This window comes from Saccoglossus kowalevskii, chromosome 9 (assembly GCF_978046115.1).
Source record: "Saccoglossus kowalevskii chromosome 9, keSacKowa6.1, whole genome shotgun sequence".
Lineage (NCBI taxonomy): Eukaryota > Metazoa > Hemichordata > Enteropneusta > Harrimaniidae > Saccoglossus > Saccoglossus kowalevskii.
The window spans coordinates 23,802,160-23,863,107 of NC_140649.1; the positions used below are offsets into that span (position 1 = coordinate 23,802,160).

The following is a 60,948-nucleotide window of genomic DNA, read 5'->3' on the forward strand; positions in this document are numbered from 1 at the left end:
GTGGATAGAGGGACTGTTGATATAGAGTGTGTGATCTATTGCAATATTTGACGTCTTCTATCCAACTGTAATAATTTTCTCATATTTACCGATGTCGAAATTTTGTTTTGCAGGCTTGGTAAAATAAGCATACACGGCATAACAAACCTTGCAATTTGTTATATAACATTCAATCTAATGATTTTAATGTTGAATTACGTTGTACTAACACCCGTGACCGAAACGTCCACCCACGACTAATTTGTAAATTTGCAATGAAACGAGAGAAAAGATTATCATGAATCGTTGACAAATACTATTCTTGTTCTTGCCAAATTGTGATTACTGAGATGCTCTAAAAATAATACATTCCTGTAAATTGTGAAAACAGGTTTCTATAATTGTCTGTTGATACTTGTATCCAGTGCCTGATAGTTGTATATTAGAATGTGTGGCCTACACAGAATGAGATTTGCATGGTATTTAAGTCTGTCACAGTTCAGAATTATTATGCAGAGTTATTATTTTAGACAGTAATTAATGTGTTCGATATAACAATCTGTGGAGCGTTACGCTAAACAAATTATAATTCAAGCACAATGTTTTGACTCACTTATATGTGTTCTCAGATTGCTATCTATCAATGTATTCTGACCGTATTCTGTATTAAGTATTTCACATGTTAACGTTGGTGTCGCTATAGTCTTTATCGTGGTACTTTACCTGCAAGGGTTATCTTGATACAACAGTGAAATAGCATATATGACATAAACACTTAATCGCGTTTGTCACTAACTTTTATATTTTGGTTCGCGATTGTTTAACGCCAGACTTCTCCCAAACGCAATACCTTGCTTGTAAAAAAATATATCAAATTGTATTTTGTCCAAAGATGTTAACCACGATTAGAAACAACGGCTAAATCTCTAAACCTTTTTCTTAAAAATTTGAATTTATTAATACTCAAAAGCCATACGGTTATTGATCTTTGAATAGCAATAGCCTAAACTTTGCATTCACATTTAATTGGCAATAGTAAGCTCCATAAAACAATACTAATAAAATTATTCTCACAATATATATGACCATTGTTCTGCCTCGACCGTACAAAAACGCTCCTTTGTGTGAAACCGTGACTATTGACAAGCTCTCATTTTTGTGTTTGTTTGTGATTAGTCCACGAGTCAATAATTGTACCAATTGTGTAGGAGACATAGTAAGTGCAGTTTTAATGGCAATATATTTCGCAATATTAGATATTTCGATAAAGGATATTGTCAATAAACAATATTGCAAGAACTACTAATTAACTCACGCTGCAATTAACAAACAAATAAGAATTACAACACTCGATTTCAACAACGTCTACAAGATTCTACAGCCACATTCGAATATATGTTGCAAATGAAATACACCTATGGTCATCACCTAATGTCAGAATTCCACAGGGTATATGTCACGTTGTTTATGAGGATATGATTATTCAAATGTGTGTATCTAACTATAGTGAATACGTTGTTCTTATCATGAGAACTGTGAGTAGAATATTGATTATCATCGTCTAGTGAAAGGAGTCTGGTATAACAGTTTGGCTTTATCATCATAAAGTCATTATTCCATGATACTCAGTACGTAGCTACGTAGCTTTTAATGCCTAAGGTTGACATGTTTTCAACGAGTCTGTAGGTGATGAGTTAAAAATTGATTGCATTCGTTGTTTTGTAAATAAATTATTAAGAACTCGGTTAAACAGCGACTAAATACACAGGTACAAACAAACAAGCTAATTATAGGTCGTCTAATAATTATGGTGACCCATAACTAATTTGCATAATATGTTACACAATCATCGTAATTGATTAATATTCACCCAGGAATATATTTTTCAATGTCATGTGAAATAATTTTTAATTGCTATGTTAGTTCGAATCATGTGTTTAATGATAGCAAATTTGTCTATTTGCATGTACATCATATCATACAAACGTTTTATCAAAATAAAAATATTTTTTATAATAAGTGTAGTTGCATAAATATGTCCATGTGTTCAACATTAGCCCATTTTCTCCAGAATGTATCGTACAATCAGTCCTTTGATTCATCAAGACTGTCGTCATTTTGTGTTAGCAGAATACTAGTATGTGTAAATATTAATGTCAGAATCCTTCATTTTATGTTTTTGTCATGTCATCCAGAACCCTGCAAATGGGAGTGTACATGGAATCATGGGAAGAAACGGTGTGCATTGTGATAACTGTCATAAAGGTCATACTTGTTTTAACTCTGGAAGGACAGTGGGTTCTACCAGGTGTGCTTGTAATTTACAAAACAAACGGTGTTTACAACTTTGGAAGGAGAATTGAAATCTACCAGGTGTGCTGTTATTTGAATAACAAAGGATGTTTATGATTTACAGAGTTGCCTACGTGACACATCTGCTGGCAAGATTGCATTTTGATTGGCTCATGTGGAAACCCAGGTGGTGTCACTACCTATAAATAGGACAGACTAAAGCGGTGCCCTCCAGAATACCAGCGTTCCTCTGCAAGCAAGACTCCTGTATTTCTCCGTTGTTGTGTTGCAGAAGCCATTGACTGTAGTCAAATAATAAATCCTGGAACTGTGAGTTATCACCAATGCACACTTTCCTAAGCAATCCCCTATTTTAGTGATTTTATTCATTGTACTTTTCTGTGCTTTATTTCTTTAGCCTACTCAAAACACATATGCAAATTTAAAGGAAATATCAAAGCTAACATAATGCTCCGAGATGAAAGATCTTTGAAAATGTAAGTTACAGTTTTTTTATATCACTTTTCATTCTCTTGATATTCAACTTTTTATCATTTATTTGTAGTCCACCATCTCGATTCATATTCACGGTTGTGAGAAAATGATATAATCTATAACTTCAAAGATGGAACTTCAAATTGGTTGAAAGTTTGGAAATGTGTAACATAATTGTACCAGTGCCACCCATGCATAAAACAGTTGCCATGGCAACATAACTGAAAATATTTATCATTGTGTTTTTCTACCAAATTCTAAATTTTTCGCATATTCTATACAACTTATAGGTGCAAGAAGTTTATACAGACCATAAATGAGCTGTTGACCTCAAAAACTGTACAAAAAATGTGTCATTCTATTTATAACGACCAAAATAGCTATTTTTATTTACCTTACGTTTTGAGCATTTTTACTTTTTGTGTATTTGTAACATTCTAATATCCATTGTTATAATTATATACATGAGTAATATGCACAACAAAAATTTAAACTAATTCACATCAGTATTTCTCACGTTATAGATGAAAGTATTTACCCATTTTTCACAACAGTGAATATGATATCACACTTTACAAATAAACCTTTGCTGAAAACTCAAGATGGCGGACTACATAATATTGATGAAATATCTGATTGGATATTTAGAAAATGAAAAGCGATATGAAAATGTAAATTACATGCTCCTACACTTGTCCTACTATTATACACCTAACGGTTGGACATGTCTTCAGCATACATGTGTTTCACATATCATTAAAAACGTTGTAGCAAAGTAGTGCGCTTCTTGGATCGCGACGACACCCGTGACATGTAGGTAAGAATACACTGAGTACAAACACAAATATTTTTTTAAATACAAGTCCACAAGTACACTGACAGGCTGACCACATTCCGCACATGACTAGTACCAGTGGGAGGACTCATTACAATACAATTATGATCATCGGCCAATCACAGCATCGTCTGTCCTTACAGTAACATTATCTCCTCAAAGTAAGGCATTACTTTTGTCTATGATATTGTCTGTTGCCAAGTTGAAAACAAACTACATGGGCCACGGTATTATATAACATATTCTGATTGTTATATCTTGGAGTTGTTTATGTGATCCTTTAGAAGTAGATTCTTTAATATATTAAATGTTTTCTTGGCAATGCTGATCACAGTGGAGTCAGTTAGTCATCGTCTGTCAAGTATCTTTTTATCCGCCATCATCCACACCTTGAGGATCTGACAATCAAACACATTCATTGAGTTAGATTCCAAGAGAGTGGCTGCCTTCTTGTCATTCGTATTTTTGCCAACTTAAGAGAATAACCTTGTAGTATCTTCCACGCAGCGAATAGAGTACTAACACGGGGTGAATGGAATACTCCTTCAAACTTGACCAGGAGGTACTATCATAAAACGAAAATCATAGGATTGACACACAGCGGGATAATATCAAGTCATTCCATGGCGATATATAACAAGATACATCATATCATTGAACGATTTTATGATAACTGATAGAAATATTGCAGAAAAATACATCATATATTCCGGTTGTGATGTGTTAGGGTTGGTTATGTACACCTTTTGAACTAAATTTGGTCTTGGTAATATTAATAAAATATTACACATGATAAAATATTACACATGTTATTGTGACTGTCAGTGGAGTCAGTTAGTCATCGTCTGTCAATTAATGTTTTTATCTGCCATTGATTCCTAGAAAGTGGCTACCCTCTTGACATCTTTATTTTTTATTATGTTTCCCACTAAAGGGATGGAGAAACTGTATAACAATATATTAATGTATTAATACGGGGTGAATTGAAACCACTTTCAAACTTGACTAGGAGATACCATCATAAAAAGAAAATTCTCCAATTCAAAGCGGGATAATATCAAGTCATTTAATGTCAATGACAAGATACATCATATCATTAAACAATTTTATGATAACTGATAGAAATATCGAACAAAGAAAATACAGATACACAGTCTCACTTGCATCGAATGAAACTACAAAAATAACAATGGGTGCGTGCAAACAAAATATAATACCGTGAATTATAATTATTTTTCATCTATATTTGATTTGCCATGCACTATTAATAACTACTTGTACCTGCATACGCCTAATAGTTTTAAACACAGTTTATCACTACAATAAATTGTTATTACATTAAGTTTACGTCATATAATTAAGGTATTCTGTTACATCAGTCACGCTCAGTTAGTTTATGTGAATACATCTGTCATCCTAAGTATAAAATTACATTACACTACATAACGGCAAAATGATATAAATGCGCCTTTTTGATAAATTTTATTGATTGACAAAAATGTGTTTTACATTGTGTAATACGTGTAAAGGAGTATGTACACGTGTCCACAACGATATTGTGTGTTTAAAAATATTAATTAGGAGGGTTTATATACACCGATTCTGTGCCTGACAATACAGATGTTTAGAATTGCATTGCGCGTTTAAACTTATTTGGGGTTTTCATAATTTATTAGGAGTCCTGGGTAGATACGTATATGAATGTCCCAATATGATACGAATTATATTGTATCCTGATTTATGAATATCAGGTTTACTCAGAATTTATGAAAATAATATGAGCAACAACAGTATTCCGTAGAGAAACGAAGCTGGTAATCAAAATTGCCAACTATACACACAAGATTGTAGTTGCTAATGTATCACCCCCAACACATAATGTGCTATGTTATGTTATGGTACGTCGTTGGGAGCGACTTGTTAGTACAATATATAATGTTTATGTATATTCTGTTTATGTTATGCATTTTATATGATTCAAATTTTGTCAAGCGACTGATACTGAGATTCTGGCACACTCTGAAGGTCTTGGTAATATCCTTCTTGATCTTTAGTTGGTTCTGGAAAACAATAAATAGACATAGTTAGTAACACATGAACGTTATGAATGATATCTGTTTATATACAACCTAATATTATGTAGTCACAACCACTGAATCAAGTTGAAATAAGTGTCAATTCAAAAAAAGATAACTGCTGGTTGGCATATTGAAGTGCAAATTAAGTTGATATAAACATTTAGAACATTGCGCATTTGTAAAATTAATTGTTATTGATGTATTTTAGTATTCAAATTATGTCAATGCAGATATCTCGATGCATACATACTGTTCAATATTAATTTATTGGTTTCGGTCTCTTGTTACTTGCGACTGCATGACGAATGATAGAATAGTCAACTAGTAATCACAATATTATGAATTGTTCAAATGAAGCGAAATCGGTATATCGATTCGAGAGACACACTTGACATTAAATGCTTGAACATTCAATTCTCGCATAGTTGAATCATTGTATTGCATTATAATAATTTCATTTTTTTACCTCTATTTCCAATCGGCTTATTGTGTAGTGTTCGTGCTTGCTTTGAATACTCGGCGACATTGCTAGTAAAATAACAGAGAGATAAAAAAATGATTTATTTAAAAATGCTGTAAATATTACGTAATTGACTGCATTTTTCATGTTATTGTAGACTGTTTAGTATTTTTAACGAGTAAATAACAATTTTAACAGTATATTTGTCACGTGATACAACTCATGCTATACCCGCATTTGGCGGGGGTGTGCTATTATATTATACCAGTATACTGACAATTCGTTACAATTTTGTGTTTGAACACAATCAATAATACAGTATAGTTACCGGTACTCATTCATTTGTAATTCTCCGTAATTTATATCTAGGGCGTCTCCCAGGTCTTGGTAGTGGTCGTTCTCCTTTTCATGGATGTTCTCGGAATCTGCAATTGCATTGCAAAAACCAAACGTTACACATCTTTATTACTTTAACATAATATTGTAGGCATGTAATCAGATAAAATACGTTACCTCTCATTTCTCTTGAGTCGTTCCCAGCATGAGGAATGTCATCGTGTATCTCGTTCCTAAAGAGTACCACAAACAAAACAAGCATGTATATATTACTTAGTGCAAAATCATCATAATATATATATTTGGCAAAGTTTTTCACATTGTATAACATTATATTATACCTTTCCTTGTGTTTTTTGTGGGATTTCATACGACGTATTAAATATAATAACGGTACGCCGAATAGAATTGTAACAACTACACCAGCAGCGAAACATCCTATATATATTGGTACTTTATTCTCTCCTTCTGTAATTATACCTGTGTTCTCGCCAGCTGGAATTAATAAAATTTGAATACATAGAAAATAGAATTCATGGTGTCATCAAAATCATAACCAACTGCAATCTGACTAACATTTTCACTAACATGATGCAGAAATGTGCATTCTAAACATTGATTAAAATAGATTAATAGAGTAATACTAAGTATCAATCAATGTTCTTTTCAGGATAAAGTTGTTTATGTAAAAAGGTGAATTGGATCCTGGATTCCAGACGACAGATTAGGTCTGCTTGTCAAAAGTCAAATGAAAAGCTAAAATTTCATCAGCACACCCAGTGAAACTTGGATAATTGAAGGAAAAACGTTAGTAGAATTAGAAACTTATATAATATGAACAGCTATTTTGTGGTGTAATTCAAATGTATTACCAGGTATGTTATAATGAGAGTATAATTAGTATGTTTGGGTATTTGATTCTGAATATTAGATCTCTATATGAGAAAAAAACAGCATATTTGGTTTAACCATAAGTTCCGTTATCTCCAAATATGCTATTTTTCACCTTTGGTCTTGCATTCCTTACCTATCGTGCGCTTTATATCATACAAATAAAACTGCCCAGACAATATACAAAGTGGAAAACAAAAACTAGTTCTAGCTTTTCTTCAGCTTATGGGAGCTCCGATGTGAGTCATTTTTAGCTCCGCTCCTGAGTGATTGTCTGTTGACGTCCATGTAAAGTTTTTATTTTTTCGACTTCTTCTTGAAAACTGTAAGCCTTAATGCTTTGTCGGAGGGGATTGTCTTGGGCGTTTGTATTAGATCCATGAATTTTTGTCAGACCTCCCTAAAGATTTGTTCATTTTGTGATGATATCGTTAATTCTCTAATTTTGGTGATTTAATTTTTTAATTATTGGTAAATAGTTATATTTTCGACTTTTTTTTGAAAACTGTATATCTCTCAGATTTGTTCATTTCGTGTGGATATTTTAAATTTTCTAATTTTGATGAATATTTTATTTTCTCTGATAAAAAGTAAAATGTTCGACTTCTTGTTGAAAACAGCAAGTCCGATAGCGTTGATACTATATCTATAGGTACCGCATGTAGACCTCGCAAAGATTTGTTCATTTTCTAATGATATATTCAGTTCTGTTATTGAAATGTACATTGCTAACACCCGAGAGACTACTTGTTAGAAAAGTCAATGTTAAATATTCATTCAAATTTATCAAACTGGGTTACAATTGAATGTCAAGGTGAAATGACCTGCATATGGTAGTGTCATGAATGGCGTGTTGGTGATGTGTGAAATCGATGACACAATATTAAATTAATTTAAGAATTTTATTCCACATACTTGCACACAGTGTAGTTGCTGTTATAGTTGTGTCTTTACTTCCTTCACCAAGTGGACCCGGTCGTTTAACAGTCACTGTAATTTCATATTCAGTAGACCAGTGTAATCCTGTAATGGTTGATGTATATATCATCTGACTTGAATCACTGAATGGTATAACTTGACCTGATATCCAGTCACTCTCCCCACTCCCTCTGTAGTATACTTTATAAGATTCAACTGGACCATCTCCAATATCATCAGTAGTCCATTTGTTCCAGGTCACAGTAAGCTGGTCAGATTGACTATCTGATACTTGTGGCTTGCTGCTAGTCTGAAATCTTGGCAGATCTGATGAAAAAAGTAACACGTGTGGTTGTTTTGTAAATTAGCTTCCAGTTAAAGTAATCTATTTAATAATTAATAAAAGATTCAACTGGGCCATCTCCAATATTATCAGTAGTCCATTTGTTCCAGGTCACAGTGAGTTGGTCAAAATTTACATCATCTATATATACGCTTATTGATGTCACTAAATCTAGATAGGTCTAGTTACAGATGTGAAACATAATGATTACTACTATTATACATATATACATAGACAATAATAAAATGTTTCTCCTTGTGTTTCTCATTTTTTTTATTTCACAAACTGAACATTCTTTACAGAAATTAGTACTTGACTGTACCTTCCTATTCCAGATTGTAAGCAAAGTGCGCTTATATTCAGTTCGGGCAATGCGAGTTTTTAATGATTCAAAAGTATTTCTCTAGCATGATATCTGTGTTTAATTCTTTGTATATTCTCAGTTTATTGTTATGATGGGCGCCTTACTCTTCATTTTGCATGAATTCTTTACATCTTTCTTGCACGGAATTTCAATGTTTTCACAAATGTCTTTAATTAAGGCTTCACTGTATTTTTATTAATGTTCAGTTTTATTCAGTTTTAAATCATATAAATATTTTAATCACGTTAGATATAATTGTTTGTGTATCTAAGTTGTGTGTTTTCAAACCAAGCGTATATGCTATGCTCATTAATGTAATATTATATAATTCGCCCAATGCTTTCTATGACAACAACGCATCTCCCTAGTTCAAGTAAACATGCTAGATTGAAAGGTGTGATATTTATTTTCAGCAAACAAATATTTGGCTCATATTGCACAGTGTTTAATGCTTTGTTATTCAGGTCTAGTATTATCTAATTTACCTGTTATATTTATAACTATCCCGAAATAAGAAATTACTCTTCATTGTTGATATAAAATTTATGTTTGACTAGATATTATTACAATTTCTAACTTCCATTTCTTACAGCACGATTACAGGGTGTTGAGAACATTCTTTAGACCAGTTTTTGTCATATTACATGACATGACAAAAAGTGTTTTATTGACCTGTTCATCACTAGCTTATTGACATGTACAAGTGATTCAAGATTACATTTATAATTTAAATGTGATTATTTGCAAATGATTCAAATACTTCATTACCATAGAATTGCACACCGATCGATGCTGAAAATCCAATTGAATTACCACAGGAGTACATATCACTACTATCCACAAAAACATTGCTAGAATTTCCGAAGATAATATATTTACTACTTCCTGTACTGGTTAGAGTCAGATAGTCACTTGTACCAGATTTCCATATCTTGATGTCATCAGAGTCAAAAACAGGATTTCCACTGATTTCACAGTAGAAGTTGGTAACTTCACCGGGATTTACTTTGTGGTTACCGAAACGTCTAAATTTCAGAGAGCCATCTTGGATTATGAAAAAAAAAATAAAAATCGCTATCATCATTTCGGCAAGACTCAAATATCAATTACATAATTCACCATGGAAACCAGTGATTTAAAACACAAACCTTTTTGTCAAGCAAAATCTATAGTCTCTATCTTATTCATCTTCGTGCACAAACACCATTTGGACACCAGTGTTTTAATTTAACACATGCAGCATTGTTTTTACAATCTCCATTTGGCCAAACACCTGTCCAGTGTTCTTATCACATGCTGTATTGTTTGTAAAATGATAAGTATAGTTACATAATTCACTATTGAAACTAGTGATATGTAATACAGCCTTGTTGACAATCATAATCTATAGTATCTAGATGTATCCATCCTGGTGCACAATCTCCATTTGGACAAACACCAGTGTTCTTATCAAATATTGCATTTTTTTCACAATGACAACTATAGTTACATAATTCTCCATAGAAACCAGTCATTTGAAATACATACCTTACTGACAATCAGAATCTATAGTATTTAGATTTATCCATCCTGGTACACAATCTTCATTTGGACAAACACCAGTGTTCTTATCAAATATTGCATTGTTTTTACAATGACAATTATAGTTACATCATTCACCATAGAAACCAGTGATTTGAAATACAAACCTTGTTGACAATCAGAATCTATAGTATCTAGATTTATCCATCCTGGTGCACAATCTTCATTTGGACAAACACCAGTGTTCTTATCAAATATTGCATTGTTTTTACAATGAAAATTATCGTTACATAATTCACCATAGAAACCAGTTATTTGAAATACAAAACTTGTTGACAATTAGAATCTATAGTATCTAGATTTATCCATCCTGGTGCACAATCTTCATTTGGACAAACACCAGTGTTCTTATCAAATATTGCATTGTTTTCACAATGACAACTATAGTTACATAATTCTCCATAGAAACCAGTCATTTGAAATACAAACCTTGCTGACAATCAGAATCTATAGTATCTAGATTTATCCATCCTGGTGCGCAATCTTCATTTGGACAAACACCAGTGTTCTTATCAAATATTGCATTGTTTTTACAATGACAATTATAGTTACATAATTCACCATAGAAACCAGTATTTTGAAATACAAACCTTGTTGACAATCAGAATCTATAGTATCTAGATTTATCCATCCTGGTGCACAATCTCCATTTAGACAAACACCAGTGTTCTTATCACATGCTGCACTGTTTTTACAATGACAATTATAGTTACATATTGTGCCATAAAAGCCCTCTGGACAAGAGGAGGGAACTGAAATCAATGAAAATTTAAATTACTTTACTTAGTACAATCAGCTAATCTTGGACATGAGTAGTGTTTACAGGTTTTACAAAACAATTAGACTTTGTATCAAGCTTCTTTTTTAGTCGTCTTCATTTTGACAACAGGATTTGCTTGCTCTATAGACGTTACATAAACACAAGCTAAGGTGTCTTATTTAGAATATTATTGTTGTACGATAAATCCGAAAATGAATGCATTTGAACAATGACTAGTTCTGATACAGAATTATCCCTAATATGCGTACGAATTAGGGAATTTTCAAATTAATTCTCAACAATTTCCTGTTCATTTTTTAGTAACTATAAACTTTCATGCAAAAATTTAATTACATTCATGTGACAGAAAGGATACAACATGGAGGAGCCAGATTATTTGTGCGATTTCTACCTTTACTCTGCCCATGACATTTATATTTCATAATGAATCAGTCACATTGAATCAGATTCTAAATTACACATGTGCAAATTAAATGTGTTACTTGATGTAGGTGTAAAGTTTGATCATGTTCAGCAGTCAGCCATGTTAGAAACATAGCTCCGAACAAGGCAATGGTTAAGAACTATAAGCTCACCAGTAATGATGGATGACATGATGTGTGACAATACAAGTAAAAGGTTTGGATGTTATTGGTCAAAGCATGACAGAGATATGGCCGTGCAACTGCATTTGATAGAATACAATGTCAGCTAGTCTGCAACTTTCAATATAATCTTTAAGATTACGAGCATCAATGACACATTTTTCAATGAACATAGCAAGTTTGAATAAATTGTGAGCATGAATAACAGAAATGCTTGACTTTGATGCTTATTATCACAAAATTAGCCGCCATCCAATCGTACATGAGCATATGTATAATAGATTTTCCTTTTGAAATTTCACACATTGGTGAACTGACATATCTGATGAATTATCATAATCATAATTTTACACTTATTACCGCTCCATCCACTATCAAAATCACCAGGACTGGTAATACATTGTTAAATAGACATATCTGATGTGATATCACAGTCACACCAATCACACAGTCACAATCACCAGGACTGCTAATACATTCTCCTTTTGTAATTACACCCATTGGTAAACTGACATATCTGGTGAATTATTATAGTCACACCTTTACACTTATTACCACTCCATCCTGTATCACAGTCACAAGAACTGATAATACATTCTCCTTTTGTAATTACATCCATTGGTAAACTGACATATCTGATGTGATATCATAGATACATCTTTACACTTATTACCACTCCATCCTGTATCACAGTCACAAGAACTGATAATACATTCTCCTTTTGTAATTACATCCATTGGTAAATTGACATATCTGATGTGATATTATAGTCATACCTTCACAATTATTACCACTCCATCCTGTATTACAATCACCAGGACTACTAATACATCCTGCGTTTGCATTACACCTATTAGTAAACTGACATATCTGATGTGATATCATAGTCATACCTTTACACTTATTACCACTCCATCCTGTATCACAGTCACCAGGACTACTAATACATTCTCCTTTTGTAATTACATCCATTGGTAAACTGACATATCTGATGTGATATCGTAGTCATACCTTCACAATTATTACCAATCCATCCTGTATTACAATCACCAGGACTACTAATACATCCTGCTTTTGCATTACACCTATTAGTAAACTGACATATCTGATGTGATATCATAGTCATACCTTTACACTTATTACCACTCCATCCTGTATCACAGTCACAAGAACTACTAATACATTCTCCTTTTGTAATTACATCCATTGGTAAACTGACATATCTGATGTGATATCATAGTCATACCTTCACAATTATTACCACTCCATCCTGTATTACAATCACCAGGACTGGTAATACATCCTGCTTTTGTAATTCACATCCGTTGGTAAACTGACTTATCTGATGTGATATCATAGTCATACATTCACAATTATTACCACTCCATCCTGTATTACGATCACCAGTATTGGTAATACATTCTCATTTTGTAATTACACCCATTGGTAAACTGACATATCTGATGTGATATCATAGTCATACCTTCACAATTATTACCACTCCATCCTGTATCACAATCACCAGGACTACTAATACATCCTGCTTTTGCATTACACCTATTAGTAAACTGACATATCTGATGTGATATCATAGTCATACCTTCACAATTATTACCACTCCATCCTTTATCACAATCACTAGGACTGCTAATGCATTCTTCTTTTGTAATTACATCCATTGTTAAACTGACATATCTGATGTGATATCATAATCATACCTTCACAATTATTACCACTCCATCCTTTATCACAATCACTAGGACTGCTAATGCATTCTTCTTTTGTAATTACATCCATTGTTAAACTGACATATCTGATGTGATATCATAGTCACACCTTCACAATTATTACCACTCCATCCTGTATCACAATCACCAGGACAGCTAACACATTCTCTATTTGTAATTACATCCATTGGTAAACTGACATATCTGATGTGATATTATAGTCATACCTTTACACTTATTACCACTCCATCCTGTATCACAATCACTAGGACAGCTAACACATTCTCTATTTGTAATTACATCCATTGGTAAACTGACATAACTGATGTGATATCATAGTCATACCTTTACACTTATTACCACTCCATCCTGTATCACAATCACCAGTATTGCTAATACATTCTCTGTTTGTAATTACATCCATTGGTAAACTGACATAACTGATGTGATATCATAGTCATACCTTTACACTTATTACCACTCCATCCTGTATCACAATCACCAGTATTGCTAATACATTCTCTGTTTGTAATTACATCCATTGGTAAACTGACATAACTGATGTGATATCAGTCATACGTTTACATTTATTACCACACCATTCTGTATCATAATCACTAGTATTGCTAATGCATTCTTCTTTTGTAATTACACCCATTGGTAAACTGACATATCTGATGTGATATCAGTCATACCTTTACATTTATTACCACTCCATCCTGTATCACAATCACCAGGACTGATAATACATTCTCCGTTTGTAATTACACCCATTGGTATAGTGACATATCTGATGTGATATTATAGTCATACCTTTACATTTATTACCACTCCATCCTGTATCACAATCACCAGGACTGATAATACATTCTCCGTTTGTAATTACACCCATTGGTAAACTGACATATCTGATGTGATATTATAGTCATACCTTTACACTTATTACCACTCCATCCTGTATCACAATCACTAGGACAGCTAACACATTCTCTATTTGTAATTACATCCATTGGTAAACTGACATATCTGATGTGATATCATAGTCACACCTTTACACTTATTACCACTCTATTCTGTATCACAATCACCAGGACTGATAATACATTCTTTTTTGTAATTACACCCATTAGTAAACTAACATATCTGATGTGATATCATAGTCATACCTTTACACTTATTACCACTCTATTCTGTATCACAATCACCAGGACTGATAATACATTCTCGTTTGTAATTACATCCATTGGTAAACTGACATATCTGATGTGATATCATATTCATACCTTTACATTTATTACCACTCCATTCTGTATGTCAATCACCAGGACTGGTAATACATTCTCATTTTGTAATTACATCCATTGGTAAACTGACATATCTGATGTGATATTATAGTCATACCTTTACACTTATTACCACTCCATCCTGTATCACAATCACTAGGACAGCTAACACATTCTCTATTTGTAATTACAGCCATTGGTAAACTGACATATCTGATGTGATATCATAGTCATACCTTTACACTTATTACCACTCTATTCTGTATCACAATCACCAGGACTGATAATACATTCTTTTTTGTAATTACACCCATTAGTAAACTAACATATCTGATGTGATATCATAGTCATACCTTTACACTTATTACCACTCCATTCTGTATCATAATCACTAGTATTGCTAACACATTCTTCTTTTGTAATTACACCCATTGGTAAACTGACATATCTGATGTGATATCATAGTCATACCTTTACACTTATTACCACTCCATCCTGTATCACAATCACCAGTATTGCTAATACATCCTGCTTTTGCATTACACCTATTAGTAAACTGACATATGTGATGTGATATCATAGTCATACCTTCACAATTATTACCACTCCATCATTTATCACAATCACTAGGACTGCTAATGCATTCTTCTTTTGTAATTACATTCATTGTTAAACTGACATATCTGATGTGATATCATAATCATACCTTCACAATTATTACCACTCCATCCTTTATCACAATCACTAGGACTGCTAATGCATTCTTCTTTTGTAATTACATCCATTGTTAAACTGACATATCTGATGTGATATCATAGTCACACCTTCACAATTATTACCACTCCATCCTGTATCACAATCACCAGGACTGGTAATACATTCTCCTTTTGTAATTACACCCATTAGTAAACTGACATATCTGATGTGATATCATAGTCATACCTTTACACATATTACCACTAAATTCTGTATCACAATCACTGGGACTACTAATACATTCTACTTTTGTAATTACATCCATTGGTAAACTGACATATCTGATGTGATATTATAGTCATACCTTTACACTTATTACCACTCCATCCTGTATCACAATCACTAGGACAGCTAACACATTCTCTATTTGTAATTACATCCATTGGTAAACTGACATAACTGATGTGATATCATAGTCATACCTTTACACTTATTACCACTCCATCCTGTATCACAATCACCAGTATTGCTAATACATTCTCTGTTTGTAATTACATCCATTGGTAAACTGACATAACTGATGTGATATCAGTCATACGTTTACATTTATTACCACTCCATTCTGTATCATAATCACTAGTATTGCTAATGCATTCTTCTTTTGTAATTACACACATTGGTAAACTGACATATCTGATGTGATATCATAGTCATACCTTTACACTTATTACCACTCCATCCTGTATCACAATCACCAGTATTGCTAATACATTCTCCGTTTGTAATTACACCCATTGGTAAACTGACATATCTGATGTGATATCAGTCATACCTTTACATTTATTACCACTCCATCCTGTATCACAATCACCAGGACTGATAATACATTCTCCGTTTGTAATTACACCCATTGGTAAACTGACATATCTGATGTGATATTATAGTCATACCTTTACACTTATTACCACTCCATCCTGTATCACAATCACTAGGACAGCTAACACATTCTCTATTTGTAATTACATCCATTGGTAAACTGACATATCTGATGTGATATCATAGTCATACCTTTACACTTATTACCACTCTATTGTGTATCACAATCACCAGGACTGATAATACATTCTTTTTTGTAATTACACCCATTAGTAAACTAACATATCTGATGTGATATCATAGTCATACCTTTACACTTATTACCACTCTATTCTGTATCACAATCACCAGGACTGATAATACATTCTCCGTTTGTAATTACATCCATTGGTAAACTGACATATCTGATGTGATATCATATTCATACCTTTACATTTATTACCACTCCATTCTGTATGTCAATCAACAGGACTGGTAATACATTCTCATTTTGTAATTACATCCATTGGTAAACTGACATATCTGATGTGATATTATAGTCATACCTTTACACTTATTACCACTCCATCCTGTATCACAATCACTATGACAGCTAACACATTCTCTATTTGTAATTACATCCATTGGTAAACTGACATATCTGATGTGATATCATAGTCATACCTTTACACTTATTACCACTCTATTCTGTATCACAATCACCAGGACTGATAATACATTCTTTTTTGTAATTACACCCATTAGTAAACTAACATATCTGATGTGATATCATAGTCATACCTTTACACTTATTACCACTCCATTCTGTATCATAATCACTAGTATTGCTAACACATTCTTCTTTTGTAATTACACCCATTGGCAAACTGACATATCTGATGTGATATCATAGTCATACCTTTACACTTATTACCACTCCATCCTGTATCACAATCACCAGGACTGATATTACATTCTCCGTTTGTAATTACATCCATTGGTAAACTGACATATCTGATGTGATATTATAGTCATACCTTTACACTTATTACCACTCAATTCTGTATCACAATCACTGGGACTACTAATACATTCTCCTTTTGTAATTACATCCATTGGTAAATTGACATATCTGATGGGACATCATAGTCATACCTTTACACTTATTACCACTCCATCCTGTATCACAATCACCAGTATTGCTAATACATTCTCTGTTTGTAATTACATCCATTGGTAAACTGACATAACTGATGTGATATCAGTCATACGTTTACATTTATTACCACTCCATTCTGTATCATAATCACTAGTATTGCTAATGCATTCTTCTTTTGTAATTACACCCATTGGTAAACTGACATATCTGATGTGATATCATAGTCATACCTTTACACTTATTACCACTCTATTCTGTATCACAATCACCAGGACTGATAATACATTCTCCGTTTGTAATTACATCCATTGGTAAACTGACATATCTGATGTGATATCATATTCATACCTTTACATTTATTACCACTCCATTCTGTATGTCAATCACCAGGACTGGTAATACATTCTCATTTTGTAATTACATCCATTGGTAAACTGACATATCTGATGTGATATCATATTCATACCTTTACATTTATTACCACTCCATTCTGTATGTCAATCACCAGGACTGGTAATACATTCTCATTTTGTAATTACATCCATTGGCAAACTGACATATCTGATGTGATATCATAGTAATACCTTTACACTTATTACCACTCCATCCTGTATCACAATCACTAGGACAGCTAACACATTCTCTGTTTGTAATTACATACATTGTTAAACTGACATATCTGATGTGATATAATAGTTATATCTGTACACTTATTACCACTCAATTCTGTATCACAATCACTGGGACTACTAATACATTCTCCTTTTGTAATTACATCCATTGGTAAATTGACATATCTGATGGGATATTATAGTTATACCTTTACACTTATTACCACTCCATCCTGTATCACAATCACGAGGACTGCTAATACATTCTTTTTTTGTAATTACACCCATTGGTAAACTGACATATCTGATGTGATATCATAGTCATAGCTTTACACTTATTACCACTCAATTCTGTATCACAATCACTGGGACTACTAATACATTCTCCTTTTGTAATTACATCCATTGGTAAATTGACATATCTGATGGGATATTATAGTTATACCTTTACACTTATTAACACTATATTCTGTATCACAATCACAGGGACTACTAATACATTATTTTGTTGTAATTACACCCATTAGTAAACTAACATATCTGATGTGATACCATAGTCATACCTTTACACTTATTACCACTCTATTCTGTATCACAATCAGCAGGACTGATAATACATTCTCCGTTTGTAATTACACCCATTGGTAAACTGACATATCTGATGTGATATTATAGTCATACCTTTACACTTATTACCACTCAATTCTGTATCACAATCACTGGGACTACTAATACATTCTCCTTTTGTAATTACATCCATTGGTAAATTGACATATCTGATGGACATCATAGTTATACCTTTACCCTTTTTACCACTCCATCCTGTATCACAATCACCAGTATTGCTAATACATTCTCTGTTTGTAATTACATCCATTGGTAAACTGACATAACTGATGTGATATCAGTCATACGTTTACATTTATTACCACTCCATTCTGTATCATAATCACTAGTATTGCTAACACATTCTTCTTTTGTAATTACACCCATTGGTAAACTGACATATCTGATGTGCTATCATAGTCATACCTTTACACTTATTACCACTCCATCCTGTATCACAATCACCAGTATTGCTAATACATTCTCTGTTTGTAATTACATCCATTGGTAAACTGACATAACTGATGTGATATCAGTCATACGTTTACATTTATTACCACTCCATTCTGTATCATAATCACTAGTATTGCTAATACATTCTTCTTTTGTAATTACACCCATTGGTAAACTGACATATCTGATGTGATATCATAGTCATACCTTTACACTTATTACCACTCCATCCTGTATCACAATCACCAGGACTGATAATACATTCTCCGTTTGTAATTACATCCATTGGTAAACTGACATATCTGATGTGATATTATAGTCATACCTTTACACTTATTACCACTCCATTCTGTATGTCAATCACCAGGACTGGTAATACATTCTCATTTTGTAATTACATCCATTGGTAAACTGACATATCTGATGTGATATCATAGTAATACCTTTACACTTATTACCACTCCATCCTGTATCACAATCACTAGGACAGCTAACACATTCTCTGTTTGTAATTACATACATTGTTAAACTGACATATCTGATGTGATATAATAGTCATACCTTTACACTTATTACCACTCAATTCTGTATCACAATCACAGGGACTACTAATACATTCTCCTTTTGTAATTACATCCATTGGTAAATTGACATATCTGATGGGATATCATAGTTATATCTTTACACTTATTACCACTTCATCCTGTATCACAATCACCAGTATTGCTAATACATTCTCCGTCTGTAATTATACCCATTGGTAAACTGACATATCTGATGTGATATCATAGTCATACCTTTACACTTATTACCACTCTATTCTGTATCACAATCACCAGGACTGATAATACATTATTTTGTTGTAATTACACCCATTAGTAAACTAACATATCTGATGTGATACCATAGTCATACCTTTACACTTATTACCACTCTATTCTGTATCACAATCAGCAGGACTGAGAATACATTCTCCGTTTGTAATTACACCCATTGGTAAACTGACATATCTGATGTGATATTATAGTCATACCTTTACACTTATTACCACTCAATTCTGTATCACAATCACTGGGACTACTAATACATTCTCCTTTTGTAATTACATCCATTGGTAAATTGACATATCTGATGGGACATCATAGTTATACCTTTACACTTTTTACCACTCCATCCTGTATCACAATCACCAGTATTGCTAATACATTTTCTGTTTGTAATTACATCCATTGGTAAACTGACATAACTGATGTGATATCAGTCATACGTTTACATTTATTACCACTCCATTCTGTATCATAATCACTAGTATTGCTAATACATTCTTCTTTTGTAATTACACCCATTGGTAAACTGACATATCTGATGTGATATCATAGTCATACCTTTACACTTATTACCACTCCATCCTGTATCACAATCACCAGGACTGATAATACATTCTCCGTTTGTAATTACATCCTTTGGTAAACTGACATATCTGATGTGATATTATAGTCATACCTTTACACTTATTACCACTCCATCCTGTATCACAATCACTAGGACAGCTAACACATTCTCTATTTGTAATTACATCCATTGGTAAACTGACATATCTGATGTGATATCATACTCATACCTTTACACTTTTTACCACTCCATCCTGTATCACAATCACCAGTATTGCTAATACTTTCTCATTTTGTAATTACTCCCATTAGTAAACTAACATATCTGATGTGATATCATAGTCATACCTTTATACTTATTACCACTCTATTCTGTATCACAATCACCAGGACTGATAATACATTCTCCGTTTGTAATTACATCCATTGGTAAACTGACATATCTGATGTGATATCATATTCGTACCTTTACATTTATTACCACTCCATTTTGTATGACAATCACCAGGACTGGTAATACATTCTCATGTTGTAATTACATCCATTGGTAAACTGACATATCTGATGTGATATCATAGTAATACCTTTACACTTATTACCACTCCATCCTGTATCACAATCACTAGGACAGCTAACACATTCTCTATTTGTAATTACATACATTGGTAAACTGACATATCTGATGTGATATCATAGTCAAACCTTTACACTTATTACCACTCAATTCTGTATCACAATCACTGGGACTACTAATACATTCTCCTTTTGTAATTACATCCATTGGTAAATTGACATATCTGATGGGATATTATAGTTATACCTTTACACTTATTACCACTCCATCCTGTATCACAATCACGAGGACTGCTAATACATTCTTTTTTTGTAATTACACCCATTGGTAAACTGACATATCTGATGTGATATCATAGTCATAGCTTTACATTTATTACCACTCCATCCTGTATCACAATCACCAGGAATACTAATACATTCACCTTTTTTAATTACACCCATTGGTAAACTGACATATCTGATGTGATATCATAGTCATGCCTTTACACCTATTACCACTCCATCCTGTATCACAGTCACTTGGACTGCTAATGCATTCTTTTTTTGTAATTACACCCATTAGTAAACTAACATATCTGATGTGATATCATAGTCATACCTTTACACTTATTACCACTCTATTCGTTATCACACTCACCAGGACTGATAATACATTCTCCGTTTGTAATTACACCCATTGGTAAACTGACATATCTGATGTGATATCATAGTCATACCTTTACACTTATTACCACTCTATTCTGTATTACAATCACTAGGACTGCTAATTCATTCTCCTTTTGTAATTACATCCATTGGTAAACTGACATATCTGATGTGATATCATAGTCATAACTTTACACTTATTACCACTACATCCTGTATCACAATCACCAGTATGGCGAACACATTCTCTGTTTGTAATTACATCCATTGGTAAACTGACATATCTGATGTGATATCATAGTCATGACTTTACACTTACTACCACTCCATCCTGTATCACAATCACGAGGACTGCTAATACATTCTTTTTTTGTAATTACACCCATTGGTAAACTGACATATCTGATGTGATACATTTAAAACATTCATCATTTGTAATTACACCCATTGGCAAACTGACATATCTGATGTGATATCATAGTCATACCTTTACACTTATTACCACTCAATTCTGTATCACAATCACTGGGACTACTAATACATTCTCCTTTTGTAATTACATCCATTGGTAAATTGACATATCTGATGGGATATCATAGTTATACCTTTACACTTATTACCACTCCATCCTGTATCACGATCACCAGTATTGGTAATACATTCTCCGTTTGTAATTACACCCATTGGTAAACTGACATATCTGATGTGATATCATAGTCATACCTTTACACTTATTACCACTCTATTCTGTATCACAATCACCAGGACTGATAATACATTCTCCGTTTGTAATTACACCCATTGGTAAACTGACATATCTGATGTGATATCATAGTCATAGCTTTACACTTATTACCACTCTATTCTGTATTACAATCACTAGGACTGCTAATTCATTCTCCTTTTATAATTACATCCATTGGTAAACTGACATATCTGATGTGATATCATAGTCATACATTTACATTTATTACCACTCCATTCTGTATGACAATCACCAGGACTGGTATTACATTCTCATTTTGTAATTACATCCATTGGTAAACTGACATATCTGATGTGATATCATAGTAATACCTTTACACTTATTACCACTCCATCCTGTATCACAATCACTAGGACAGCTAACACATTCTCTATTTGTAATTACATCCATTGGTAAACTGACATATCTGATGTGATACCATAGTCATACCTTCACACTTATTACCACTCTATTCTGTATCACAATCAGCAGGACTGATAATACATTCTCCGTTTGTAATTACACCCATTGGTAAACTGACATATCTGATGTGATATTATAGTCATACCTTCACACTTATTAGCACTCTATTCTGTATCACAATCACCAGGACTGATAATACATTTTTTTGTTGTAATTACACCCATTAGTAAACTAACATATCTGATGTGATACCATAGTCATACCTTCACACTTATTACCACTCTATTCTGTATCACAATCAGCAGGACTGATAATACATTCTCCGTTTGTAATTACACCCATTGGTAAACTGACATATCTGATGTGATATTATAGTCATACCTTTACACTTATTAACACTCCATCCTGTATCACAATCACTAGGACAGCTAACACATTCTCTATTTGTAATTACATCCATTGGTAAACTGACATATCTGATGTGATATCATAGTCATACCTTTACACTTATTACCACTCAATTCTGTATCACAATCACTGGGACTACTAATACATTCTCCTTTTGTAATTACATCCATTGGTAAATTGACATATCTGATGGGATATCATTGTTATACCTTTACACTTTTTACCACTCCATCCTGTATCACAATCACCAGTATTGCTAATACTTTCTCATTTTGTAATTACTCCCATTAGTAAACTAACATATCTGATGTGATATCATAGTCATACCTTTATACTTATTACCACTCTATTCCGTATCACAATCACCAGGACTGATAATACATTCTCCGTTTGTAATTACATCCATTGGTAAACTGACATATCTGATGTGATATCATATTCGTACCTTTACATTTATTACCACTCCATTCTGTATGACAATCACCAGGACTGGTAATACATTCTCATTTTGTAATTACATCCATTGGTAAACTGACATATCTGATGTGATATTATAGTAATACCTTTACACTTATTACCACTCCATCCTGTATCACAATCACCAGTATTGCTAATACATTCTCCGTTTGTAATTACACCCATTGGTAAACTGACATATATGATGTGATATCGTAGTCATACCTTTACACATATTACCACTCCATCCTGTATCACAATCACGAGGATTGCTAATACATTCTTTTTTTTGTAATTACACCCATTGGTAAACTGACATATCTGATGTGATATCATAGTCATAGCTTTACATTTATTACCACTCCATCCTGTAACACAATCACCAGGAATACTAATACATTCACCTTTTGTAATTACACCCATTGGTAAACTGACATATCTGATGTGATATCATAGTCATGCCTTTACACCTATTACCACTCCATCCAGTATCACAGTCACTTGGATTGCTAATACATTCTTTTTTTGTAATTACACCCATTAGTAAACTAACATATCTGATGTGATATCATAGTCATACCTTTACACTTATTACCACTCTATTCGTTATCACACTCACCAGGACTGATAATACATTCTCCGTTTGTAATTACACCCATTGGTAAACTGACATATCTGATGTGATATCATAGTCATACCTTTACACTTATTACCACTCTATTCTGTATTACAATCACTAGGACTGCTAATTCATTCTCCTTTTGTAATTACATCCATTGGTAAACTGACATATCTGATGTGATATCATAGTCATAACTTTACACTTATTACCACTACATCCTGTATCACAATCACCAGTATGGCGAACACATTCTCTGTTTGTAATTACATCCATTGGTAAACTGACATAACTGATGTGATATCAGTCATACGTTTACGTTTATTACCACTCCATTCTGTATCATAATCACTAGTATTGCTAATACATTCTACTTTTGTAATTACACCCATTGGTAAACTGACATATCTGATGTGATATCATAGTCATACCTTTACACTTATTACCACTCAATTCTGTATCACAATCACTGGGACTCCTAATACATTCTCCTTTTGTAATTACATCCATTGGTAAATTGACATATCTGATGGGATATCATAGTTATACCTTTACACTTATTACCAATCCACCCTGTATCACAATCACCAGCACTGGTAATACATTCTCCTTTTGTAATTACACCCATTTGTAAACTGGCATATCTGATGTGATATCATAGTCATACCTTTACACTTATTACCCATCCATCCTGTATCAAAATCACCAGGACTGCTAGTACATTTTCCTTTTGTAATTACACCCATTGGTAAACTGACATATCTGATGTGATATCATAGTCGTACATTTACACCTATTACCACTCCCTCCTGTATCACATTCACTGGGACTACTAATACATTCTCCTTTTGTAATTATATCCTTTGGTAAATTGACATATCGTATGTGATATCATAGTCATACCTTTACACTTATTACCACTCTATTCTGTATCACAATCACCAGGACTGATAATACATTCACCTTTTGTAATTACACCCGTTGGTAAACTGACATATCTGACGTGATATCATAGTCATACCTTACACTTATTACCACTTCATCCTGTATCACAATCACTAGGACTGCTAATACATTCTTTTTTTGTAATTACTCCCTTTGGTAAACTGACATATCTGATGTGATATCATAGTCATACCTTTACACTTATTACCACTCTATTCTGTATCACAATCACCAGGACTACTAATGCATTCTCCTTTTGTAATTACACCCATTGGTAAACTGACATATCTGATGTGATATCATAGTCATACCTTTACACATATTACCACTCCATCCTGTATCACAATCACTAGGTCTGCTAATACATTCTCCTTTTGTAATTACATGCATTGTTAAACTGACATATCTGATGTGATATCATAGTCATACCTTTACACTTATTCCCACTCCATCCTGTATCACAATCACACGCACTGCTAATACATTCTTTTTTTGTAATTACACTCATTAGAAAACTAACATATCTGATGTGATATCATAGTCATACCTTTCCACTTATTACCACTCTATTCTGTATCACAATCACCAGTACTGCTAATAAATTCTTTTTTTGTAATTACATCCATTAGTAAACTGACATATATGATGTGATATCATGGTCTTACCTTTACACTTATTAACACTCCATCCTGTATCACAATCAGCAGTACTGCTAATACATTCTCTTTTTGTAATTACAATAATTGTTAAACTGACATATCTGATGTGATATCATAGTCATGCCTTTACACATATTACCATCTATCCTGTATGTCAATCACCGGCACTGGTAATACATTCTCATTTTGTAATTACATCCATTGGTAAATTGACATATCTGATGTGATATCATAGTCATACCTTTACACTTACTACCACTCCATCCAGTATCACAATCACTAGGACAGCTAAAAAATTCTCTATTTGTAATTACATCCATTGGTAAACTGACATATCTGATGTGATATCATATTCATACCTTTACACTTATTACCACTCCATCCTGTATCACAATCACAAGGACTGCTAATGCATTCTGCTTTTGTAATTACATCCATTGGTTAATTGACATATCTGATGTGATATCATAGGCATACCTTCACACTTATTACCACTCCATCCTGTATCACAATCACCAGTATTGCTAATACATTCTCCTTTTGTAATTACACCCATTGGTAAACTGACATATCTGATGTGATATCATAGTCATACCTTTACATTTATTACCACGCCATCCTGTATCACAATCACCAGTACTGCTAATACATTCTTCTTTTGTAATTACATCCATTGGTAAACTGACATATCTGATGTGATATCATAGTCATACCTTTACACTTGTTAGCACTCCATCCTGTATCACAATCACCAGTACTGCTAATACATTCTCCTTTTGTAATTACACCCATTGGTAAACTGACATATCTGATGTGATATCATAGTCATACATTTACACTTATTACCACTCCATTCTGTATCACAATCCCTAGGACTGCTAATACATTCTTTTTTTGTAATTACACCCTTTGGTAAACAGACATATCTGATGTGATATCATAGTCATACCTTTACACTTATTACCACTCCATTCTGTATCACAATCACAATCACCAGGACTGCTAATACATTCTCCTTTTGTAGTTACACCCATTGGAAAATTGACATATCTGATGTGATGTCATAGTCATACCTTTACACTTATTACCACTCTATTCTGTATCACAATCACCAGGACTGTTAATACATTCTCCTTTTGTAATTACATCCATTGGTAAACAGTCATATCTGATGTGATATCATAGTCATACCTTTACACTTATTACCACTCTATTCTGTATCACAATCACCAGGACTGCTAATACATTCTCCTTTTGTAATTACACCCATTGGTAAACTGACATATCTGTTGTGATATCAGTCATACGTTTACATTTATTACCACTCCATTCTGTATCACAATCACTAGTATTGCTAATACATTCTTCTTTTGTAATTACACCCATTGGTAAACTGACATATCTGATGTGATATCATAGTCATACATTTACACTTATTACCACTCCATTCTGTATAACAATCCCTAGGACTGCTAATACATTCTTTTTTTGTAATTACACCCATTGGTAAACTGACATATCTGATGTGATATCATAGTCATAGCTTTACACTTATTACCACTCTATTCTGTATCACAATCACCAGGACTGCTAATACATTCTCCTTTTGTAGTTACACCCATTGGTAAATTGACATATCTGATGTGATATCATAGTCATACCTTTACACTTATTACCACTCCATTCTGTATCACAATCACCAGGACTGCTAATACATTCTCCTTTTGTAGTTACACCCATTGCTAAATTGACATATCTGATGTGATATCATAGTCATACCTTTACACTTATTACCACTCTATTCTGTATCACAATCACCAGGACTGTTAATACATTCTTCTTTTGTAATTACATCCATTGGTAAACTGACATATCTGATGTGATACCATAGTCATACCTTTACACTTGTTACCACTCCATCCTGTATCACAATCACCAGTACTGCTAATACATTCTCCTTTTGTAATTACACCCATTGGTAAACTGACATATCTGATGTGATATCATAGTCATACATTTACACTTATTACCACTCCATTCTGTATAACAATCCCTAGGACTGCTAATACATTCTTTTTTTGTAATTACACCCATTGGTAAACTGACATATCTGATGTGATATCATAGTCATACCTTTACACTTATTACCACTCTATTCTGTATCACAATCACCAGGACTGCTAATACATTCTCCTTTTGTAATTACATCCATTGGTAAACAGAAATATCTGATGTGATATCATAGTCATACCTTTATACTTATTACCACTCCATCCTGTATCTCAATCACCAGTACTGCTAATACATTCTCCTTTTGTATTTACACCCATTGGTAAATTGACATATCTGATGTGATATCATAGTCATACCTTTACACTTATTACCACTCTATTCTGTATCACAATCACCAGGACTGCTAATACATTCTCCTTTTGTAGTTACACCCATTGGTAAATTGACATATCTGATGTGATATCATAGTCATACCTTTACACTTATTACCACTCTATTCTGTATAACAATCCCTAGGACTGCTAATACATTCTTTTTTTGTAATTACACCCATTGGTAAACTGACATATCTGATGTGATATCATAGTCATACCTTTACACTTATTACCACTCTATTCTGTATCACAATCACCAGGACTGCTAATACATTCTCCTTTTGTAGTTACACCCATTGGTAAATTGACATATCTGATGTGACATCATAGTCATACCTTTACACTTATTACCACTTTATTCTGTATCACAATCACCAGGACTGCTAATACATTCTCCTTTTGTAATTACACCCATTGATAAACTGACATATCTGTTGGGATATCAGTCATACGTTTACATTTATTACCACTCCATTCTGTATCACAATCACTAGTATTGCTAATACATTCTTCTTTTGTAATTACACCCATTGGTAAACTGACATACCTGATGTGATATCATAGTCATAACTTTACACCTATTACCACTCCATTCTTTATCACAAACACTAGGACTGCTAATACATTCTTTTTTTGTAATTACATCCATTAGAAAACTAACATATCTGATGTGATATCATAGTCATACCTTTACACTTATTAACACTCGATCCTGTATCACAATCACCAGTACTGCTAATACATTCTCCTTTTGTAATTACATCCATTGGTAAACAGACATATCTGATGTGATATCATAGTCATACCTTTACACTTATTACCACTCCATCCTGTATAATAATCACTAGGACTGCTAATACATTCTCCTTTTGTAATTACATCCATTGTTAAACTGACATATCTGATGTGACATCATAGTCATACCTTTACATATATTACCACTCTATTCTGTATTAAAATCACCAGTACTACTAATACATTCTTCTTTTGTAATTACACCCATTGGTAAACTGACATATCTGATGTGATATCACAGTCTCATCTTTACACTTATTACCACTCCATCATGTATCACAATCACCATTACTACTAATACATTCTTCTTTGTAATTACACTCATTAGTAAACAGACATTTCTGATGTGATATCATATCATACCTTTACACTTATTACCACTCCATCCTGTATCACAATCACTAGGACTGCTAATACATTCTCCTTTTGTAATTACATCCATTGTTAAACTGACATATCTGATGTGATATCATAGTAATACCTTTACACTTATTACCACTCCATCCTGTATTACAATCACCAAGACTGCTGATACATTCTCCTTTTGTAATTACACCCATTGGTAAACTGACATATCTGATGTGATATCATAGTCATACCTTTACACTTATTACCACTTCATCCTGTATCACAATCACCAAGACTGCTAATACATTTTCCATTTGTAAGTACAGCCATTGATGAACTGTCATATCTGATGTGATACCATAGTCATACCTTTACACTCATTACCACTCCATCTTGTATCACAACCACCAGGACTGAAAATACATTATCCTTTTGTAGTTACACCCATTGGTAAACTGATATATCTGATGTGATATCATAGTCATACCTTTACAATTATTACCACTCCATCCTGTATCACAATCACCAGGACTGAAAATACATTCCCCTTTTGTAATTACACCCTTTGATAAAATGGCATATCTGATGTGATATCATAGTCATACCTTTACACTTATTACCACTCCATTCTGTATCACAATCACCAGGACTGAAAATACATTCTCCTTTTGTAATTACACCCATTGGTAAACTGACATATCTGATGTGATATCATAGTCATACATTTACACTTATTACCACTCCATTCTGTATCACAATCACCAGGACTGCTAATACATTCTCCTTTTGTAATTACACCCATTGGTAAACTGACATATCTGTTGTGATATCAGTCATACGTTTACATTTATTACCACTCCATTCTGTATCACAATCACTAGTATTGCTAATACATTCTTCTTTTGTAATTACACCCATTGGTAAACTGACATACCTGATGTGATATCATAGTCATACCTTTACACTTATTAGCACTCCATCCTGTATCACAATCACCAGTACTGCTAATACATTCTTCTTTTGTAATTACACCCATTGGTAAACTGACATACCTGATGTGATATCATAGTCATACCTTTACACTTATTACCACTCCATTCTGTATGACAATCACCTGCACTGCTAATACATTCTCCTTTTGTAGTTACACCCATTGATAAAATGACATATCTGATGTGATATCATAGTCATACCTTTACACTTATTACCACTCCATTCTGTATCACAATCACCAGGACTGAAAATACATTCTCCTTTTGTAATTACACCCATTGATAAAATGGCATATCTGATGTGATATCATAGTCATACCTTTACACTTATTACCACTCCATTCTGTATCACAATCACCAGGACTGAAAATACATTCTCCTTTTGTAATTACACCCATTGATGAAATGACATATCTGATGTGATATCACAGTCATACCTTTACACTTATTACCACTCCATTCTGTATCACAATCACCAGGACTGAAAATACATTCTCCTTTTGTAATTACACCCATTGATGAAATGACATATCTGATGTGATATCATAGTCATACCTTTACACTTATTACCACTCCATTCTGTATCACAATCACCAGGACTGCTAATACATTCTCCTTTTGTATTACATCCATTGGTACAGTGACATATCTGTGTACATCCAGCTCCATATATCCCAGAAGGACAATCTGGTAATAAGAAAAAGAATGGCTTAAGTTTTGAAAACATTCAGTAGACTTTCCATGACTTGACGTCATCAAATAATCCATTTCAGGTTTTATTTCACCAGACACATAAATTGTTATTTAAACAATAACGAACGACCCGCCATCCCATATGCAAACTGTGCCCGGACTGTGATATTTACCGGGAAGTCGACGCTGAGAAATACAAATCACGTCAGTCATTCGTCGATCCTGTTTTGCATATTGTGTAGTACTACTCACTACAAAAACAGAAAAAAAATCATACCCCAACTTCGTTTATCGCATTTGCTTGGATAAATCACCCGGTTAATTTCATTTCATCAATACAATAGGGCGACCTAGTCGACAGGCTACAAGAACAGGATGGAACGCTTCGATCGAGCGTGCTTTAGCGTACAGAGCAGACGATGATGCCCTCACAAAATTGTAAGATTTCGATATTGAAATCCGATGTTATTGGCAATAAATCATTTTATTTTATGCTGATTTTACCATAAAATACTTGTTATGGGACAATTTCTCTTTTAATTTTAAATAGTTTCTCCTTTAATCGTTTTCGAAAACAACATTGTATTCATATCCATGGCACTCGGCACGGGGCCTTGATGCTCAATAATGGGATACATTATCGCGAATAATCTGCTGCAATGACGTCATAAAACCCACTGGAATTGATAATGCTATAATATAATATTCTCTAACACTGGGTCCCAGCACCCACAACATCTAGTGACCCTGAATGAAGACAGGAATGAACTACAGTTTAGCATGGCCACTGTAATGAGAAACATAAATCTGATTAATCATAATAATAATAGTAAACTCAACATGACATGTGTGCACTGTCCATAAATACAATCAGTGTGTGTAGTGTTAGTAAGTTTGTGTCCCGCCATGTTAGATCACCAGCATAACCTGTATTAAGATACTTGAGATAACAGAATGATTTTCATTCGCCGGCTGTCAACACACTGCATATCACCAATGACTTAGTTTGTTACTAAATTTATTGTAGTATATGAACTCTTGTTGGTTCTAGAATGTATATGCAAACCCAATATCCTCCATGACACACGACGAACATGAGAAAAATAAGCCCTAACAATGGAGTGAGTCAACGACTTGATATAGAGCGATACTATCCGTTTTGCCTCCTTTCGTTGAGGAAAACAATTCATGTGAGCGTTTTGATCCCTGTAGTTGACTTTAATTGAGATTAAGAATCAGAATTTGGTATCTCATTATAGACTGAAGCACAATTCCATACGCTTTGACAATTTACGTAGAAAAATGTGTGTCAAATACCAGACGAAAGAAGGAGACTACTTGCAATTTAGATCAACGTTATTATCCTATTTTTATTCAGATCTTTTATCATTGCACTATTTGAACTGTTTTCTATTGTATCTAAATGGCATATTGTATTGAAGCCTTCCACATGTACCCTCCTTTGAAAAGTACAGTAGTATAGTTGTACATAGCTCACATTTTCCGCATCATTTTTTTCCAACTCATGGACTTCATATTGATGTCGCAACACGCAATAATTGCCTGAATTAGGTTGTATACTAGAAAAGATGGACTTAAAATTGTTGTTGTTCCATTTGTTTATTGCAACTGGGTATCAGTAAAACAATTAAGACTGTACAACAATATGTGTTATTATGTTTTTTTAAATGCGATCATCAAATACTGAATGATCATGAACAACCATAATGTAACACATGTCAACAATATAAATGTGTTATAAGCTTTAAAGTTTGAACAGATTGTGAAATCGATATGTACCTATGGATATATAACTATCGATGTATATAAATATAGATTTAGGCATTTATTTATAACATTACTTGTGTTGCCAAAAAAAAGCTAAATGTACTGTTTGTAAAAGTATCTTTTGCACTGAACCGCTAAATGTCATCGTAAATCTAGCCTTTAGGTTATAATTGCAAGATGTATTTTGATTTTGTATCAAATTAATATTTTATGATATGCACAATTTATAAAGACCTGTGGTGGAATCTTTTCATGTGACATACATGTCCAAGTTTTCATTTTATCACCAATAATGAGAATTATTTTGGATGTATATAAATTAAAAACGAATTAGATTGTCACACTGTAATAGAGTATTTTTCATTCATTGAAATAAGATGATAGGTGATAGATAGTAGGATGACAAGTGTCTAATTATGAAAATCAGGCGATTAACATGCACATATTTTAATGTAACACTAATAAAGTCAGTGAAATATATCACAGACCATCTATGTATCCAATTTATTAAAATTTGATTAAACCGAAATATTATGAATTATTATGCAACATGTGTAATTAATATAAACAGATTTTAACCCCAAACTTAGCAGCAGGTTGCGCATTGTTCTAGAGCATATATGTAACAAGTTTCATTGTGGTGGGATAATTAGTACTCAATGTAAAAGCAGTAAATTAACAGGTGATTAATATTAAAAAAAAATATTCAAAGTTAAACAGGTCTGTGCATAATAATTCGGATTATGAAACATTATATTGTGTACTTTCTTTGTCTTTAGTTCAAGTTTACTGTGCGCAATGCATTTGATGCGTAATTTCAGTTTATTCCAAAAAATCTAGTTGTGGGTAAACATGCCCTCCATACATTTAAACATCGTGTTGAAAGGCAGACGGAAGACAAAGGATTTAATTTGCATACTGATTTGCTGACCATCCAACTTTATTATATCCTGTGTAATCTATAATTAGTGTCCGTTATGCGATCGCGAAGCACAAGCAAACATTACTGTGTTTTAACAACGCAGTGTTTTTTAAAATATTAAAATAACTTAATAAAATCATGGCAAAAATTAAAGTGACCTGGGCTAATATTATAGTCAGCCTGCGGAGTGCTTTGAAAACGAGCCTATCGACAGTTACAACAAAAGTTCGGCGCAAACAAAATTTCCTAAATGATTGTCACTGCGACACCGACAGTTCAGACAACGACGACGAGATGGAAATCCTGGATACAGACGCTGGCTCATAGTAGAATTACAGTCTGTAAATGAAATTGGCAGTGACATATTGACGTGTATCCCGTAAGTAAATATATGTTGTCATGATGGCCCGACCTGTGTTTAGAGAACCAATTGTACTGATGACGCAGTTTAACATAACAAGGGGCCTGAATAAATTAACTGCGCTGAACGCCATGTTGTTCAAGTTAGCACCCACTTTTTTGAGAAACAACCATCCATTTTTTCACGATATAACAGTTCTCGCAGATCATATAGTTGTACATTTATACAGTTTGATCGGAATGGTAGATATTTGCTGTTTATAAGTGGTCAAATTCGAAGAAACGTTTTATTGAGTTTTTACGGGAACTAATTTTTGACTATTGAAGATGTCATCTTGTAACACTTTACTTTGCGCTAACGATGTATAAATTAACAATCTATTCGCCACAAAATGGGCTAAAATATTATGTCTCATAGACGTTTATGTGAGCCGTTGGCGTTGAGTTTATAAAATTTTAGTCCATAATGTTCAACGGACTATATCTCCAGAACTATGGGGCACATAGCAATTCCGAGACGCATTTTCAAAGATCATTATCCTATGAGGCAACAGTGAAAAAATCAGAAACATAGTAAAAAAAAAAAAACACCGAGAAACGGTCAATCGCGCAAACAAAATCTGTTTAGGAGGTTCGCGGCATAAATCGTAACTTAATTGAGCAAATATTAATACGAAACATATTTGATCGTATTCTGCTATATCTCAGCTTTCTGAAAACATATACATTGTCATAACTGCATGCATAGTAACTGGCGTGGAAAGTCCTAATCTTAAATAAAATATAACTTGTGTTCCCCTTTCGTACCTTAACATGCTTAGTTTTCAACGAAAACCTAATCACATCTGCGCATTACCCCATAACGTGCACACATGAGTAAAATATTCAGTTATTAAAGGTTTCACGGATGTAAATAAAGTTGCAATCACACTTGAAAAATGTAAATTTTCTACAAAATCTCTACAGCTACAAAATAATTACCTGTCAGGTACATTATAAAACACAGTCAAATCTGGAGTATAAAATAGCTAGCATTGCTATATGCAGTATTAGTAGATTACTTGAGCACAGTTTATATACATTGGTTTCCTGTAAAGTATTAAGGTAATACTTTTGAAATAGATTATTCTGAGAGATTATAGTTACTTGAAAAGATGTGCATCTGATAAAATGCGACCTGACAGGCAACCCTATATTGAACACAAGCGACTTAGAGACAGCATAGAATTTAAGCTCAAATGTAAATCATAATAAATCATTAAAGGCTCGAATGCAGTGAAGCTACATTGCTTGAAAACCATACACAAGGCTATACATTGCATATTTCATAATGTGTTACAGTACTATCAATACTCATTCAGACAATTCATTTTAGTTGTGTTAACATTACTGATAATTTATTTGTCATAATGCTCTATCATTCGGTAATCAGCAACTTATGTTTCATTCCTGGATTTATTCAACTGTTTTTGCTGGCGTCTATTTACGTAATTTGAAGTTTTCAAGCGTTACTTGTTTTTTTAAATAATTTCCATACAGAAGAAATGGAGATATTTTATTGGATAACACTAAGATCTGTCATCAAAGCACGTAGCACTGTTTGTAGTGCCGACTAGTAAAGCAGACCCATTCAATACAATATAATATGACATGCTACGTACTACAAATAATATTACAAGGGAAAAAGTTTGATTATAGTTTTATAGCGCATATACACATTAACGATCACATTCAATGCTAAATATATACATTAATAAACATTTTACAGATGTTATAAGTGAAGGCTCAATGTCTTGAAATCCGTAAATAGAATTCAAATCTACAAACAGCTATTACATTTCTGTGAATATTAGATGCATTTATTCAACTTACCTTCTGTTAAACAATCTAATCCCCCATGTGATGCAAGACATGAACATCCATATGGATCAGAAACACAAAACATCTGTCCTTTACAAGATGTAGGGGAACTTGAACAACTGCGCTCACATGATTTGCCCCATCTGCCTCTTGCACAACCTGAAATATGGAAACAATTGTAGATAAATAGTATAATGCATTATGTTTTTAGATTTTAACCATTAAACTGAATCTAATTTTGAAGATAGAGTTTTATTCGAACACCGTGCAAGCTGATTAGTTTGATAAACTACACTACAGCGGCTGGGTAGAAGGACTCCCTATTCACACCAAGATGTGCTGTGCCGTGATAAATGTGTCTTCAATAAATTAAATTGATTTAAATCGAACAATGAAATCACACAGCAGTGAAAAATGTTAGGGAACTGGAAACAACGTGATTGGTGACTAAATGACAAACATGATTAGAGCATGAGAAACCAGTCAAATCTTGAAATGGGCAACATGCTCTCACTGAACATATTACTTTGTAACAGTACACCACAAACGTAGTGATGAGTCTAGAACAATTATATTTAATAAAATAAAAAATAAAAAAATAGCTGCAATACCGAATCAAGTGCATTTTAGAGAAGGAGACACAGCGAAATATGAGACTATACAATTCGTCGATGGTTAAATATTCCAGCTTAGTTATTTGCGGTGCTTTCTACACTGTGAGCGTTTTACGTGCACGACACCGATGTTCGTCGAGAACAGATATAAGGTGGAGCGCGTTCATGTGAGAACCCCTATTGTTACCTTCAAGGCATGCTGACATTGTTATCTGGTCATCTGGTCCATGGTATGTTTCATGAACCAATGTACGTATACAAACACATGTTTCTGAGTATTGTAACAAAATATTGCATACTCTAACCATAATAGCGGGTTTGAGAAATGTTATGTTAGATGTAATCGTGCATAGTGGATGTCTGTTAGATGTGGTAAAAGAAATAACACAGGGTCATTCAAGGAATATGTTCCTTCACCTCTGGCTTCTAAATATTATGGTCATGACTTTCATTTACTTGGGCATCCAACAAATTGTGATATTGATTTTACAAATGTGTGTTATTATTTGAATATTAAAATAATACTTTGAGACATTGCTGAGAGTTATTTGCACAGAAAGGGTTCATTCTGCATGCCACACGACTTTATGAGCGTAGTTTTGATTGCCGCATGTTCCAACGCATTTTGTGGGTATAACCAGCCAGTATACCTCCGTGATTAAAAAATGATCACGATATCTACCACTAGGCGCGCGGCATCTCTGGGGTTTATGGATAATATCAGTGGGCTTTTCAGCTTTGGTTCACCGTTCCGTGCTGAAGCACAACAGCTTCCAAAGGATCATGAGCCGCCGGTACGTGGGCGGTCAGTGTAAGTAATTAGAAAGACTAATAAAAACTTGGGCCAACTGTAACAGCACTTTTACTATGTTGTCTCTCCAATTACTGCCACTATTTGTTTTAGTTAGATATTTGCCTATGTTAGACAAAGTGGTTTGAATGTGAATCAAGAAAGTAAAACCACAGGCACCACACTCACCCCAAGCCCAATCCTAATTAAGACAGTGCAAGTCAAATGCTAGCACCTAATACACAGTATAGTGAAAGAGTATATACTGTGTATAAAGTTTTGGACGCCAGTGTTCGCTTCACTAATGCCACTATGTCTTATACTGCCCGATAGCTCATACAGTAACCATCTTGAATTTTATTTTATTTATACAATTTTAACTTTATTCAATGAGGGTAACACAATAAGTATACATGTAACTTCAACAATAAACATAAAACTCAAATATATACAATAAAAATATCAGAAACAATTGAGGAGTGGTTAACAGTGGTTCATAGAAACATTTAGTAGGTATTAGTAAGTATTAAAAAGTCTCCAAAAAGACTTATTTTTCGATATCATGCTCTGAACTATTTCATATGTGGGAACCAGTTATTGGTAGACTGTTCACGAATACAACCATTCTCTGATGTATTACATATAAACATATTATTCATATAAGGAGGTGCTAACTTGTTGTGGGAACGTTGTCACCTAAAGTACTGAGATCCCTGATTGGTGTTCGTGGTTGTGCAAGTCGGGTTGTACTTCACAGCTGATGGCAGAACCTCATAATGCAGTGTGTTGTTTGTAGATGTTATATCGGATATGCTTGCTATCACCTCTCGTCTAGTTGAGGGCCAGGGCGTAGCTAGATTTGTCACCGACAGTATGGATCCCGAACAAGACTATAAAGGTCCAATCATGCAGACCTAATGACAGGCATTTCCATCAAAACATCATCGGACAGAACTGGTTCTGCAAGGGTCTCGCTTAATTTAACCAATACACTTTCTTCCCAATCGAGTATGATAATCAAACGATCAACAATGTTTCTGTGATAGTGAGGAATCAGGCAGTGCATGTCATTGCCGACGCATAGAAACACTAGCATGACGGTGAACCAGCTCTGCGGCAACAATCATCATTGTGTTAGATTTCAAATTACACAAACTTCACAGTGTGAGAAACACTAACACTCATGACAGCAGCAATGTCACATAGGATGTAGGTAGTTATTACACAGATCGTGGACAGCCCAAACATCATCATGGCGTCATCAGCGATTTCACTAAGGATTCCAAAAGTTATCACAATGTTAGCAATGTGTATCACTCATCTTGTAATTGAAAACCATTCGACGTGAACAGAAATTTCTTCTTCGTCCCTGTATGGGTTATTGAAGCTTGAGAATGCCGGCACAAGTTTATAACAGCTAAACTACTGGCACCCAAATTCCCAGCCTGTGTCATCTGTCGGAAAAGTGAGAAACTGAAGATTCTACAAGTATTACTCGGAGTAGTTTTGTACCAGGAAAGTGATACAATTATTCATAATTCCGGGATCAACTAGCTGGCAGTAGCATGATACATATAAATGTCTTTCATTTAAATATAATCATAGCATCGGCAGAATCCTGACGGCAATTTTGTGTTGCTGCTTTTCTTGATCAATTAGATCCCCGATATGCATCTTATGACGCATCTTGGATGCGGGGACACATAGTGTGTTGCTCGACCACATAGTTTGCCATCTGATCCCAGCATTTCGCTTTGCTCCATACTTCAGAGAAACAATATACCTTGTACAATTTATTATAGTAGACATAATGTAGTATATAATAACGAATTATCCATTATATTTTTCGTTTGGCAAAAATTGATTTGTTAGTGGACATCAACAAGAGAACAACGTACTATATACTATAGAAAATAGAGATCACAGCAAGGTTATTTGACAACCAAAATTCAACCAAGATGGTCCTATGTTTTCTACACGATAAATAGACGTATTATATAATTTGGCTCAAATCAATGCGTTATTACATTAACTATAGTCAATTGTCACAGACAAATAAAAAACATAAAAAAATCACTCAATAATAACACTTTTAAGTGTAAAACTGAATGAAACTTTTTGTGCTCATTGATTTCTCCAACATGGAATAATGTGATTGTTATGAATTTTTTGTTCCATATATAAATGGTAATAATAAGTCAGTAAATTGCAGACTTGTGATGCAGCACAGTATGGAAAACCATACATAACAAAGACAGATCCAAAAAGAAAATGAAGCTGTACACTTTAGACGTTACAAACGTTACAACTTAAAACACATGTATTGCATTTTTTTTACCAACAATGACTAAACATTTTTGTTTGCACTTTAAATGCCCCTAAATTGTTCTCTAATCATTCATCTGGAATGTAAAAAAGTATTTGTGTAAGACTTCACATGTGTACTAAGAATGAATTAAATCAGTTCATGTCATTTGGGAATGGGTGAACATTGTAGTACGTGTATATAGCATTTAGCAAGTTCCTACGAAATAAACATAGTATAATAATTACAACATTGCTTATTTTATTAATCCCAGTGTTTCTTATGGAATAAAACTACATGAGTAGTATAATAAAAGAAGCCAATACAAGCTAATATCTGAATTAAAACTAATATTGTATTAATCGTAATATCCTGTATATAATGTTACAGCATGAATTTTATAAAAGTTGCTAATTAATAGTGCAGTAATATATATATGTAAGCAAACTAATATAATAGCGAGATTTGAAAAGGTAGAAACAATTACACTTGTCACTTTTTTTATTTATAAGAGTACTCACTTGGTCCACTACACTTATCTGATTCACAGATCTTGGAGAGCATATTACTAACATCTGTTCCTAATATTAATAATAGTATGAATGTCTTCATTTTGTCTACTTATTATTATGTTTAATGAATGTTTTATTTCTGCTAATTTTGAATAATTGCAATTGTGTATTTTATCATTATAATAAGACATATTTTGTTCATAGTGCATACATTGGTAATTTAAGTAAGTTTGTAAACAACTAAAAGATCAATTAATATTTGTCATTATTTCATTTACCTGTATTACAGTCATTTCCTGTAAATCCTGGTGGACATATACATTCTCCAGTGTCTGCATTACATATACCTCCATTAAAACATGTAGGACAGTTATCTAGACATGTGTCACCATATTTACCATTAGGACAACCTGTAATAATTAGAACAATATGCGTGACATGTACTTCTGATAAATAAAGTTAAAACTACATTCCTACTTAGCATTAATTTACACAAAATCGCGCGATCTCCATCCCAGTAGATGGTCAGGGCCGACACTCTGCAGATGCAGAGATTTGCTACTTGAAGGCTAAGCACGAACCAAATCATGCCCTCGGTGGAAGGAAGTACAGCTAGATATGATCAGATGATGACGTTTCTGACGATGCCTATGCAATCAGTTTCTACTTGCAATGCTACTTCGATGTGAAAAAAAACAACTGTTATTTGAATCCTGGTTTGCTGTTCCACATGTGAAGGAGCATACAAATGGATACGAGTTCAATTAAAAAATTATTATCATCAAAAGAATATCGACTGAAATGTTTGAGTAAAATAGCAGATCGATGAATAAGTGCGATTTTTGCACTAGTTGAGAGAGCCACTGGTGATTCCCACGTCGGTCCTGACTAACGTAATCCCTCAGCAAACACGAAATATTCGACATTGACCAAGCACCACAAAGAACAAGAAGCAAATGACGGGCTAATCTGCACTGGCTTGGAAGGTTGTAAATGATTAGCTAGTTTGAATTTGCATAACAATACTGACAATGAACGTGCATGGCCTTGGATAATGAAAAAGGCTATCTAATGCTTTTCTAAAACCCCCCAAAATGTCAAATATGCGCGTCTGAAGCTACACCCTTCAAAATAAATATTTGGTCAGTTTATCTAACTCTACGAGGCCACCTTGTCTCAAATATTATATTATACAGTTTACCTTTCACTGAAGTCAAGGTAATCCCTCAGTTGAACAAACTAAAATGAGATTACATGCAAATTATCTCACTAATATGCATAGTCATGGCCCTAAATCTAATTATGACTACACATTATACCAAAGTACATATGCATAATATTTGTTTGTGATTTTGCTGACAGACAAGCACACCTCTTGTGTGCTTTGCACACACTGGAGCTAGAATGTCTTCATCGAATATAGCATTACCTGGTGCCACCTTTATTTCATGTGTAAACACTGCATTTTATTTATTTATTTTTTTTAAATTCAAGATTTTATATCGCGGGGAAACACTAGAAAAAATTAAGTGGGAACAATTCTGTGGGAACAAAAGCAGATATAAACATTGAAATCATGACTACATATACTATCCAGTTGTGAATGCAGTCGTATTGGCTGTGACTTCTATATATAAATACTATGTGGGATGAAGTCAACTTTCCTGATCACAATTTTTAGTTCCTTGTTGTACTTAATATGAACTATATTTATATTAATGTTCCAACACAACATGAATGTATAGAAGTTCTCAAATATATATATATATATATATATATATATATAGATAGATATATATAGATATATATATATATATATATAGCAACATTTGAAAAGAGGTATGAAACTGCATTGTACTACCTGTCACTTTTTGTATTTATATTCATAATGGAAACATCTATAAGCTACACTTATCTTTTTGTCAGATCCTGGAGCACATAATATCTGGTTCTCGTTATCAGCAGTATAAATGACTTATTTCTACAAATTTTACAAATATCTTGGAAATGCTAGTTACACCAAAATCGAACTTCGTTGATATGGACAGGCTAATAACATTGCAGAAATAAATTGTTCCCACTTTATTTATTTGGCTAAAGAAAAATAGTTTCACCACTTATGTGGGACGTGGTTACTGTATGATCAAGCACACAACAGAATTCCAATATATTCAGAGTGACTCCCAATGTACAAATGAGCGTTACTAGATATTATATAAACTAGTTTATACCACAGACAATAAAATAAACATGAAACAAACTAAATAATAATTATGATGGCTGACAAAGTAATAATTATAAATGTAAATAATGGAATGTTTAATTATAAAGAATTCCTGCACATACAATAAACAACAAAAAATACAATAAACTGGAATATCTGTTTGTGTACGTATATGCGTGTAATATCGCGTTACCGTTTCTTTCAATGATTCATCGTTATAATTAACATATGAGTAGACTGTCAACAACACAATTAGCTTGGTATACTATGACGTAATGTTGTACGGGATAATAGTCTATTACATTTAGAGTAGAAGGTCAAACGCAAATCTTGTCTCAAGTACTCGATTTTATAAACATTTGTGTGACTTTTATTATTTTTGATATATTTTACTCAAATCCGTACCGCGTAATGTCTAGTTTGCCTGTCATCGCCATATTACGCAGACAACAAGAGATAACTCCCCACAGAGTCTGCCTGAAAATTTTGGAAATGTTTTAAATGGGAAATTATTCGTCAAGAATCAAAGTGCCGATGGAGTTTCAAAATCAACCGCGTCCATAATTTGCCAGAAGCTGACGTAGACTGGCAGTTAAAACAATTAAACAGTAGGTGTCGAAACTTGACTCACGTCACTTAGCACATTGGATTGTATAAAAAACCAAACCGGGATTATATTTGAAAGACATTCTACTAATGCTATCGGCAAAAAGTATTGCGACCATACATCGGGCTATAACATAGATCTTGCGTTTTATCAGAAAGGAAATCACTATGGTGTGTTGCCATAGAATCAATTTTTATGCAAAAATCATTATAATATGTAAATTGCGATATGAATTTCGTTTATGATAGTATCACTCGGCCAATAAACAGCCGTCATTGTCATTGTAAGCTGTAGACTTTCATTTATGCCAATATGCCTGATCTAGGGGCTTGTTCCAATCTCGACTTGTTTGCAGTGAATTATTTTGTCAGCATGAACCTGAAAATTAGTATTAATGATATTCATTGGAACGGTTGCTACTAGTAAATATTGCCATGCTCTTTGTCTGGTTTTGTTGTCTCGTCTATAACTAGTGAACATCTTTTAAAAAATATATATTACATTGAAACTCTTGTGTTATGAGATGGTATGTAAATTATTTTTAAAAAAATGGCGTGGTTAAATAGTCGTTCCTTATTTTTGTGTTTGGATCATTTTTATATAAATGAAATAAATTTAAATTAATTCAGTGTTTTTAATACAGAGAATTTCAAGTGGAAGTTTCAAAAATATTTAGCCCAATAATTAATAAGCATATTCATATAATATACGTGCACAAGGTGTACCTCATTGATAATCAGCCATGAGTAACATCACGCAACGGTTTTGTAGACACCAGCCCCTGTACAATGGTATGCACGAGTGCCGTCCAAATCCACCAATCAGCGAGACTGGGTTGTTGTTCATTCATATCGTGTGCCGCATGCACCTTCTCGCGGGTACCATCCAATCAGTGGACTTGACAAACGTATATACGTTTGCACGTTTGAATAGGTTGCGTGTCAGGTATATCCCCCGCCTAAGTCGACTCCGTCATGGTTTTGTTCAGTCAGTTCAGTCTCGATATGCATTTGCTGTGTTATTACAGTATAGTTTTGATTAATAAAAAGATACAGCATCCCAGAATATAGCGCTCCAATCCTATGTGAGGTATAATAACATAATTCTTGACAATCATAATAAACTAAAGGTATTTATAGTCCTAACATTCTAAGTCACCCGATACTTCTTGACCTGAGGTCAACCCGTTAATTTGCCTACATGATGTAGCAGATGTGTACTTATCTTTAAATGTATATTCAGAGAACAAATTTAAAAAAGAGCATTTGTCTTTTAATGTATACTTTGCTCTATTTCTGCGAATCAAATAATCAAAACACAATGAATCTCATCTCCGTAAAACCCACCAATGAAAATTGTAATGACAACTCTCACGCGAATAACAACGTCCATTAACACGGCGCTGCTTCTGTAGCTGAGGAACCGTAGATGACAAGTCATTTCATATTTACTCTATATTTTGCGATACGTTTAAATACGTCCTTACAACACATACATTAATTTTTTACTGTTTTTCATGAACGAGTTTTTCAGCGAAGACATTACAATTCAGTTAATTCGCACATATCAATGTAGTTGCCATATTGACTTTTAGCCCAAGTGTACACAAACTCCTAACGGCTCAAATCACACGAATGTTGTATTTGCAGCGCCATCACACGGCAGAACAAAACGTTTGCGAAAACTCGGAAAAAGTCAATTTGAGAACGGGAACTGGAGATTTAAGCACAAATTTAGAAATGTTATATTTGGTAAACACGGAATGAACGCATGTCACTGTTGATACAGATTATGAAAATATTTGGCGGTGATTTATATCTGTATATTAATAATTGTTGTTCTGTTGTATTCTTTATTGCGCATGAATTCAGTGTCAATTACATACATTGAAACATATTGGATTCGGCATTAGGAGGTTTCATATTGAAAATTTAGGCTTGACTAAATTTCGTGTGTGAGCATGAACATTAATATTTGGGTCAGTTTAAATAAGTTACGCACGGAAACTGGACCGGTCCTAATTTTAATTCCTAAGACAGGTCAGCCTAAATGCAGTACGAACAAAAGCCGGATTACGTAATCGTCATTATTCTTGACTAAATGAATGCAAAGACCAATTAAGGTAGCGAGAAGGTTTTGTGGCGTTTTTAAATAAAACATTCTCTGTCTGTTGTCTCGTTCAGAACAGTAATTTAGGTTATATATATCAAAAGACTAAGTATAGAGGTGCAAGTTCGCACAAACTGGACAGACATTGTTTACATAATGACCACGTGACATCAAAAATGGCGAACCTTGTAAAAATGACTAAGTACGCGATTGCGAGAGCACACTGCGGAATTTCCTGGTGAAATTTAAGTTATGCATTGTCCGTAATCAAGTCCATTGAAATGCGTCTCCGATAATCAAAAGACCTATTATTCCGATTTCCATGCAGGTTTGTTTTTTTGTTCCCAAATTATTTCATACTTGGCACCTTTAACAGACTATTATTCTGTGACAAAGCATTTTCTTTAAAAACCCAGACATATTTCGCACCATCATTATCTTTTGAACGATAACTGCGAGTTTGAATGTCCTAGTCCGAACGCACTTGATTTGGCGGCGGTCCCAATGAGTCGTTCTCGATCAAAACTTCAACTCGAGAAAAACGCGAAAAACAGTTTTGGTTAATAAAACACTGTAGATTTGCTGCATTATTATAAATATACACTAAAAATGGCCAAACATATTAACCACTGATATCATAGAACTCATAAAGAGTGTCAGATAATGAATAATTTCAAGCTCGAGCGTGAAAAATGAAGAAAACTGCTGGCATTTGAGTCCGTACTCCAGGAACGTTCGGGTTTTCCATTGTTATGCAAACGAACAACGAGGGATAATCCTCTGACAAACATTACTGTCCCACTGTACACGCTGACAGTTTACAAACAAGCTAATCCTTCAAGTGTCTCAGATAAGACATCTAATAAAACGGTTTTCATGGTGAAACAAAATGGCCGATGTTTGAAAAAAAATTGCTGTGTCAGAGTGCAACACTGAGTGTCAGATTTTTTAACTATATATAATTATATGCATGCAACCTGACCCTTTGACCTCGATTTGGCGTGGACTGAATATTTTATTTTAAACAATATTCTGACGTGAAATACGTATTTCAACACAAGTACGACATAGTTGTCTGGGGTTTCTTTCCTGATTGTTGAGTCTTCGCAATGTGTTTTGTATAATTATTGTTGTTTTCCCCCGATGCTGAAGGACCGTAAAGCTAAATGGCAGTTACATGCATGGGCTGAGTGAAATAAAATATTTCTAAGCCTAAAATAAAACCTAATATTACACCTCTTTGTGTATTTGTTAATTTTACATATGTTTGTCATGACAGTATGTTTGTAAATATCTAGAAAAATATCGTCTTTCGTTGATAATTTCGATTGTTTGTTTGGAATGTCGATCCCCATTGGTTTCTCCATACTGAGTTTAGGAAGGGCGTCGATCAACACCGCGACAATCAGCCGAGAGAAGACAAACATTGACCGTAATTCATGGAGATCATGTCCGTAATTTGTGGGCTGAAACCCCAAATAATTAATCAAGTATTATTATTTTAATATATATTTTATTTTACATCGCAAAACTAAACCATGCCCAAAACAGAGCTAGAGTTGTTCGCGGTGAAACAACCGCATTGAAGACGATGCAACTTCAACTAGCCATTTCTTACCTTGAAATAAAAAAAATAAAAATTCGAAGAGCATCGGGGAAAATATTAATAATCATCCTTATCAATCGCTTGCTTTATTTTATTCGAATCCATGAAATTCACGATTTTTTTACATTTGTTGGCAACTTCCGCGCTAAAAAAGATTGAAAATGTGGGTGTGGTTATTTTGCAAAGTCCTGTTAATAATACGGACAAATATGGTTCTGTGACCCAGTTCGTGCTCCGATCAGGTGACTCTCAGCCAATCAATGATGTTGTAACAAAGCATATTTGACGCTAATTGAAGGGTCGTCGTACAATCCAATCACCGGCGTCGATTCACATAGTTGTTTGTGCTGTGACAGGCTTCAAAATTATTCGCTGAAAAACATATATTTTGACAAACTGATGGAATTTGACCTTAGTCCAAAAAGAAAATACTAGGCTAAGATACATTAGAGCTCATGCGAATCAGTTTTCTCTGCAAGTTGTGAAATAAAGTAAACCAGAGTAGCGTCGATGATTTTCAGCCCTGAAGGACATTGAATTGTTCATCGACTGGCCACCAAATAGTTATGGCTATAACTAAATTTGACACGTTTTTCTTTTAAGCCCAATAAATTATTCATACATGTCAAGCTCTGTTCGATTTTTTCAGGGCATGTGGCCGTTTTTAGTCGAAAATATTGTTTGTGGGAACACTTTTGCGGTACGTATACAGTATAGACCGAGCTCATTCAATGATCGTGACTTAATTTTAAAAATTGAATGTCAAATTTTACCAGACGTGGACCGATGTGGATACGATATCGTTATTTTTGGAATTAATCACTAACATTTCCTCGTTTCTCTGCTCTGTCAAAAGGAGTTACCTAGGCTTTTTTCACGTAACTGTCTCATTAAAATAAAAATAAAAAAATTACATCTAGAACAAGCACCCAAAACACGTAACAAGAGGTCCCAGTTTAGTTGCTTTCACGATACAAGTGTAATACAGCTATTAGATTTGAAGTGTCGTTCAGAATGTAATAAAGTTAATACTAGTTGTATGTTCACACTTCACTATCAAAACCACCATTTCGACCACCCATGTGCCAGTTTTCAGTGTTTGGGCGAGCGGTCAATGTTTTCAATAAGCGAGCGAGCGAAAAAAAAAAACGCGATTAAAATGCGACCGGTTTCCGGTCGGACAAGACCGCGTGGTCGGAAATTAAGCGATAAGCGGTCGATGTAAAAGCGGAAGGTTGGGCGAAATGAATACTGTATGACCATGTTTCTCCGACGAAGTCTCGACTGACAATAATGCTGACAATGGACGTTAGATAAACACGCATTTGCAACTGGAAGCTTATCACCCGTTATATCAGAATCGTCAACAACAGAGTATACAGACACGATTTTATCATTTAATTCCTTCCAAAGATAAACACTATGCAAATATCCACGAAACGGCAGTTGTAGTCTTTTCTGCTAGTGTTTTAAAACACTAATTTGAGCAACGTTATTTCGCAATTTCGATCTTTTGTAAACCTGGGGTGATGTATCAAGGTCTAAAGTAACCGTTTTATCAATTTTTGAAAAATCAAGAAAAAAGTGAAAATTTCCCTTCTCGCTACCTTAAGATTGTTACATTTGTTGCGCATTCTCAAAACCTTTCTTCACAATCGCAATATCAATGGTAGACTGGCACAGTCTGGGCGATTTATTTCTTTTTAAATTTAAAATTAAATAAAAAAATGAAGATGTTAACGCAAAATCCCCAAATATGAATGTATTTGTATATGTATGATATCATGTTTCGTTTTTGTGTTATGACCTGTGTTAAATGGAAAGTATGAATAAGAATAGCAAATATTTATCAGATTTCGATCAAATGAGTGGAGTAATGAAATGACTATTATGCAAAACCATGTGAACTTACGTCTAACAATAAGTCTCATAAAACCATTTAATCCATGTTGTCGTTGTTGTTGAGTAGTATAACATTCATAAATTCCAGCATCTGATGGTTTAGCTGATGTAATAGTAATACTACTTTGTCCATTCCATGCTTCTATATCCACACCATTATGTTTCCAAATCAATCCAGTTTTTGATGTGGTCATTGTCAATATTACATCATCTCCCCAACTCACTGTCTTGGTTTGACTCTCCGGCTTTATTTCAGCTGTAAAAAAGAAAAAGGAGTTGAAATTCACTGTAACACCTCACAAATCATTGAAAGTTTCACAACCCCTCTCTCCTTCTATACTCTGGTTATGGTTTGATCTACTCACCTTCTGATGCTACTTGTACTGTTTGTATTGACACATCTGAAGTATTACAGTAATATACACCTGGTCTACCTGTATCTGTAGGTAAGTTGAGTTGCATTGTATAGCCATATCTGCTGTTATGGTTTGACCTACTCACCTTGTGATGCTACTTGTACTGTTTGTATTGACACATCTAAAGTATCACAGTAATATACACCTGGTTTACCTGTATCTGTAGGTAAGTTGAGCTGTATTGTATAGCCATATCTGCAGCTATGGTTTTATCTACTCACCTTTTGATGCTACTTGTACTGTCTGTATTTACACATCTGAAGTATTACAGTAATATACACCTGGTTTACCTGTACCTGTAGGTAAGTTGAGCTGTATTGTATAGCCATATCTGCAGCTATGGTTTGATCTACTCACCTTCTGATGCTACTTGTACTGTTTGTGTTGACACATCTGAAGTATTACAGTAATATACACCTGGTTTACCTGTACCTGTAGGTAAGTTGAGTTGTATTGTATAGCCATATCTGCAGCTATGGTTTGATCTACTCACCTTCTGATGCTACTTGTACTGTTTGTATTGACACATCTGAAGTATTACAGTAATATACACCTGGTCTACCTGTACCTGCAGGTAAGTTGAGTTGTATTGTATAGCCATATATGTTGTTATGGTTTGATCTACTCATATTTTGATGCTACTTGTACTGTCTGTATTTACATATCTGAAGTATTACAGTAATATACACCTGGTCTACCTGTAGGTGAGTTGAACTGTATTGTATAGCCATATCTGCAGCTATGGTTTGATCTACTCACCTTCTGATGCTACTTGTACTGTTTGTATTGACACATCTGAAGTAATACAGTAATATACACCCAGTCTACCTAAAGGGATTTTTCCAAACAAAAAACGACGAATTCGGCCGAATTTTGTTTTCGGTTGGCTTAATATAACCCCAACGGACCGTATTTTTGTGAAAGATTGGTATTTTTGTCCTGATTTGTGGGAATCTGAAAAACGCGTTTCACAACTTGTCTCTTATTTAGTTTTATGCGTCATTCAATATGGCGGCCTCCATATAGTGAATATCGTATTTATTTTATTATCATGTGTGCGCCAGCTGACTGTGGGTATCACATATGTTGTAAATACATAATACAAATGCAGTATGACAATTGGTTAGTAATGACGTGTCGTTTTCGTAACACACACTCACTCAATATCTACAGTGAAGCCAAAAAAATCTCCATTCGACCTTTTTGACACGCAGAATTTGGATCTAGTGTAAGAACACAATTAACTGTAGTTTTGACATAATTGGACTTCAGAATTGTAAAAAATCGAATTAATGATAAAGAAGACAATTGAATTGTGCACAAAATATTAAAACTGGCGCTTCTGGCAAAAACAGCCCATATAACTTATGATGATATAAAATACAAAAGTTAGATTGTGTTTAAAAAAGTTAACTTCAACTTTTATAATGGTCCAATCTAGGCTGTCATTAAATTTCAACTATACCTGTTTTTTTTTCTTTTAATAAAGAAAATATGATGCGACGCTGAGTTACAGTGAAACAAACAAGGGATTTTTAATATTGATGAGCATTTCATAAACGTCATAGGTTAATTCACATATCACGGGATTTGATTGGCGGATCATGCTTACATATAACTTTAAATTTAATCAAGATTACCGTTAATGACATGCCGACAAGAACATGCATCACAGCCGTCTTATTCGAGTCGACGACTCGAAGTCATTTGCATTGTATGTGAGTCAACTATAGAACAATTGGACACCATGGAAGATTGTTAAAAGCTTTCTAGTAGACGCTTGCCTGTCAAGAAATTGAGTTGGCAGTTAGTGATTTAATAGACCAACACTAGCACAATCAACACGACTAGAAGTGTTTGCATCAACTTCCTCGCATTGGTATTCTCGCAGCGATGTATTATCTATTATCTAATTAAGTGCAACTTTGACGTTGTCTTTCAATGCCATCATAAAAAAATCGTGTCATCATCTCAAAGAATATTGTGAAATTCAAGCGATCGAAATTTCAGTTTTGGCGCGTTTTTTTAAGAATTGTCGAGACGATAGTTTGCTTATGGAAATTTTCCACCAATTATATCCTTGATGCTGAATGAATATTAATTAGCCTGTCAATCATTACATCATCCCCCGACTCTCAGACTGGCGACAACCATCAACGGCGTCGTAAGCGGACGTCTAGAAGTGACAGAAGTCCATTGTCTGTTAACTCTGCTTTTGCAGTAATCCGGAATCACCAGAAGTTGCATTACTTAACATTACAAAGGGATTTAAATTCGTATAATATATTACTTGAATACGTTAATGAAGTAATCGGTGTTCATTATCTCAGAGAAATGACGAAAATGCCTACAAGCTTCGAAAACGTAAACAGACGCCCCTTTAGTTGACAACTGTTGCTAACCGACAATGATTTTATTTATTGTTTAAATATGACGTCGTTTGTCAACGACGACTGCCATTTCAAATGGTAGAACCTAGAAGGTACTACAAAGCATGCGGCAACGTATTTAAAAAGAACAGTACTGTATATTTCACCTATATTTTAACAATATGAACAACTACTACAACAAAGCAGTCAGAACATTCTTGTGCCAGTCGAATTAAACTGGTTTCCACTTCGACCAGGACACAGCAACTGACGGGTATTAATTTGGCACAAACAAATATATCACATTCAACATCAAAAGTGCCGAGCACATGACGTGTACTGATGTAACGGTCCAAATTTGTTCAATTACGGTTAATATAAAAATTACTCGCGTACCATCCTGTATCCAATATGTATACTATGACGATATAATGGATATATAGATATCCTGCAATGTACATATGGTCTCAACCCTGGATTACAATCCGGTATCTTATTAATACGCAATATAATTTGGATTGTGACCTCCAGAAACATCACCAATATTCATGGATGTGCATTATGTATTATGTCTGCTTCTGGTTTTTTCTGCCTTTTTTAAACCGTACAAACCATTCGAGTTTTTGTCATTCTGTGCAAGTTTTTAACGTCTGTTAACTATTAGCTCATGTTAGAAACAATAGAATAAACAGCCAATAAAGTAGTCAAGGTGTTAAAATTAAATTATTTACTAGCAAATCAAATTTTCTATATGCATGTCTCTAACGCATGATTTTTGGTTCATTTAGGGAAATATCTACGGCTAACATTAATAATACAAATATTCAAAACGTATCAGTTCCAATCCGTACTATTTGGATAATTTGTAGCCAATTTATATTAAGTGCAGCTATCGAAACTCTAACAGAAGATAATATTGGAAACGAAGCTGCTCGCAACCTACAACAAAATATATACGTTGATGACGTCATCACCGGATGTAGCAACATCTAAGAAGCCATACAAGGAGTCAACTCTTGGCAACGTACAGCTGTCTCAGTTTTCAAGTCATTATGATTTACTAATTGTTTGTTCCAATTCTAGTTAATTATGACCAGTAAACTTCACAAAATACATGACACTTTCTCTCAGCTATACCTGATATTATACTCGCCAATAACGGAGATATTTTTCGCCATGGTGGTGGTTGTGAGGAATTTTGAAATAAAAACATAAACGCACTTAAATGACGAGAATCAAAATTATCACTATTGTGACTACTCGAGTTTCTATCACTGATTAATGGCAAAAACTGTCTGGTCTGAATTCAACATAAATGAGCGGGATAATTTCAATATAGCATTAATCAAACAATTATCACCAATGACGACAAAACAGAAATGTTAGCCTTTAAAGACAATTGACCAGAATACCTAACATCTGTTTCCTGGTATTTCTCTAGCCAATATTTTATTGAGATGATTGTCTTCAACATGAATCCCAGGCCACGTAACACGATCACCTTTTTTTGTACATTGTATTTGTTAATTATTTCTTCCAGTGAGCACGCTGTCGTCCAATATAAAAGGCCAGATATATTTGGCTGTAGCTTAAACGAGATTTGAACGGTTTTTCTCTGAAATATTGGGTCATATCCTCGTGTGCGTTCGCAATTACCAACGATTTTAAAACACCGCCAACAGATAAATAATATATCTAAATAAATTAAAAAGAAAGTGAATGATAAAAATTATTTAAAAAAAAACATATTCAAAATATAAAAAAAATAAAGCCCAAACTAAGAACTAATTAAATCAGATTGGGTTTAAATTGGAGTTTCGATCGCGACAACATAAGCGTAAAACAGCCCGAAACTTCGGGTCCCCCGCACCAAAACGATACATTACTGGTAACAGTGCGATTATATACTGGTGCGTATTCGAAACTGTTACCTATATGAAGAAAATATAATTGCTGAAGACCTAAACTAAGTCACCAACATTGATATCTCCCTTAGTTTTCAGAGAACGTCACTAACGTAGAAATACACGTAGATATACACTGCGCATGTTATCGCAAAATCCAAAGTCGCGTCAATTAACTTTCAGACGTCAGCAAAAATGGACAGAATTAATTAATTATCATAATTTTCATTTTTAAAGAATACTACTAGAATCCTGTAAGATTACTCTACATGTATTAGAAGATGAAATTATAGCTTGGCATCAATAACATTTAAATTATATAATAACATTTCGAATTTAGTATAAATATTATAATATTATAGTGGTATGAATACAAACAATAATAATAACATATACTCACCTTGTAATGCCACAAGAACGGTTTGTAACCTAAAATCTGAATGATCACAGTAGTATACACCAGGTAGATCAGAGCCAGCTTTGATGGTCATTATCCATGCAAAACCACCAAGGTTTGTATAAGACACATCACTTGGCAGTGCATCCCCTGTACCTGTATCTGTTACTCTACCAAATGTAAATGATATTGTCTTATCACTACCAGCCGAGAATCCACCAATGTCAGTACTGTCAGTCTTACTTGGTAATGCTTTGTAATTGTAGATTGTAATGTCCTTATACGCAACTAATGAAAGAACAACAGAACGGTCATAACAAGTATCAAAATAAGAATATGTGATAAAACCTCAACAATCAATATATTGAAATGTTATATGAAGTCACTTGGCTGTATCTATAACAATGTACGTAAATGTATATGACAGTTTTTGAGAATATGTGTAAACTATCAGTAAGTTTCAAAGTTGAAAATATACAAAAATGGTGCACGTGTGCAATATACTAGAATGAAAGCTGATTAATGTTTCATATTTGACAGAATAAGAAATTGGCTAAGATTGGATAATTAAATAAGACATTAAGCCGTTAAAATAACTATTTGGATGTCGTCGTTTTATTGGCCTTCGCAGACGAGGTCTGCCGAAGGCTTATAGATTGGGTTCCGCCCGTCCGCCCGTCCGTTCGTCTGTCTTTTACCTCTTATAACTTTGATATGCTCTGTCCAATTTTTTTCCAAGTTGGTGCAAATGTAATTCTCAATGCCATACATATGCACGCCAAGTATTTTTTTGATTCGCCAAAGTTTCATTGTGTTTTTCTGTGATTTTCAACATTTTACTAGTACAAGTGCCGAAATTTGCCAGAAAAATCCAAGTTTTAACGACATCTCGCAAGAGAACTGGCATACCGTATTGCGCATGCGCCAGTCCAACCGCTGAGGAAATCGCCGTCGATTTCGTCTGAAGATATTGTATTCCGGGACTGTATCAATCTTTGCACAAGGCTTACATACATTAAATTCTATCTCAAAGGTAAGACACTGTACTTATGGTATTTATTATGAACTTTGTGTCCTGACTTTAGTGAGGAACTAGCGATCGCACAGTGTCACACTTTGCCAGAAAACAGTCCTGCTATTTGTTCAAGAACTGGTTATGAAACGTGTAAATCGAAAGTTTATCTTGTCATTTAGGAGGCTTGGGAATAACGTTTGGCATATAAAATACTGGAATAATAAAAACGTAAAAGTTTAGAACAGGCTGATCGTGATTCTGTTATGTACGATTGCTATTTCCGGTGTTCATTGGTAACTACTAGCAGATTGAAACTTGGTTTCGTTACGACATATTAGACTAGAATTATCGAGAAAACACAAGTCAAGTTCGGCCAACCGTGACTGCTTGAAAGCAATGATGAAATTGAAAAGTACTGTAATTCAATATCAATGAATCTATCATCACTTTTAAATTACCTTTGAAGTAAATATGATACCCGAGTGCGTTACTAAACTCTTGACCGGAACCTCCATGCTCCATGCGGTGTTGACGTTTCTCGGTAAATCGAACCTCTGTCAACAGAGACACATCTTACCAATCGGCTATTTATTTCGGTACTGAAGTCACGGTGGCAATTTCAATGTTTAGCTACCATAATTTATCTCCATTATGAGCAGGAAAATAAATTACGGACCTCGATTGAGATGGATTTAACGGCGGCCATGTTTTTAAGGGATATGTGAAACAATATTAGGGAGAGGGTCAAATTCAAGTAATCCTCAATTTTAATGATGTTGACTTAATAGTCATAATTTTCTTTTCAAAACTTCGGATATTATTTTATATATTATTTTAATACAACTACAATATGTTAATTAGAATGCAAATTAACATGCAAATTAGCAGCCAATCTGAGACAATTCAATCCAGTTCAAAGGAAATTTGATTTACACTTAGGTTACATGATCACTATCTCTGCTGATTAGTTTTTGTGCACTTCTATCTGATTTTATATTAAATGTATTTTTTTTGTATTTTTCTCAATAGTTTTTTATTTCTTTTGATAGCTTGGCATCCATTTGGTTCAGCTCAAGTGAAATTTTCGGCATATCCCTGGTCAGATTTTAGTGACATTGAAAACACAAGTACTCTGGCTTTTTGCACATTCTTAATATTTTATTTTTGCAGTCCAGTAAATATTATTTTGACAACTTTGTAGAGTGGAAACAGACTGTTGAATTAGTTATTCCTAGACTTTGGTAGAACATGTTTAAAATAGTACAGTGTGAACTGCAATTTCTTTCTGGCTGGTATAAATTTATTAAGTAATATTTTTTCATACTAAAAAGACTCAAATATCTTTTTTAATCAAATCTAACAGCCAATGGGAGCACATAAGCTACAACCTCTGCTTACTTTGGGCTAAATGTGTTTTTTTTCAGGTGCAGAGCCAGATTGTTTTTTCTCAGAAAGCAAAGCCACTGGAACTGCATGTATTACAAAAACATACCGGTACTATTCACTGCGTGTCTGACAATTGTATAAAGTTTCACAGGTCCTCTTTTTTTTACTTTGAGAAGTTCTGTCAACGAAAGCATAAATATGTGTTTCTCTGTACATACAATTTCACACGATTTGTTAATATTAATGTATGATAATATTTTTCTGGATTTTTGCACTTTATTTGTATCATTGTCGTATGAGAAGTAATATTATCCTTATTAGAGACATTGAAACTAATCCAGGGCCACAAACTAGTTTATCCGAACAGACACAACACTGACTTATTTGCAAATCTGATTTGTATACTTCCTTGTCAGTTTACCTGTTGTACTGGTTTGGTGCTATCTGGTTTCCTTGCTGAGAATATTGCTGACCTGGATGGAGAGTGCTATAAACTTGAAAATGCCATAGAAATCACGTTTGCCCATTTATGTCCATGCAACTTTAGAATGACAAGTAACGAAGGCAGTGTCATTCATGACTTCTTTAGATAAGTGCTATGGAAACATACGTAGCCATGATAGTAGTAACATTGGCTGCGTGTCATAACTGGTGTGCATAGTTGTCATATTATTTAGAATGACATAACAGAAACTGTTGAAGTCACGTAACGCAACTCCGATATGATTTCTTCTTTTGTCCACTCTCATGAATTAACAGCAAAACCGCAATGTACGAAGCGAAATGTTACCACATTATAGCTTGTGAATATACTCTAGGAGGCACATAGGCGTACTAGTTACTCCAATATTATAAAATGACTTAATGTCATCAGCCTGCATGTTTGGGACTTTAGGTAACTGTAAGTTTGTTTGTTTGGGCTTGTCTTGAAATAAAGTTAATAATAAGTCCTAATGCAAGCCATTCATTACACATATAGTGTGTAGTCTAGGGTTAACAAGAGACTCAATAAGTTCACTGTATACGAATAATGTTTTCTTTACTTTTAAAACAGCGTTCCATGTTTAAAGGCGCATTTATCTCGTTGGAATAACACGTTTTGCAATGAATTGCTGAACAATTAGTACACATAATAGCGACATATAGTAATAAAAAAAGATACATTTCACCAAGTTTTATGACAACTGGATGGCTGGAAACTCATCATGTTAAAATGCATGTTTTTACTCATTACCTATATATATATGGTATGCTGTAATATTTTTAAACGCACGTTTTGTTGTTGGACTCGAATACACGGATACCTTGCTCATTTTGTTGACTAGTAAACTCACTTCATTGTTGTACAGCTGTTACTATGCACACGATTAAGATCTCGATTGAAACAACATTCAAAACGGATTACCTCAGATGAGGACTGTCGAGCATTATTCTATTTTAAACGTGTGTATGCTGGTCAACTGTAGCGTTCGGAAGTATCTCTTTTGAAACTGAAGCCCCGCTTCATTACTGGGTGTGTTTTTCTTATCAGTCTGTATAGAGTACAATTCATATGTATTCAGTTACCTACCTGTTTGTAAAGTTTGGCAAACAAGCACAAGTAAAAATATCAACCCCATGTCCAGTGCGCTTAATCGGTGTAGCTTTTGTTGCTGAAGGTCACGGGATATGTTTATCGCAATGAACACCGGGACTGGGTAACGTGTCTAACACGCCGTCAGTGTGCAAACAGTACTTCAAGTTGATGCTCCATGGGGGTATAGTACAACATCTGAGCGCATTAATTTGGCAATCAATAAAAGTCAGCCGATCATAAGTGTTGTTGAATTTACTTAACATGTATGCGGTCATTCACTGCCTGTGTCTGATTCTGAAGTATTTCAATTTATAGTGCAATAAATGAAAACAGTGTATTTATGGCTGGTAACACAACTATGTTCAGTAGTAATAAACATAATATACGGCTTTTACTGTTGCCACGCAGGTACAAACATATCGCTAATGCTAAGACTATTTAGCTGGTAACAACATACATTAAATACTTTTCAAATTTCCTATATTTCTACGCGTATTACATTATTTCGTTTAGTATTTTCAGAAATAAACGTGACCTATATGTCCCACACAGAATAGTTTCAGCACAGCTCGAGAAACATTTCATAAGAGATAATGCTGGTCCAGGATTTGAATAACACCAGGCCATGGTGTGGATCAAATACTTCATACCACCGTCGAAATAATAAAAACAAATCTATATTGCATTTGCTTATATGAAAATTTTCCACAATTTTATGTCAGATTATAGATACAAATGTAATAATTTTTTTGTCAAAAAGAAAAAGAACAGATCAATTGTGGGGTGCACAAAGTTTCTGCAGATGCTAGATTTTGAAATCTCTGAAAAACACTTTTTTTATATCGAAAATAAAAATGCATTTAATAATGAGACCCATATTAATTAAACATTATTTGTCTAAATTTACGTGTTATACATTCCCAAATGTAGATAATTGTAAATAATTATTGATATGGAATGCATAAAAGATTGCGTCAAAATCCGTCAAAATTGTTTCAACGATCACATCTCAATTGATATTATACAATTTGCATAACTAATTAATGATGGCATGCTCAAAATGTGCAATACCCTGTAGAAAATACCCCAGTCTGCAAATATAAATTTAATAAAACACTTATTGAAAACAAATGTGAGGTCGATAGTTTTAATGATTATTGTTTTAAAAAAACGAAGGCAAAAACATATTAATTTTGTGTAACATGATGTTTACCTATATCTACTCACGTTTTGACTATACAATATTCAATTTATATTATTTAATAAGTAGAAATAATCCAAAAATCTTATTAAGACCAGTCTACGATCACAACTGCGTGAAGTGATAGAAGTGTAATTTAAAATTATAATGTGGAATACTAAGTATCACTCAATGTTTAGATTGTGTGGATAAACCCTTGAAAGCACATAGGCAAACTAGTAACTCTAATATTATAAGATGAATTATTGTTAACACCCTGCATGTTTGAGTGAATATTATGCCGTATAAAAAGCATATACTATAATTATGTATTACTTATTGGTTGATAACATTTTACTTCGCTGCTACATAATTTATGCTTTTTAGAAATGTAAAAAAGATTGTAATCTGACTTCGACCGGTGAGTAAAAATAAAACAGTCAGTCTGTGATCGGAATTTTAAGAACCTCTCTTGAGCGTTTTTGTGGGTCGATTCGCCAGTGCAAGTGTAGCCTACCAAGCGAGTTGACTCGCGCATCCACATATCTAACAGTAACAGTAATGACAAATAGAATCTATAGCACTTTCATCTATAGTTTGTCATTTAAACTTACTAAAATGTGTCATATTTTGAAATGCCTTCCATGACATTTTGATGTATCTAGACTATATGTGCTTTTTAAACAATATTAACAAACTTTAAAAAATTGTCATGTTTCCTCCTTAACTCAACTCAATTCAATACGGTTCGAATTTTGTTTATGGGTTTAACTCGAATTTGAAGAACTCATTTTTAAGCGATCTGCGGGTCGCATATTGTTATTCAAACCAGGAACACATCAAAATTAAGTCAGTCTACTGAACATGTAGTAAACGACCAAAAAGTTTGGAAAGCGGAAGTAAATTCTAAAAACTAAAAACATGTCGTCTTTACTAGGTTTCCTTTTATATCACATACTATGAAGTATACAGCATGTATTCAGTGACCTACCTGTCTGTGAAATCTGATTAACAAGGGCAAGTAGCAGTAACAGCTTCATTTCTGGTGTACTTTTTCAATTAGGTCCGCCTCGACAAGAAGTCATGTGTCAGCAGAATATTACCGCAACGCACACTGGGTAGTTCACCTAAATATAGATCCAGTATCTCAGTGCGTATGCAGTACAGCGCAATGGCGCGTAACTAAATATACAGTAACAATGAAACAGGAGTTTACCTCAGTTATTACATTTCAACTGAATTCTACTTTAGACACGATTAGCGCCAAACATTAATATATAATGCAACTTTAGCTTAACTTTTGTACTGAGGTCGGCAACCTGTATTTAGTCCAGCAGTTCATACAAGTGAGTCACCAAGTATTCTGTCATTGTGTTCAACAATAAAGAGAAACGCTTGAATAATAACCATGCAGTATCTGCTACTGCTACTTGAATGGAGTGTGTGTTCTATATAGAATGAGATTATTAGCATGCCAATGGTCTACCTCAGTTCAGAATAAAACGTTGGTAATATTTTTTTGTATTCCGTCGATTATATCGGTATCAAGTAAAATTTTGTTATCATTCAATATTCAGATCATTGACCGTCTTCGCCTTTCAAACTAACACTGAGTCATCTGTGCTCGCTGGTTTAATTACCCTAACTGAGTAGGTCATACTGACCTTGCATACCTGGTTTTTATGTATGTCGCTGTC

At 33.9% G+C, this 60,948-nt stretch overlaps 1 protein-coding gene across 1 annotated transcript; it reads right to left on the reverse strand.

The window, feature by feature from the left end:
* Positions 1–2,660: 2,660 nt before the first annotated feature.
* LOC144341636 (uncharacterized) lies at positions 2,661–60,334 on the reverse strand. The gene is made up of 14 exons (XM_085503316.1): positions 60,243–60,334; positions 54,098–54,382; positions 49,019–49,264; positions 40,839–40,970; positions 36,352–36,498; positions 31,272–31,403; positions 11,163–11,324; positions 9,760–10,035; positions 8,282–8,611; positions 6,817–6,970; positions 6,653–6,708; positions 6,468–6,564; positions 6,146–6,207; positions 2,661–5,661 (listed from the first exon to the last, which is right to left on the reverse strand). The coding sequence occupies exons 1-14, from the start codon at positions 60,289–60,291 to the stop codon at positions 5,579–5,581; spliced, it is 2,211 nt and encodes a 736-aa protein (XP_085359442.1). The 5' UTR covers positions 60,292–60,334; the 3' UTR covers positions 2,661–5,578.
* Positions 60,335–60,948: the final 614 nt, after the last annotated feature.

What these genes read in the sequence shown, in the direction of transcription:
- LOC144341636 (XM_085503316.1), bottom strand. Translation starts at nt 60,291, where the DNA reads ATGAAGCTGTTACTGCTACTTGCCCTTGTTAATCAGATTTCACAGACA. An exon ending in CGTTCTTGTGGCATTACAAG is followed by an intron (nt 49,265 to 54,097) that starts GTGAGTATATGT and finishes TCTTTTTTACAG; the next exon opens with CTGAAATAAAGCCGGAGAGT. An exon ending in TTACAAATGAATGAGTACCG is followed by an intron (nt 6,208 to 6,467) that starts GTAACTATACTG and finishes TTATTTTACTAG; the next exon opens with CAATGTCGCCGAGTATTCAA.